The sequence below is a fragment of the Chelmon rostratus genome, chromosome 1 (genome assembly GCF_017976325.1).
Source record: "Chelmon rostratus isolate fCheRos1 chromosome 1, fCheRos1.pri, whole genome shotgun sequence".
Taxonomy (NCBI): domain Eukaryota; kingdom Metazoa; phylum Chordata; class Actinopteri; order Chaetodontiformes; family Chaetodontidae; genus Chelmon; species Chelmon rostratus.
Window position 1 is genome coordinate 15,072,828 of NC_055658.1, and position 72,089 is coordinate 15,144,916.

Here is a 72,089-nt window from a genome sequence, read left to right on the forward strand (position 1 = left end):
GAAATAATATATTTCCATCACTATTTCCACACAGTTTTCCGACATTTGAGGTTTGACTGGCACTCTTTCACGACGTCATGTCGTTGTTCCTCTCATTGATTTTTGTACAAATGTTCAGTGCCATTAAATAGTTCTTCTTCAAAATGTGTGTGTGCATTAAACTATTAATAGTTGTATACTATAATAGTTGCATTAAGTAACATAAAAGACAATTGTTAATTCCAGTTATTTGTATGAGCCCAATGTCAGAGTGCTGTGTTTTGTGTCATAGCATGCCTTTAAATGCATTCACATAGCTTAAAAAGATGAAGTGAAAACCAAAAGGTCCTCTGAGTGCTGACAACCAAGACTGAAACAACCACTGGGGTGAGGCCAGGTCTACACTATCACATGTGTTTATGTTGGCTTTCTGTTAGCTTTATAGTACTTGGTCTAATAAAGTTCATTGCATTGTATGTAGTGATGGAACTGTGGGAGGGATCACTGGGGCTGTGATTTTTCAGATGTAAGCACATGGTTCGGGCATGTTTGAAGTACAGTTGTGGATAAATTAATCTTGTGTTCTGCAGTGCATGAGCAGTTACTTTGTTCACTTGCTAACAGAATACAAAACTGATTCGCTTCTTACATACAGTACAAACTACTCCACACTATTCCTCTCTCACTGTCACTCACATTCACACACTCATACATACAGATATATACCCCAGTGTAGCTCGTAGACTTTTTGATCTCTCTGCATTTTTTTTGGACATTTTATACATGAACTGTTTCCACCCAATCCCATCATGTGTATCCTTAGGAGCACAAGGAGACTGCATCAAAACAGACATAATCAAAAATAATATACTGTATACATCCTCTCTGGATCATCCATACTCAACAAGGTGATGCGCCTTCTCTCTCTCTATTCTTTACGAGAGGAGAAAATTGCACATGTAATAAAATCCAATTTTGTATTTCATTCTGAGAACTACAATAAACACAAAACAAGCAGTAAATAAGCTTTTCAAAAAGCTGATTACCAAAGCAATTTATTGCCAAGTCCAGGACTGTGTTAAAGCAGAGCAGTGCTGGAAAGCGGAAGGGCCCACATACCAAATCTTCTCTCCCTCAAGCTCTCAGCTTTCCATGTTATTAGCTGGGCTGCTTGGTGAGGAGCCAATCTGATCAACTTATTTTACTATATTATGCTCCAGCTCCCGCTCAAAGCAGATATTGTAAGAAAGGATTGTGATTGAGGTCATCCTTGCATCCATTACCGTGGTAAACGCTGCTATGTATATTACCAAGGTCTTTTTTTCAGTGTTTGGGTTAGTGTTTCGAACAGCAGCCGAGGGACCATGTGGACCTTGCTTCGTTGTCAGGGTTTAGACATTACTGAATTGGATCATTATGGTATAGTAAAGGCCTGCACAGAAATACAGTATGCTAATGATACAATGTCAAAATATCAGACACCCATCAGGTATCTTGTTATCAAAATTCAGATTGCCAACGTGAAAACATCTTTACTCCAGTTATTTAAGTCAATGTTTTTGTTCACAAACAATGATAAAGCACTGCAATAATGTGAAGAATGTTTTAAGGGTTTTTGTCTGCAGCATTGTATTGTAGATATCTTAAATTAGCTCAAACTTTAGGTAGGGATTGAGGAATGAGTAAAAAGTCTGCATAATATTTTTGAATATAAATTGACGCAGTGATTGCACAGGAGAAAATGCTATGTGGGGATTATTCACAGTTATATAATGTTAGGAAGAAAACCAGGCGCTTCTCATTTTGGTCACTTATCCCTCATTGTAAAGGTCTGTATATTTCATTGCTGGTGCAGCAGCTTAGGGGATACATTTCAAAGCAGCAAATAAAAATTGGCTAAACTTCCAAAATTAGCACTTCAAAGTCAAACATGATTTGCAGCGAGGGAAGGGGTGGAAGCAGTGTGACTGTGAAAGTGCGTTTGTAAAAGCGAAATGTGTGTGTGTGCATGTGTGTGTGTGTGTGTGTGTGTGCGTGTGTGTGTGTGTGTGTGTGGTGGAGCTGATGTACAGAGTTCAGCATTAGGCCTTAGAACCAATTTCTAGGCAAATTGGTTTCATTTAAGAATGAGATCACAGAGTAAGCAAACCTCTTTCAGGGCAAGTTCATGCATCTGTAGCCATTTATTTCAGTTTTATATGCATTGCTTGGCACAGGCTGTTTGTAGGTAGAATATGCATAATCTTAGCCACGGGCACCATGCTATAGTTAATGTCTTCACATTTACCTGTTATTACCATGAAGTTTAATAGTTTCTTCCATTTCATTGCATTCTGTCAAAAAGAGCTTCAGCAGTAATTTAGTATTTTGTTTTTCTATATTCCTTCAAGCACTGTTGTGGAATCGGTGCTAATCAAAGCCACATGCAACTAATTGCCCTCTCCAGTCTCTTGCAAATAGCACAGGCAGGCCCATTAGGCATCAATGGAACATATGTTGGAGTTTTTGAGTGGGTGTGAAATTCAGTTTATTTTCAAGGGGAATAATAGTCACTTGACCACATTTAGCATCTCTGCTCATATTTTCATTTATTTAAGATCAACTGTATTCACTACATTTTAAAACAAATGCTGTAGCTTTGTCTCTGAGGCTGTAACAGCTGCCTGTTTGAAGGACAGCATAATGGCTCAGGAGTAGAGAATATAGCTGTAGATTATTCATTCAAATTGTTATATAATAAACAGCATGCATACAGAAACAAAAATACATCAACATCACCTATTTTTTAGATGATCAGCCTCTTTTTTAATTTTGAGAGGTTAAATCCCACAAATACCCACTTAATGATGGCAATATTTGTAATATTGTCCTGAATTGACTTTGGTTCAGACTGAAATTTCTAAACAAATATTTCATGGATTACTTTGAAGTTTTATACAGACATTCATGGCCCCCAGATGATGAATCCCACTGACTTTGGGTACCTCATGTTTTCTGAGTCTACGTCCCTAGAGGTTGCATTCTGCTGATTTTGGTGATCCTTTCTATCGTTACCGACAGGTCAAATTTGGTGCGGATGGTCACGATTTCCAGAAGATGTGTCCAGATGAATGTGGTGATCTTCTGACTTTCCTCTATTGCCACCATGTTTTGACTTGTTAGCTCTTTATTGAAATCTCAAAAACTATTGGATGGTTAGCTGTGAAACTTGATACACATTCATGGTTCCCAGAGGATGAATTGTAATAATGCAGATCTTGTGACTGTTCTTCTAACGCCGTCTTCCGGTCAAAATTTCATTTTGTTCAACACTTTGTCCAATTATCTGCAAAACTAAAGAGATTCTTAACCCCAAATTGCTCCTGATGGATGTGCGATTGATGTGTGTGTGTGTGTGCGTGTGTGTGAGTGAATGTGACATGTAAAGTGCTTTGAGTGGTCGGAAGACTAGAAAAGTGCTATATAAATGCAGTTCTTTTACCAAGTGCACTCCATTCCATTTTATTTATTATGTTCTTGTGGCACTAGCTTGATAAGCAGGAACAGCTGATTGGAGCAATTTACTTCAAAAATTATTTTATTTACCACTTTTATATGCAGTAAAGCAATGATACTGCTGAAAAAAACTCAGAAAGGATGACTGACATGTGAAGTGCATTGTTTTTGGAAACATGACTCATGATATGTAGTCTGTAGAAGTGTGTGATTAAACGTTTTGTCATGGTCTAGTGCTAACAAAGTGAACAAACATCTCAATAGATTGTGATATCGAACTACAATACTAAAGAATTGCCCCCAAGTATCATCATAGCATCAAATTGAGATAAGTATATCGTCCCTGTCTTATTAGCATGATGATGTGAGCAATTGCAACCTCTCAGAGCTGCGAGCATGGCTGTAGACTCTTTGTCTTGTTACTCTGTGCGTGTGCACTGTGTGAGCCAACGACAAATTTCCATGTCACAGACAATAATTCCGATTCCTTTGTGATGATCATAAACGATATAGGTCTGGGTCCTTCTTTTGTCATTCAGCTTAGTATTGTAGGAATTATGTTCATAGTGGACAATTTTGCAGGTTGTATTGTCTTTTCCCGTGCCGACATTCAGTCCTAGTGCAGGAAGTAGTCTGTCCTTTATGTACTGGAGCAAAGTGGAAAGTAAGAGTGTGGAGCTTGGTTTGGTGCAAAGGGGTCGGGCATGAACATATATCTGCTTTACCATAACAGCAATCTGTCCATAATCTTAAACAAGTGGTTTAGGCCTTGTTGCCTAACCCCTAAATTCCGCCGGCCACGGGACGTGGAGAAAATATACCTTATCTATTTTTGTCAGACGCTAGAAGAATCAAGTGTCACAGAGCAAATCAAGCCAGACAGGAAGTCAGACACGGGAACAGCATAGAGAATGCGGTTATTTTTCAAAATAAAACACCCTGTAAAGACTCCTAATCACATATTAACAATAAACACAATTACAAAAAAAATCTAATCACCAAACTAATCCACAAACTTTCTGTCCCATCAAGAAAGTAGCGTATTGTGGGATGGAAATGATTGTCCAGAGCTGTTATGCAGATAACCATTAGAATTTCCCTCATGGCAATAATGAGGTTGATTCCTTGCCAAGAGTTGGACACCGCAACAATTTAGGAAAACACACTGGCAGGAGGTTACTTTGAATATTACCTGAAGTAATCAAAATGCATAGCCAACTATCAGTTCCTTGTCCCAAAAAACTCTCATCCATAAAATTAAATTCAGTATAATTAGAACTGTTGCATTGTTGATGGATCCAGAATGCAACTCAGAATCACTAGTTTCACGTTTCTACCTTCCTCTAGGTTTTCATTCTATATGCACCCTTTATGACCATGCTCTGCTGACAGCTGTCCCTATGTCAATATGAATGTCTGTCAAGAGAGATTATACATCACATGAATCGAGGCAGATAATGAGCAAGAGGGAAGGGCACTTTTTAACACCCCCCCCCCCTGTGTGCAACATATGACACAAGCCAAGCTAATTAAGCAGATGCCATAATGCAGTAATCAGGAACACAGAGGAGGTTGGAGAATTCACAAACTTGAGTCATAACAGCACAACATTTGGTGCTTAAGAACTTCTCCGCCACCACAAGCAGATGGGAATGCCAAGCTGCAGTGCATGTGTATTTATGTGTGTGAGCATGCCTGTGTGTGTGTCATGTTTTGTAATTCTGGGTAAGTGCGTATGTGTCTCTGTGTGTGAATGTCTGTTTGTTACGATATTCTTCACGTGCATGTGTTTTATTATATAGTTAGTATTAAAAATGTGTTTGTGGGCAGGTACGTTCATGTATATAAGCCTGTGCGTGCGTCTGTGCATGTGCGTGCATGGCAGAGCACACACACACAACTCTGAATCTGTATGCGTGTACGAATTTACAGCTGGGAACAGTGTTACCTGGCGAGGTGTTTTCCTCATTATTTTTCCGGAAAATGAGCAATCAGCCATATTGCATGGAGCCTGATTGTTTCCCTCTGTAAATCAATCCAGGAATTGCAATTAAAATGTTCTCTTATGTGGTATAATTGATGTCTACCTAATCCTTTATTTGCACACCTGCCGGTGAGTCTGAATTTTTAATGAATTTCTAATTAATGCTCTTTGTACACTTGATTTATGTGTTAGCAAATTATATTGCTGTTCTGTGTCCTGCTAGTAGAAAAGTGCCTACATAATGTCACACATGAGTTGAAATCTGAAGTTTGCCTGCTTCACCATAAAGGAAGAAGAATACTCTGTTGAATAATAATAGATAATACAACTGTGGAGGTTAGACAAATTAAATATTTATAACTATTCTGTAACTGTTGTAGGTCTTTTCCATATCTCAGCCACCTTCAAAATGCTGTATATTCTAACTGGGGAACCTGCATCGCACATACACTAACTACAAAGTATGCCCGATTCACTGAACATTTACACTTGTAAGCATGATGTGTAACTTTTTTAGCACAGGTTGAAGCTTATCCTCCGGCAACGATTTGATCTCTGAGGCCTGCATTACACACACTGTGCACTGACGAGGGAGGAGTGTCCCACATTTCTCTAAACACTGTTGAACACCACATTAAATCAAAGCTAGTGACGTAGGTGACAACCTTGTGTTTCTTTGGTTTTCAGGGTGCAGCATGTCAAATATGAGGTAAAATGTGACGTCATTGTACCAGAGTGAAATTAAAGGCTGCTGTCCAGACTGATGTATAGCACGTTACCTGTTACTGAACTAGAACTTAAATAAAATGGATGGTATGATCTAAGAGCTGTTCATTTGTCTTAGCTGTGCCCATTTCCTTTCTGCTTGGGTTCTTGGAAGGAAAAAAAAAACTCTGTGTAAGAATGTTTGTTCTCTGTAATTATTTGCCATTATTTCACCATGTTAAAAACATTGCTGTGTAGTAACATCACAGCAGTATTGAGATTTTAACTTGGCAGAATTTATTTCAATTGACCCTAAAGTGGCTCTAAAATACTACATATCATAAACTAAGGCTGAATCGATTTGTCAGTTGTTTAGTCGATTGTCAGAAAATTAATCTGCAACTGTTTTCATAATTGATTAATCATTGCAACCATTTGTCAAGCAAAAGTGACACTCGTTTCCACTCTTCCATTTTGATGATTTTGTGCTTTTCTTTGTTATACTTAATTGTAAACTGAATATCTTTGGGTTTTCAGCTGTGATAAACGTTTCTGGATTTTTTTACTCTATAAAAGTCGATCAGATCCATGGAATATTTTGATCACAGATAAACATTGCGCTGCCTAATTAATATGTAAACGATTGCTTTACATATAGATATCATAGATGTACCGTACATCATGTTATTTGCAGCAAATTGTTGTCACAATATTCTACCAAGTAGCCAGTGTCAAAATAAAAGGATTACTTAATTCATCCTTGCAGCTGCATGAGATAAGCAAAGTCAGAGACATGAATGATCCAAAAAACTTTGGACGCTGTGTAACACAGAAATAAAAACAGAATGCAGTCATTTGCAAACAATGACTGCATTTGTTTTTGCTGACCACAGTGTTCCTGAGCCCATGTGGCAACATCCTTTATACAATCGTGTCCACAAAGTGGTGAACCTCGCTCTGTCCTTGCTTGTGAATGACTGAGCCTTTCCAGGATGCTCCTTTCATACCCAATCATGATACTATCACCTGTTACCAATCAACCTGATTACCTGTGGAATGATCCAAACAGGTGTTTTTGGAGCGTTCCACAACTTTCCCAGTCTTTTGTTGCTCCTGTACCAACGTGTTTGAAACCTTTTGCTGCCATCAAATTCAGAATCGGCAGATATTTACAAAAATCAGTGAAGCTGATGAGGTGAAACATTTGAGTTTCAGACAAAAAGGATTCACAAATGATCACATTCTGTTTTATTTATGTTTTACACAGCGTCTCAACTTTCTTGGAATCGTGTTTGTATTACTTGAAGGATCAGCATCGTATTTGACAGCTCCACCAGGCTTACATTGTTGGCTTTTGGTGTGTGTATCAGATAAACAGTGTCACACAGCTCCATTAACAGAGTCTTCTGGGAAAAGTACTTTTTAATACAGCTCTGCACCTCTGTCGCTGATGAGTTTGAATGAGCCCAAACTTAATGAGCATTTATTTTCTCACTAATTTACTTGCTGTTGCATTTCATTTCCAGGCCAATTCACCCTCATAATCAGATGGCAATTAGTGGAGCATGAATCGCAGGGAGCAGCTCAGCTTAACTCCCTCCCTTTCATGACACCTGCACCTTCACAACAACACAGTTTGGAGAAGCATTCTTTTATTCCAAATAAAATCTTATTTAGTTCATTTTAAACAGCATTTCTATTTCCATCAGAACTCTGTAAAATGTAATAAAACGGGTTTTGTTGCATCATGTTTTGAAGTAGGACTTCAAATATATTTTCTCTTGCAAGGCTTTTTATAGCATTGCAGTTTCTGGAGACATGATTACATATCAACATGTGGGCCAACCTCCTCCAACAACTTTGGTTTTGGTACAAGAGAAAAAAACTCACTATGAACATTTAAGAATCTTTAATTCACACTAGTAATAAAATTGCATTACATTTCATAAAATAAATGTTCCAGTTTATATATACAGAGAAAACAGACTGTACATACCCTCCAATGAACCATTTCTAAAAGGAAAATAAAACAAACCAGAAACAAATTTCACAAAACATACAAGCAATACAGTGCTCAGCTAAGCAGGCACAACTGTACATCAAAATTTGTAACTGCTCAGTGTTGGGGTGTGGGAGGGGCAAAAAGTTTAACATTTACAATAGAGTCCTTAGGGACTGATAAAGGGGTCTTAAAAAGTATTGCAGGCAAGCAGACAGACGCTTGTCTTTTTCCAAGTGCAGCAGAACATCCATCTCGTGTGTAATGTGTGGAGCCGATTGTTGCTGCCACGAGGTCCCAACTATTGAACCTGTGTCTCAAAGCTCCCATTCAGCTGGCCCTCCTCATAGTCCATTTGACACAAAATCATGTTGTTTTTTAGGAAAAACTTGTCCCCCACGCAAAACCTGTTGGCAGAGAAAAACAAACAAAGGCAAAACTGCTGTTAAAAACACAGACGATTACTGTTGGCATTATGACAAAGTGGTGTGCGTGTGTCTGGCAGTGAAAATGTCGCATTTAAGATCCGCAGGTAATGGCAATTCTGTTTGATTGCACACATTTTGGTTGGAGGTGTTTTACCTGACTTGTGCTGACACCGTGCCTCGTCAGACTCAAAGCCTGTCGCGATGGTCATCATAAATGTGTGGCTTCAAATGAAAGCAGATTAAAACCCTATCATTTCAAAGCAAGCAGACATGAGCGCTGGCACCCAGTGAAAGGCAGGTCAACTCTCCTCGGCCTGGCAAAAAAAGGCGCTGGCACCACAAGAGTTTCCAAGGAAACTCTGCCATGGGGTTAGCTTTTAACACACCAGTTTGGTTCCAGTGCTCGAGAATGTTTTTTCCTCTAAACTCTCAGTCAATTGAAGAGGGAAAATAACACATAGCAGCCAGCCCTACTGAAGTTCTTCTCTTTGCTGCTGTTTGTTTGTGTGACACAGTGGAGACAACTCCATAATGTGACTGAAGGGGAGTGAAGATAAGAATATAACCGAGCATAGCTTGGCTTTAGTAATGAGCCAGGCTGGTGAAACAGCCATGGCAATAGTGTGCCAGATGAGACCTGGCTTCATGTCTGCCAGCTGAGAAGAGAGACTGCAGTCATAATTCCCTTACAGCAGGTGTTCACTATGGTAACTGAATCTGGCCTGCAGAAGGTTAATGGGCTTGTGCTGTGTGGAGGAACAGGGTCACAGCACCCCTGACAAGCATGTAAAGGACGTTCTGCTCCCAGAGTGGTGCCATTACTGACAGTATATTAATGGGAAAAAGCAATATTTGGGTATGTCATACACAATGTGGATCATACCATAGGCTTTGTGCTCACTTCAATTTCATGATAGTTCCTATCATTAAGGAAACACCATTTCACACCTGTGTAGGTCCATTCACCATTATGTGGACCTCTGGAGGCTTTTATTTTTATGGCTCCTGTACCTCCTCGTGCACATTAGACCATCAGCTAATTTTACATCCTTGTGGCCTAAAAGATTTACAGAGCTAGCCACAAACAAGGACAAACTGCTAGTAGCGTGCCACAACAGAAAATAATTAGCTGAGCATGACAAATGTACAATACAGTGTATTACAGCAACCTTTATTCCTACAGCACGTGAAGACAATCCATGACTCTTTTTTAAGACTTGTTCAGTGGTCTGTAATAATATAATAAGACAGAAAAACTCTTCTGCACCTCAATGGTTTCCAATATTTAACATATTGGGCATTTTAACACTCAATTCATGTTTTTTTGAAAAGGCGATGTTGTTGTGCAGTTATGATCCCCCTACTTACCTCTGGTTACAAAGCTGACAGGCAAAACAGTCCAAATGGTAAACATTATCTCTGGCTCTCATCACCATTTCAAAGGCTGGGATCAGTTTACTGCAGGCTGCACAGTTCCCCGTTGTACCAAAGAGCCTGAAAGACAGAGGAGCACAGACAGAGATTAACCCACCTCCCTTTACCTTGATGCAATAAAAGAGCAAACAAAAACCTACTAACAGAACCAACAATAGTAGAAAAATGCTGCAATTGAAGGGAAAAGGGGGCAAAATGGAAATACGTTGAATGTAATGCACAAATCTTCCTTGGCACCCACTTGGTATTTTTTGTTAATGAGAGTCACAAACATAGATCTTAATTCTTGGCTAATGATCTAATTAAAATGATCACATGGTTTTAATCTCCTTCTTCAAAGAATTTCCCCCTTGCACATTACAAAAGCAATGAAAACAGATCTGAAGCAAAGCATTTGAATTGTTGAAACTTTCCCTCTTTCATAACTAAAATACCTAATGAATCTATCTCCAACCAAAGCCAGCAGGATTTTTACACAAGAGGATACGTGGTATAATCTAGTCCTGAGTTCAAAAGATTTCTGTTAGAGGGATTCAGGCTCGATCCCTTCTCGCTCTTTCTCCGTCTTCTGCTTTTATTCAGAGAGGAGCCTGAGACAATGATGGGAGATGTAACCGTGAAGAGTTAACTAAATGTTTCACAGCGAACAGAGTCACTGCTCAAACTTCGCTGCTGCTTGTTTAGGCTTATTAGATAGGAGCCAAATGATAAAGGTCACAAACAAAGCAAGGAGGCACTGGTGTAGATCTCTTTTCTGCTCAAAGAAAAGGAACCTCAAATGCTTTCTCCCAGTCAGATTTACATTTTCATTTTCCATGCGCCTGCCCCGATGTTTAATTTGGAGATTCTGGAGCAGAGATAGATTTATATATTTCGCGGGAGGAGAAGGGCCGTTTCACAGCTTTGCAACAGGGGATAAGGCAACAGCAGATTGCCAATCCAACAGTATGTTAAACACTTTTCCCCCAAACTCGTAGGGCTCAGACAGAGGAGTCACAGTGTTGATATTCTGCCTCGTTTATGCGAGTCCCATGCAGTTGCTTTCACCTTGTTAAAGAAAACGTCTATCCAGCAGGCCTGCTTCTAATAAGAGGCCGCTGCCCCAGAGGAGCAGGAGAGACAGAAACACAGGGAGAAAGGTTGTTATGTTCCATGAGAGGGAGTCACACGGTGTTAAACAGAGACATTGTTGCAACTGTTTACTGTTTCAGTAAATACTGCCTGTTCTCGTACAGTAGTCATCTGCCACCCACTGGGCGCTCTCTGACACCAATAAGTTGTTGTTTTTTTTCATGGAGACCTTTTTAAAAAACAGTTTTTCCTTCTCCAAACATCTAGAAAATTCTCACCCATTTAGTATTGATCCTAAAATCGACCACACATCAGTGCTCCAGAAATCGGCCTTGTTTCCATTTCAGTATAAAGGTTTTCCAGCACATACTGGCAACCCTGATTTCTTGGTTTTCTAACAAGATGAGATGAAGGTTGATTCTTTTCCCTTTTGTTTACTATTCACCAAAAAGTGGCCCCCATTGGGTGTAACCCACTGCCTCACACCTCCTGTGTCATCATGACAGTCAGAGGGCAGGGTCTGCTCCAGGTTTCATGAGGTCTATGCTGGAGTGAAGTGGTACACAGTGATGTCTTTTTCTCTCCCCCTGGGAACCAAGGCTATAAAAGAGCCCAGAGAGCCTCGGTCACTTACAGAGTCTGACATGCACACACCTGTAACAGCTCGTAGGATTATTCTAACCCATCTCCATTACACCCCGCTGGGCTGTGGACATGGTGCTCACTTCATACATACAGGTTGTGAAAATGCTTGACAGGGGAGCCCAGCTTGCTGCCGACACTAAGTTCTACCTTCAGTCAAAGCAGTGTGCAACACCTGTAGCTAGTTTCCACCTCCCCGCTACATTTATTTTGTCTACAAACAAATCATCAAAATGCTGTGGATATAACCTCATTCCCCTTTGTTATGAAACACAAATAACATTTCTGAGCATCTCACGGCTGCAGAGATGTGTTTACACATAAAAGCCCAGTGACTGTAGCAATGCTGCATTTTATCTTAAAATAAAAACAATAAGAGAATAGAGACATTAACAATACTAAAAATAAAAAAATATACTAAAGGTGTTACTATACATACTTGTAAAATGATCAAGTTAGTTGCTTACCCTCCCTTGCTTTTGAAAGACATTTTCAAGGGCCAGTTTACCCATTTTACACATTAAACTAAGTGCACTTGTCATGTTGAGTACTACCAGTAAGAACAGTTGTATAATGTCTTCTTTGTCAAGTCTGAGAAAATAACCCTGATGATGTCACTGGGTTATCTCATTGTGGGATTGGAGACAAATGTTCAACAAAAAGCCCGCAGACTCTCCCTGACCCGTCAGTACCCACATCTTTCAAACTCGTGACCCTGTTTGATATCGGATAAGTACTAGTGCTCCCCATAACAAGTAAGCTGACCTTCATGTGTGAAATAGGTGGATTTCTCCTTTAAGACTTTTTGAAGATCTTTAGGAAATGTGAAGGAGAGGATGCAGCAGACGATGCTGCTTAGGTAACACACATAGAGCCAGATTTACGAAGGCTTTGGGGCCCGTTTCTCAGCCACAGATGTGAGACATTGTACTCCAAACACATGCTGTATTTCTTATTAGAAACAAAAATAAAGCAATCAGATTATTCTTAATGAACACAATATCTGATTACTGTAATGCAAACGAATAGTGGTTTGTGTTCATCAAATTTGAATTTAGGTTTAACCTTCAATGAATTGAAACTTTTCTTTGTTTGTTACACTTAGGCGCGTGTTTAGCGTCATTTGTGGTAAACTTAGTTTACCACCTCAAGCAGAAGCACCAGATTGAGTACGAGGAGAGCTCAGCAGTATTGTGAGTTCTAAACCAAGTAGACAAACTACATTAGCTCAGCATAGCATCACTAAATTTCTAGCAAGGTGTATGTTCATATCATCAAGAATAGCATTGCCGCAGAAATATCTGAAATTTTGTGATATTATTTTACGGTGACATCGTCCACTCTTGCAAAGTCTGTGAAAACCGCAGTCCTTTCTTAGTAAATCTGGCCCTTAATGTGTGCCGAAGCTGTTATCTTTAGACAACACTTGATAGTACTCTTGATTAACTCACCAAAAAGGATACAAAAGAATTCTGCTAATAGCACAGAAAGGCTTTGCACGTTTTGGGTGAACATGCAGCAAAAATTAAGCTTCAGCACTGATGCATGTTCACTTAACTGACACTGGTCCTGCTTAATCATCCTGATCATGAAGAGATCCAGTTCCTCCAATCTAGCCTGATTTCTTTATCTGCTTTGTGATTTACTATTGCAGGCCGAAATTTGCGACAGGAAAAAAAACAGTCCTTCGTCTTCACCATAACATGAAGAGCTGGAGTGTAAGAAAGTGCAGTGGGATATGGCTGCGTCCCACTCGCAAAGCTCTTCAGCCAACAATTGATGTGTCTGGGATATAACGTGGCATCAACACATGGCTTAATTGGGCTCCTCGTGCTAAGAGGAGATTACAGCATGAGAGAACTGTTCAAACACATTACACTCTTCTCTTCCTGCGCCTCTGAAGCTAAAAGCAACCAGAGTCGAACCACCGCTGCAGCAGTCTCACGAGTAACAGCTGAAGTAGAGCTGTGCATAGTAAGCAATGAATGTTTCACACCAAAACATGATCAAGAGGCAAATGCAACGGTTGACGGGATTTGATGTCAGCTGAGAGAATGCAACGTATTACCACAAAAATGCAGAAGGAAGTGACAAAAAGTAAAACAGATTAGGCACAGTAAGGTTTTACCTGATTGTAATCAAGTATTCCATAAGAATGCATTCGTAGTATGTACAGTGCTTTGTATACACACACACACACACACACACACACACACACACACACACACACAGGATAACTATGTTAATATGCTTCACAGCACTGAAACAGTGCCTTCAAAGAACATCATTGTGGATTACCTTTTGAAACATATTAATTCATTTCATTTACAAAAGACTTTTTGTTTGAATAGACTATTTTCTGCAGAATTCCCACGTATTGTTCTGACACATGTCCTGTATTGTAGGAGTGCAGTGGCTCATGCACTTCAATTTCCCTGGTCATTTGGATTAAATAAATCAATATTCTCAAAAGGCAAGTGGGGGGAAAAAATTCAACATCAACACAGTTTTTTCAGCATTTCTATTTAAATAGAGTGTGAATGTTGAGTCTCTAGAAAAATATGAGAGTATTGTTCGGAGCTGCTCATAATACACGAAGCCCATCAGGCTTTGTCGATCAATCATCAGCATTGTAACAGCGTTTGAAGCACAAAGAGTCTGCTTTTAAAATAGATTCTGTGGTTTATTTAAATGGATTAGAGGGTTAGAAGTGCTGATTAGGATTACGCCCCACAACCTGTGAGACATTCTGGCATGGATTTCTGTACAGGATGATGCCGTAAAAAGTGAAAGCAGGCTGGCTATTTATCGGATTGGAATGTGTGTTTTTAGGAATTTCATCATCCGTGTTCAGATATTATATGACCCCTTTTATAGTGCATAATAGTTAGCAGGGCTGCAACAACAGTAGTAACTAGAGTAGTAAAATATGTCAATTCTAATTTCACAGAGTCGGAGGTGACGTCTAATAATATTATCTTCAGCCAACAGTCAGTTATATTCCTTTAACTGTCATATAAGCAGCAAATTCTTATATTTGAGGAACTAAAATCTGAATATTATAGAGTTATTAGTCGATTTTCATAATAATAGCCCCTTATTTCTGTGTCCTTTTGATTAACTGATGAACCGTTTCAGCTCTAAGAGTTAGTAGTATTTACGCCAGGTCTATGCACTAAAGTGACTAGTATTAATTGTATTTTTAAAGTTTTTTTTCCAACCAACTATAAATCATACATTTTTGGTCGCTCATTCTAGCATCTGGAAATAATCAGTATCATTTCTTATGCCAGCTCTGACATGCACTATATGACAACACATATCCCTCCTGTGCTGATGCGGGTTGTTGGTAGCAGATTTGGATAGCACGAATGTAAAGAAGCTCGGCTCTCCTTCCTCTGTTATTGAGTTATTACAATGGGTCTTTAGAGAAAAGAGGGCCTTCTTTAGTCCTTTCAACTTGCTGCTTTGCTAACTTCAAACCCTTAAAGCTCCTACAGTGCATCATCTGCCTCTCTGTATTGCTTCCTTCAGATTGGGCTGTGGCTCTTGAAGTTTTCTACCTGTTCTCTGAGCTCTTTGAGACTTCCCAGCCTGCACGGGGGTTTGTCAGATTTCATAAAAGGGAAAGCTGTTAATGCATGCATCGCATGTTCTGACCCTCCCCAACAGTTGTGTCTTTTTGAAAGTTTAAACCGTTCTGTTCAGATCTATATCTTGCCCAGAGAGGAAGAGCAACTGTTACGGGAGGAGAGCAATTGTTTTACTTACTAAAGTAGCACAGGGAGGACCGATTTGAAAAACAGTCACATCCAGATGGAGCTATCATTTCCCCCTGCTATTCCACCGGTTTGTGGATAACTTTTAATGCTCATTATCTTGAAAAGGTTTTCCTCTTACTGTTAATTATACCCCATTTTGATAAGTGGATGACTATTATGTCCTCTCTAATATGTGAAATAGAAGATTAAATGATTTCAGGCCTCAAGTCCTGATGATCACACTATGACTAGATTGTCACCCCTCTGATGAAGTCTTACGATCCTGGGCCCTTGACATAAAGGAAACGCCTAATTAATCTATTATTCTCACTTACAATGAAAGAGTGTGGCCAAATTGCTAAAAAAAAACCCAAAACGTGATACAGGGAAGTGAATGTCAGGGACATTAAAAACTGAACTTTTTGTTTGGTGCAGTGGTTTAGAGGGCAGGGGAGGACACTGTTTAATGTATGTGTGCGTTTTAGTGTTTGTGTGTGTTGAAGTGTAAGATTCAGGAAAGCGTGAGTGCATTCAGTAAGTTGCTAATGCCACTGAAGGACAATCACAGATGGAGCTCCTATAATAATTAATGTGAGCATGGCAGGGTTCCAAACCCTGGGAAATAACCAAAGTGTGTTTGATCCACCCGCTTGTCTTTAATGAAGTGCAGGAGGCTAATTCAGTGCACAGATTTAACTTCATTACTGCAGGTGAGGAATGAAGGAATGAAAAGAAAACTGGTGGAGAATGCATCACCTACTTTCAGATACTCTCAAACTGCCTGTATTATATACGCAAGGCAAGGTTTTTAATTTGTTCCATAATAGAATTCATCTCAAGCATCTCTAGCCATTAAGTGTTCTGCATTTGTCGTCGGCTGAAGAGCAGGTGAGTGGGATGGATTTCATTAAGCAATCCGGGGCAACAGAGGAGCACCAGAAAGCTCTCTTCTCCTCCTCTTCCTTTTTATTCTTATTTTACTATTCCTAACTCTTGATTTCAGATGTCATTCTCAGTTTTTCATCCCTTCCCTGACCTCTACATCTTACTGGTCTAATGTGCGAGAAAGCTTTTTCTTCTCCCTTCACAGTGCCAGTTAGGCACTTATGGCTTGGGGGTTGGGGTTGCTGTCCTTTCAGCAGATGTATTTTACCAAGTGAAACTCTGAGCTTCATCATTTTTGCCTTCTCTTGGTCATTTGCCCATTTATTATTACCTCATCTGCACCATCTGCCCCTTCTGGGGGCAACATCAGGTCTTAGTGGACCTCTCACTGCATCTTAAAAGCATTAACTGTGGGTGGGAACTGATGGATGGTAATGGCCTATCTCAATGTAACGTCCCTAAGCGCTGCTCAAGTGGGCTGCAGGCTTATTCCAGGTCAGAGAAAGGGCTGAGATATAAGATGTCATGGAGATCCATGAGTGAGGTAAGAAGACAACCAAGGTGATTAAAGTTCTCTGAATCTGGATTTTGTTGGAAGTGATATAAAATAACGCCGGCTATTTTACATTTCTTTTTAAAAGCTTGAATAAAGAACTGATACAAACCTGGTGGGTAGCAATAAAAACTGAAAGTATCAGTGAGGGAGTGAAGGGACAAGTTGGCAGAAGGGAAATGGAGAAAGGGAAAGGGGGAGGACAGTGTAGGACAGCGAGTTTTAGGGGGGGGGGGGGGGGGGGTGGGTGGGGGGGGGCTAGGGCACTGGCATCCCTAAGTCGGCCCCAGGGGGATTCCCTCTCAGATAAATGGGAGGATCTCATTGGGAATGTGACTTAACGCCTAGGAAATGGTCATGTTTAATTTAACAAGCAGATGGCAGGGGCATCTGAAGGGGGTTACACAGAGCCAAAGACACTGATGAAGCAACAAGCCTGCCTGGAGGTTTCTCATAGCCTACAGCTCTGGTGCAAATTTGAAGAAAACAATCTCCAGCAACAGTCAAAGTTAGAAGAAGATTACGATTATAGATTGTTTTGCATGTCGACATTGCTAGATGTTAAATACTGAGTATGCTGTGACTATGCATTTTGTATTCGGAGTGCGGTGATACAGAAATGTCAGACAGCATGACTCATGTTTTGACGGGTGTACAAGTTGTACGGTATTTAGAGTTAAGAATAAGGAGCCGCTCTGCTCCTAAAATGCCTAAATGTTCTCCCTTTTTTTTTGCTGCCCGTGCACTACGCTTGTGTTGAGGCTTCCCAAAAAAGCATTACTTACTGCTATATGCATGCCGGAAAAGAATATGACAACAAAAGCAGCATATTAAGTTTTTCCGTGATGATGTTCTAACAGCGAGGAATCTTGATTGATTTTAGCTGTGTTTCTGTAAATTGGGAGCCACAGGAAACACACACTGAGAAACCAAAGCAAACAGTACCAGGAGGTAAAAAAAAAAAAAAACCTTTGTGATCCTTTCATGTCCCACAGCTCTTGGAATGGCATGGCTTTTGTGTTTGTTGTGAGTGGAGAGAGGTGATTGTGTGTCGTTCTTGCCTCAGGTAGTCCCTGCGACAGAGGATGAGGTTGGCTTTCGTATAGAGGGTGGAGCCCACCTCCCCCAGGCGGCAGTCACAGCAGGCACATTTGAGACAGTCCTCATGCCAGTATTTGTCCAGGGCCTTGAGCAGGTAGCGGTCTTTAATCTTGCGATTGCAGCCAGCACACCCCTTCTGTTTCCCTTTGGGCTGGACGGAGAGCATCGGCACACCTGTAGTGATAAGGAGACAAACAGCCATGCGTGATTTACGGCCCAGGAACACGAGTGACTTCTCATGTTCTCTTTTTGATAAGCCGGCTGCTTCTCGAGGCGTCTAAGCCTGGCCTCGCGCGCGGCCACAGCACACTGCCTACCTGCTTCATATGCATTAAAGAAAACATTCTTCCATGTAGATAGGCACACAGGTCACATTGGACTACAAAGCCCTGACTTACTTGTTCCACTAAGAACATGCTGTTATACAAAAGTTACATGATCACTTGCAGCAGGTTTCAGAGGAAGGGGCATGTCCTGTATTTCTGTAAAGACACAATGTTTGTTTTGCTTACTGTAGTATTTACTGCAAGCTGTGTAGTACGTTAGCTACCTACCATTTCATCAAAGCCCATTTCACTCAACTGTCCACAGCTGTAAAAGCTCCTCATGGGCTTTGTTTGGTATAGATTAACATTAACCTTTTAAAAAGCCTCTGACCACAAAAACGTTGCTACCAGACCCCAGTGAGATATGTTATGGCCTAAGTGCCTTTTAGCATACACTCCCTCTCTGTGTTTCCTACGTACACACACAGGGACACACACGGACACAGACTCACACACACGCATTTGCGCACACAAACCACAAACACACACACAGTGTTCCCTACTCAGAGCATTACAGCCTTTCCTCCTTTTACACTTATCTGTACTCATGTGTCGACAACGGGTGAGCCTAAGTTACCAAACTCGCAAATTGCCCTGCTGTCACGCAGGTCCCCTTTAAGCACGCCTTTTAGCCTCCTAAAGGACAAATAAAGTCCATTTAATAACTGCACTAAACACTAATAGTCTATGTGTGGTTGACATTTGTGTTTGGACTAAAAGCCCCCCTCAGGCCACTGGTGGTACAGAGGCAGGGGCGCGCAGCTCCCCTCTGTAGCACTAACAGGTCTGCCACAGCTGAAAGCACAAGACAACAGCTCTTAAGACACTCTCTCACACACTGAGCTATTGATCCGTCTAAAAGAACACACAGTGGACGCCACTTGCCACTCTACTTTCAAAACACATTTCTCTCTTTCACTCTCAAAAAAAAAAAAAAAAAAAGACTGGACACTCTGCATCACAGGGGGTCAGGCCAGCATTCTGTGTGTGGTTATCTATAAAGGTCCCTTTTAAAGACACGTTATACTGAGTTTTATATGAAATGTCACTGTTTCACTGCTGCACTTTAGGGTTGTGCACAGGTACATTTTGTTCGGACCAGATAAAGTTTTTATTTTCATTTCTTCAGCAGGAAAGTATGCACAGTTGCGGCCGTGTAATATTATGTGTGAATGGGGTCATTCTGTAGTTAGAGCTGCCATTTTACAGTAACTTCTGTGGTTGGCTCAGTGATAAACACAGCCTCAGCTGGTAACAAGGGACTGCTTCACTCTGTGCACTGTTTTTCTCTGCTAAGCCTGTCAAGTTCGCTCTCTTTCACAAAAACCTTCTACCACTTTTCAAAGGACTTTGGAATAGAAAAGCATATTTCTCTCTCTCTCTCTTTCTGTGTCTCTTACATGCACATGCACACATATCTGCACACCTAAATGGACTCACAAAGTACTTTATTGGATCCAGATTTGCTCTGCAACTTTTGGCCATCCACACATCAATAATGCTATGAATGTAATATAATTAGCATTTCCCCTTTTAAAAAAGAGGTGAAAGAAATAGGAGAGCTTGTTAGTCAAATTTATGGCTTTGGTTTTATATGTCAGTAAGTGCTCTGGTGGTGTTGAGCCATCTTATTTCTTTATCAGAAGTGGAAAGGAGAGGCTTATTGGTTCAGTGCTGGCGATGGGAGCCATCAATTAGTGTTCTGCCTGCCCTCAAACTCCCTCACCTCCCTCCCTCCCTCCCCAAAACAGGCCCCTTGAAGCTGGCACATTAGGATCACAAAACCTGCTATAAATACCAATGTTCAGTGTAAATGAAGCTAAAAAGCTTCAAATTCAAGCCACACTGGCTAAGGGTGGACTCTTCTACCTGCATTTCATGGCTTGTTAGGGGAGCTCTCTGCAGGTATGCCAACAGTGCTCGCCTGACAGACTTCTACAGAAGTAAAAACAGTCTTAATGAGGAGAGAGAAAATGCCTGTGTGTGTGCGCGCGCGCGTGCCTGTGTACATGTGTATGTGTGTGCTTTAGAGCTTTGTGCAAAGGGAAAGAAAGGAGTTGCTGCAATTCCCTTGGGGATCACAAAAATCTTTAATTTGCCTTTTATGACACCTAATTAGTTATTCTACTCAAAATCTTTGCTTTAAGTAAGAGAACTAATTATACAAAAAAGGTCGTTCCTCCACCTCCAGAGAACTACTCCTAATTGGTTGAGACCACCACACGCCGCACTCTCCTTAAACATATCACGTGTGTGTTTTACATCATGCTTAAAAAGGCCAAAGCTTAACCTATCCTGGAATTGCCGTGTGCTGCTCAGCCCCTCTATTGGATGCACACTTTGTTTAAAACCGTGCTCTGCATCATCAAAGTGACAACACCCTCTGTGTCTTGGTGCAGCCCAGGTTCTGTGTTTGCAGTTCATCTGGCATTCATGTCTTCATGCATACGTCCTGGTCCCTCAGGCCTGACTGTAAGAGAGATGTCTCAGTGGAGGAATGCCTTATGTCTGCCAGGAAACCAATATGCACATTCAACTGATGCCTCTTTCTTGAAGCCATTGCAGGGAACAAACATGGGTTTGATGTCTTCTACCAAAGCAGCCCCTGGAAAACAGCTTTAATAGTAGTGTAGCAAGCACTACCTCAAACCTACTAAACAAAGAGCAGTGACAGAAAAAAAATGAGTGTGTAAAGTAAATGTCTTTTCAATTCCCTTAATGCCATGAGACATTTTCTTGCACCTGTCACCACTCCCGGCGCTATGCGAAACTGCGGAGTAGAACAGAACCTCCCATGCTTGCCACCTCCCAGAAAGAAAAGCTGCATTATGAAAGGAAGGAGCAGACTAGGAGGCAGCCTCCACTTAATCCAATCCATTTAACAGATACAAGTGCCACTGACCTTCCAGTGTCATTTGATGTCACCAAAAGCATGCCTCTCCACATCACGATCCATTCTCCAACAAGGGATGCATTTTACCCCTCAGAGTGGAGAGAGAGAGCACTTGCCCTGCCAAATATCCTTCCCGAGAAGGAATTTAATTTGCCATTAGTACTGCGTGTAAAGGTCTGTCATCTCTCCCTTCTTCCAGCCATCTACTTTCTGTAAGATTGTATCTTTCAAGAATATGTACAGTTAGTTTTTCTCAACCCAAGCAGTCTGTCAGAGCATGTATTTTCCATTATAGAGATAGCATCCGATTTCTATGTTACCCCATTTAGACTTCCGTCTTTATGGCTATCAAAAAATCACATCAGTCTGCCAACCTTTTTTTTGATACGTTTAAGGTTTTAAAAGAAAAATACTCTGTTTGGAGCACTCAAGGAAATGTTTGATATTAGAGAAATACAATCATCACGCGCACGCAGACTCACATTTCCTCAGACTGAACAAGAGTGTGTGAAAAGACAGATGATTCAAGCCAGTCGCGGGATGAATGTTGGTGTTGTACAATTCTGCAAACCATAGATATGTAGAAACTTGACCTTTCTTTTCATTCAAACTTTACGTTTCTTTACATTCCAGTCATGCACGGGTAATCTGAACTGTGTCACTTTGAGACCTGCTGTAGAAACATTGATATAATACATATGAAGAGTATGTATGTACAAGTACAAAAATGTATCCATGTTTTGCAGAAACATACAATGCTAGCATTTTTTTTCTGGCAAGTGGGCTGGATGATTTGCCTCATGCTCGTTTTTCGTACCATTTTCACTGAAAGTCTGGTTGCTATTTTTAAGACAAGCCAGCAGGTGCCTGGATATTATGCTGCATACTTTAATGTATATATGCGTCCTATGAGTCCCTGAGCCGTCAGCCATGCTGTGTCATGCCATGCAGACTGAAAGAAGATTGGTTATTGCCTTGGCATCATCTTCTGTGGGTGCATTATAATAATAATTCACGTCACTTTCTAAATTCTTCACTGCCGCTATTTCTGTCTCTGTATTTTTGCTCTCTCTTCTATTACGTAGTTTTATGTAAGACTGCAAATAGTCATATAATTTTCAGTCCTAGCTGCATTAGCATACAATAAAATCCATGGTATCCTTCACTACATCACTACGCACATGATCCCAGCAGAGCAGCTGCTCTCACAGGTACTCAGTCTTAATGGCAGAAGGGACAGTTATATCTGATTCTGTGTGTGTGTGTGTGTGTGTGTGTGTGTGTGTGTTTTTAAAATGTCTTCTGATCAATTAAAAGCACTGACGCCATGGTGTGATGCAGACTTTGCTGGTTCACGGAGAGGTAAAGGATCTTGTTGAGAATCACTCAGCCTTCCTGACACAAGGGGAAGGGACGTGGGCTTTCAAGGAGGTGGAAGCTGGCCCTGGGTGGGCCTCGTCTCAGGGGCCCCTATAATTCCAACTCCCAGCTGCAGCAAATAAGAGAGTGTTAGCCACCAGTGCAGTGGATACACAGACTGGGATGCTTTGGGAAATTAGATACTACTCTATCAAATGATTGCATTTGGCTTTAACAAGTGCATTTGTCATCATCATTATCATCATCATCATCATCATCACTTAATTCAAAGCACTCCCGCACAAGACATCAACCAGACCATTAATGGCCTACGATGAATCTATAAACTTCTGCATGACTGAGTGAATCATTTTGAATGCATTATATATTGTATTAAATTAAACTATCTTATTCCTCCTATGGATAGTAAGAGATAAAACAATATAGAAGAGTGGAAAATCAAAAATACAACCTTGCTGCTGCATTGCCAAAACTGTCCACAAGTGTGCATTTCCGAAGCGACAGGGTCTGATTGAAACCCCACTCTTTTAGTTTTCAGCCACCACTGTAAATGCCGTGGCCATGGCAATCCCATATAAAATGTGTCCTCAGGCCAAGGTGTCTGCCACTAAGGTTAATAGGGATCTCATGCAGATGTCTTGCCATTGTGTGCATGAATCAGCCCCTTTCATTCAGCTTCCGTCATTGCTGTAATTGAGCCCATAGATTCGTTTCTCTATTGCCAAGACAAAACACAAGACATCTGGTAATAATATCAGCTGGAATACACATGCCAAATGAAAGCAGACTGATGAGTGCATTCTGAATGATAAGCAAAATAAAGACCACTGATTCACTGTATGATTCCTGTTCCTGTGCTTAGCTGGAGCATATGCAAGGAGTAAAAGAAAAGACACGCATGAACACACACTCCCAGAGAGAACAGACACACACACATTCTCTCAAATAAGGTAGCTTTCTTACAAGGCCCAAGTCAATATTACATTTCATACCGACTGTGTTTTTTTTCTTATAGTTAGCTGTAAGAGCCTTCTATGTGACTGTACGGCATGCTACATTTCCAGATGGTTGTGTATGAATGCTGGGGTCTGTGAGGTGATTTCTGGGACTGTATGCATGCTATGATTATGACATAATTAACACCCACAGTAAGTGGGAGAGAGAGCAGACAGGGCGGGTGCGGATGAGGAGGGGACTGTTCATTAACAAGATGCACTCTCTCAAACTTTGCAGCTTGCTGTGGCTAATAAGCCCCGGTGAAACGGAGCCCAGCCGTCCCTTGCATTGACCCTGGCACTGCCCAGGATAAGGGAGGGTTTTGTCTCCTGGAATAATTGCTCTTTTCACATGTTACAAGTGTCCTGACCCCCACGGTCGGCAGCCACTTTCCCTACCATAATTACTCCTGATCCGCTCCAAATGAGTCAGCCGCATTAGGGCTGCAATAACACTGGCCCAGCTTCAAGCGCGGCATGGGGAGTCTCAGCAGAGCAGCCTGGAACAGGACTGCCTTTTCTCCCAGCCCACGGTCATTTCCATCACGTCAGAGGTGCATTTCTTACACTTGAAGTCAGCACGAAGGCCCTGGGCCCTTTTCTGAGGCTTACAGAAGGCATTGTTAGCTCCTGGTGCTCACTACTCACTGTGGTTTGGCAGCAGTCTCCATCCCAATTAACGGAAAACTTCATTAGGGTGTTTTTCCACACTTTTCAGCCCCCTATTATTTTTAATTTATTCACATGGGGTTAATTAAAAGAAATGTATCACAGAGATATGCAACAGCTTTCTAATTAAATTCATTGCTGCTTTTTTTTTAAGACATGAAACTGGCAGAGTTTCCAAATTATTACAGAAGGCGACTTGTTCCAACACTTGGTTGCTCAGTAGTGGGGTGAGATTAGAGCTCTGCAAGGTAAGCTGTCAACAGCAGAAACAGAGTGAGAGAGCGAGAGATGGGGCAAGAAAATGAGAGTGAGGGAATAAGATGAATTGGGAGGAGTAGAAAAGACACAAACATTCATGGGTTTATCGTGCCCCAAATAAACCCACGAGAGCTCTTAAAGAGGGAGGACTGCCAGAGTGTTGACAGAGCAAGGAGAAGATTTGATGTTGCATCTAGCCAATCAAATGTGGGGATAATGTTGGGCTTTGTTTACTGTTGGTCTGAGGTGTTTGGTTCTTAAAACCTGTCATTTCATTTAAGTGCAAGCTGACAGTATAACCGAGAGTTCGAATGTATCTTCATCTTCAGTCCTCATACAGTAGGTGCAAGATCAACTGACAAAAATCCATCTATTCTCAAGCTGTATACTTTTAAACGCTGACAGACGAGGCACCCTCGTCTGCTGCTTCATGATTCCTGGCAAAAAAGAATTAAAAAATAAATAAAAAATCAAACCATTAGACCTGTCACAGCCACCTTCCGCCATCCGGAACAGAATAATGCACAAACACTTTTAGTCCGCATTAAAAATGCATTTGGAGAGGAATAAATGTAGCCCTCTAAAGTTTGTGTCACTCATGAGGTCAGGAAGTGATGTACAAAATCCTCCCCACTCCCCAGCAATTACTGCACACTTATTATTTCAAAGGATATGCCAGGAGACAGGTGTGCCATTCAGGGTCCTCAGTGTGTCGAAAATGGAGGGGGAGAAGGAACACCATACTGTGGCGCACTGTGTGAGGCTCTTTAATCTTGAATAATGCAAATTCCCCACTGGGGGCAGTTATTTGGCAGCATGGGCCTCTAATGTCATTCAACTCCCACACCTGATGGGGTAAATAATGAGGGAGGTTGGTTGGGTGCAGTTAAGGAAGTGGTCTTCGCGAAGATTGGGTGTGACGTCATGTGGTAAACTAAACTGCTTGAAGTAGTGCAGCCTATCCTAAATCTCACAAGAGGGCAGACGTTTGATGTTTCATTATGAAGATGGCTTGCTTTTAATGAATTCCTTTTAACACTTTTATATTACCTCATAATATAAAGACTGGCCCTGTTTCTTCAGGGAGTAATTCTGGTTACTTGATAAAATCAAATGGCAATTCAACTACAGACGAGTGGTCAAATGAAATGAAATAAAATGAAATGAAAGAGCTGTGATTGGAATGGGGAGGGGTCTAAGGACTAAGCTTCCGCTAATGTGAGTTCAGTGGGAGTGTGTGTGGATGGCAGCTGTCTCTTGCCTCTGAATTTGTAGTTGCAAACATCATAGTTAATTACTGATTAAATCATGAACTTCAATATCCAAAACCCAATCTACTAGCTTTAAGAGGGAAAGAACTATCCCCCTTAATCAGAGACTTTAATTAGCTATTTAAGATTTGATTTACTGAAGGTCAATAAGAGATTAGTTCTCAGCAAGTTGGCTTTTATTTAAGAGAACGCACCCCAGGCCTTTCTATTTACCAACAAGATAGCTGTAATCCTAAAGTGTGAAGCCGCCATCCTCCTCTATTTCTCTGTATTCTTATACTAAAAAGCAGCTCTTAGGAGGTTTTCATTTTGCTGTGTTTGACCTAAATAAATGCATGTCATTTTGTTTTTGCCATGAGTTAAGGTCATATCAAGTTGTACATATTGTATGTGAAGGTGAGTGAAAGCAGACAAACTGAAATTTATAGGCCTACAAAATACCAGATGTCCAGAACTGAAGAAACTGAATTCTGCAATGGGAGTACAGTAGAGCACCGTTTGAAAGACATTTACCGTGAAACAAGACTGAAAGTCTGAAAGCCCCACTAGCAGCCCCTAGAGGTGGTGCTGCTCCTTACACCCACAAGAACAAAGTGTCTTTCACTGTCCAATCAACACTGCCATCCTCAGTGCCACATACTCACACGGGCAGGGCCAAAAACAAATGACAGATACTGAGCAACCGTTTGGCAAACGGGAAATGTGGCATCGGCAATATCTCCTGCTGGTACTGTGTTGTGTGCACTACAGAAAGACTGCAGCAGTTCATATAGCTGAACATAGAATTATAATAATCCAGTACTGGTTTTCTGCAGGTGTCAACTTCCCCGTGTTTAACATAGACCAGTGCTAATCAAACCAATCAACATGTGGGACTCATGGAGCGATGTTTTCAAAGGCTGCGCTCCACACATTTGCCTCGAATAGGGGAAATTCCAGGAGAAGCTATTGAACCATTGCAGTTTTCATCTACGCCCCCAAACCCTGAGCAATTCACGTGAGGGCTTCCTGCTCTCTACTACAACAAATGCGCACATGCACACTACAGCTAGACCGATTCATCGCTTATTGCACATACGTTGATATTGGTGTGTATGTCTGATGATAGCAGTAGTTGTAAAGTAACAAGAGATTTCAGTACAAAAATCCCAAATTAGGTTTGAGGTTATTTAACCATTACCATGTCTCCATCACATAGCCTGCGATTATTAGTTTAAATGTGTTAATGTAGAAAACAAACAAACAACAAAACAACAAATATGGGTCAATATAAATATCACATCAGAATTTTTAAACTCCAAAAATATTGATCTTAAATTATATTGGTCTTAAATTATCCAGTGTTATATCAGGTCATCACACACACAAACATACATGAGTATATACAGCGCCGCGTTTCATTTAAACAAACATGCATCAGGGGACTATTTCAGAAGGGATTAAGTAAGACCTGTTCAATACTGAATGAATAATAGTAGATCTTTGTGCTTTAAGACACAAGAAAGCATTAAGTGATGTCAGCGCAATTATAATTTGAGATTCAGTCGACAGGTGAGTGATGCACTGTAGTTATCAAATAAACATTTTCTTCTGGGTCTTAATATTATATATTATATCCTATTATATGTAATTTATTCCATTTTTACATTGCAAGTATGAGGGTTCAGTGACTGAAAATGTGAGACAATTTTCTCAATGTCATTAAATGTACATTATTACACATAAAATTCTGTAATAATGTGCATTTAAATATGTAAGGCATGACATTAACCCTGGCAGTGTTCAAGGTTTGATTTCCACCGAGACTTAGCTATACAAAGTGCTTTGCTGCCTTACAGAGTGTAACAGGTGACATGTTATTTTATAACTGCAGGTAGAATATTGGAGTTCTTCTTCAGTAGCATTTTCAGAGCATGTTCACTCTTGACGCCTTCCAAAGAACCATAGTTGGTGACATTGTAGTTTTGACATCTGCTCATCGCAAGAACTTTGCTGCATGTCATGCCACTTTTCCATCTTTCCTGTCTTCTTGACTAAGCCCCTGATGACAGAATAAAGGAGAAAGGATTTTCCAGAGAGCAAAGAATAAGCTTTACAGAATGCCAAACAAGTCAGAACAGAGAGCGCATAATGGGTAAACAGGTGAATAAATAACTTTATGTGATAAAAACTGTGTGTTTGTAGAGGCATCGATCTACGAACACTTTTTTCTTTCCACATTGACATGAGTGTAGTCAACAGCAAAGCTTGTCAGCTTTGCAGGGACAAGTGACATTGATGCCTGCATCCAACAGGTTTACACAGATGAATAACTAACAATATAGTATATACTTAAAGGGTGGGTAGTTGTCATTACAGCTGGACTACATGTTGATGTTTTTACACCGGCTCAACTATGGATGAGGTTGTTTTCTGCAGGCGAGAACAGTTTAGCATGTGTCAACATTACTTCTGTGCATGTCTGCATTTGTCTCAGAGCTTGCAATAAGACATTAGGTTTCTCCCCGGTGGTTTAAAGTAACAATGCAGCTCAACTTGTCAGGATATTTGTGGATCTTGTAAAAGGTTTCATTGTAACACTTGGACTGATGTGTGTATGCCCTTGCAGCTTATTTATTTGTACATGTAATTTTCTGCGTGACACCTCCACCGCTGCACCCTTCGCTATTCTCACACATAACCCAACAGCATACCAGAAATTCTTCTTGACACTGAAAAAAGCCATTTGGAGTGAATAAAAACAGAGGGCAAGACTCTGAACAGCGCAACAGTGATGCATGTGGTAGCCAGATCTTGTTGCGAACATTCGTGTGATAACATGGCTAGTATCTGGCCTCTGGCAATAATAAAAGGGATGCTCTTACAGCTCAAGAGTGCATAATTGAGTTTGTGTGCCACACTGATGAGTGCAGCCATTTACATCGAAGGCAGGTGGGCGCACTCGCTAACACGTGTCTCTTAAGTCTCAATTTAGTCCCTTTGAATTCCGCTAAAATTACAGAAAATGATCCACATCTCAAGCACTTGTAGATATGAAACAATCAGGACTGATAGGGATCTAGAGGTTTAGTGGCGACAGACGAAATTGTCTCCAGTGGGAATTCTGCATTTGTAAGATCAGAAACATATTAAACTGAACTAAAGACTCACAGCTGAAAATGGTCTATTTGATTCTGTGTTAATGTTTTAAGCTTATCTCTGCTAAATTGAATAATGAGGACAGATTCAGTATAATATGGGAGATCAAAGCACTGAGAGCGCTAAACACGTTGCGTGTCAATGTTGAATAGATCATGTTATTACCACATCTGTATCAGGCAGGATTCATACTATAATGTTTTGGCACTATTTTGTTATGTGTATGCAAATGAATAAGGAGATTTTCTTGCATTCATTTGTGCACAGGTTACACCATTAACTATTTAAAACACACAAGACTCCTTTGACAATCTATGTTTAAGACAAAATTGGAAAAGTGCTGCAAAGACGATTGCAGGTGTCTGTAATAATGCTTTTTTAAAAAAAGGCAGGACTTATCAAACGAAGCAATGTGTTTGTAATATTGTTCAGGGCCCAGAGCACAAAAACCAGACGTAATTTCAATATTTGAAATGGGCAAGTTTAATTTTGAAGTAAGAGCAAACCAATAAGCTGAGAAAATAGCAAATACACGGGAGCAAATTGCATTCCTTTGGAAAAGTGAAAAGACTTAAAGAACGAATAAAAGTAATCTCCAACTGGAAATTAGAAATCAACCCTCAGAAACCAAATAACAGAAAAGAAATATTACTGTCCACTTTCTAAATCAATATAACATTGCTACAAGACAGTATTACCATGGTAACACCGGTAAAGAATGAAGCAATTCTTATTATTTCAAAATAAAATCGGAGCCCGAAGCCCAAGTTTTATTACAGCAGGCGACACATCACCAGTCTGTATTCATCTGAAGCATTGCTTTTCAATCACATGCTTTATGAATGTACAAATTTTACTGGACAGGATGATAACAGAGTCATAAATTAACAAGCAAAGGTAACCAGACATTTATCAGTAGCTGGAGGATTTCTTTTCTGCTGAGGTGTGTGTAGAGTCTGCTGTAGTTGTGTTAATGTTCAGCAAATATATGCCTTCAGTGTGGACCCACTTTCTTCTCCTGCAGTTGGTACGAAGATGGAGAGAAAATGGCTGAGTTGCTTTTTTACTTTCAAATTAGACGCAAATCGGAACCTTCATATCACGGGCTGAAATAAAATGTTGACACAGAATTGGTACATGTGTTGCTTTTCATTACTAACCACGACCTGCATATTAGGTTATTTCACCGAGCAGCGCCTGTGTTCCTTTTGCAGTCCTGCTCCGTGCTCTCAGACTCAGTGCTGTACCAGATAGTTTTTAAGCTAATGACTGCATCATGTGAGAATATGGTGATTAGTTTACGACGTGCGTGTAACTTGTGACGGACAAGACAGACAATGTGGGCGGGAGGCTAAACACAACATGAAACTAACAAATATTTCAGGTTTGATGCTTGGAAGTTATGATGAAAGTTACAACTGATGGCAGAAATTGAATATATTTGCCTCTTAATAGAGCGATACAGCTGGAATTGATTTGTGACAGGCAGATTTTCTATATAGAGCTAAGATAAAGCGGTTTGGGGGGGCCGCAGACATTCGTTTCTTTCTTCATTACTGCTTTAGTAGCACAAATTGTCGCAGACTTTTCAAAGAGAAGTCAGAGTTCAAAAACAGTCTGCCAAACAAGCAGCAGCATTACTGTGTTGCCAACTGGGATCGCAGGCTTTGATCACGAGACCAGACACACTGATGATCTGTTTTAAAGGCCACGTAAGGACTGAAATATGAACACTTAAGCAGCATGCACACACACACACACAGAAATTATAGTGGATCAGTCAAGAGAAATAGACAGTAGTCATGCACGTACAGCCATGTGGCCACCTAAAACACAGACCCACACCTCCCTCTCTGCATAAACACACATTTATTTGTGCAGGCACTAAGTGGATACATTAGACAAGAAGGTTTGAATTGACAAGCCTATAGCCTGCGAGCCAATAAACGCTAAGAGGCACCACAATGAAAGAGACCAGAGCCAGGCAGCTCTGTTGACAACCTGGCCAAAATGCTGGAGCTGCTGGTCGGGACCAGCAAATAAAGGGTGAAGCTTTTAGGCAATGAGCAGCAGGTGATCTCAGCTTTTCTGCAAGTCCTAATGCTCCTAAAAGCCACTCTCCCTGGTTCTGTAATTGGGCATCAGTAGTTAATGTAGTATTGACTGCATTACATGCTCCTGTGCATCCTTTCCCACTAATGCCATTTGCATCACCTTGTACATTTACCATATTGCTTAGCCAATAACTGTTAAAAGCAATCTGAATCATGAATCATATAGAGAACTTTTAGCTCGACAGACATCCAAAGGAGACAATTTACGGTTGAGTTAATTTAGGTACATTTGCAGCACAACATGGATTCAGCCAGACAGACCAATTTATGTCTCTGCCGCAATCCTTCTATTGGTTTTTAGATGTGTAAGTGAAAGGATGCTCTGCGAAGAGATATGAAATATCCATTTTCAAACATAAATAATGGGTTACAAATGCATCCATTACTTTTAGAACAGGAGGAACTCAAGATAAACTGTGCAAAAGCTATATAGTGTACTTTGAGAAATAACACGCACACAAAAAAATGTGTGTTAGGTTAGTGGAGGTTGTCATTGTGCATTTCAGCAGGTGGTCTATATTGTCAGCAAAGCAGCACTCAAAATACTCTTAAAGAAGCGTCAGAAGAGGGAGAAACACCAGAGAAAAACTTCATTCCAGACCTCATTAGTACCGTATATAGTCTGCATTTGAATATTGTTATGGTGTTGTATAAATGCATTAAAATACACGCACACTGAGCGCCATGTAGACCTCAAAGTCATAAATGCACTGCACATCTCTACATCAGTTCAATCCAAAATGGGACGTCATTAGAGGCGAGTTTGATTTAAATTAAAATTAATTAGATTGCCTCACCCATTAACCTAAATACATTGAAATAGATAAGTAATGCAAGTAGGCCTATTTGGATGGAAAGTGAGTGAACGGTGCACGGCGCTATCCATAATTTGCAATCAAGTTAAAAGCACTCTGCTGTCATCTCCCATCCCGTGGTGATGTCAAAGGCTGCCTCGCTAACTTCACAGACGCAAAAAGCACTTAGAGGAAGGAAAGAAAAGAGGAGCCCACATGCACCGCAGCGTCCGCGGAGTAGCCTCAAACTCCGGGTTACACATGGAAACGCCTCGGACAAATCCGCTCTCAGTAAACATGCAACTCTTCCACTAAACTGCACTTTAGGCTATTTGTGTTTAAGTGCAACTTCACGGTACAGAAAGCAGCCAAAGCATGCAGGTTTCTTCGTGAAAAAAACACGGACCCTGCCGCGACTAAAAGGGGGCTCGAAAAAGCCAATATCGAGCGGCTGCGCAGAGTCCGGGGCGACGGAAAACACTTAACGTGTAAAATGTCAGTAGTTTGCCGTGTTACTCCCGAGGTTATAGCATCCTGCGGCCGGGGATGTTACTCACCCTCTTCCTTGTCCAACACCATCGTCCTGAGGAACGAGGAGTCCTTCCCCGGGCGATCCGTCCTCGGCTCCAGCAGGCTGCACCGCTCGGTCTGCTCAGAGCTTCTCCTGGAAATGGCTTTGAAACGCGCGGTTGACTAGACTACGCCTCGATAAATCAAAACCCTGGAAAGATGAATTGCCGTCTGCACGTTTTTTTTCTCTCTCCCTCGTATCAATAATAATTCACACACGGAATACGGTGGTATACACGGCGAGATCCCCCTATCCGGACTGAAGTGCAATGCAAATAAATAGCGATCAAACAGCGTTGCTTGCTCTTGATAAATTCCATGCGAATGAAAAAAGGCAAAACAATGAAAAGCGATATAAATCTAGTGTCGCCTATCTGTAACTGTGCGCGCACACACACACGGACGGATCAGACGCTCAGACTGAACGGCTGAGCTCTTCTTCGCTGTTAATATTCTCTCTTTCTCGTTCTCATTTGCTCCGAAACAGCAACTATATTCAAACAAATCCAATTGCAAATCTGACAACTGCTAAAAGCAAACTCACGCCGCCTCTCTCTCCGTTTGTGTGCCGCGCTCGCCTCTGCTGCTACTGAATAAATGCGCGCAGTTTCCAGAGACCCTCGGATTCCCCTGTTAATTAAATCAATTCATTATGCTCAGATCTGATTAGCAGCCCTTCCCCCCTCTTTGAATCAATTATTCAATACACAAACATAATTGCTTGTGCCAGAGGTGTCTAAGTATTAGCTTATTTAACTCCAAGGACACTAATTACCCCTAGGGCAAGGGAACTTTTCTCATTAATTCTGACAAAACACAAAAGCACAGCTAAGGGAAAGTGCGCGTGTGTGTGCGTGCGCGTGCGCGTGTGACTGGTCTGCCAGTCTGAATGTGCGTGATAGAGAGAGAGCGAGAGAGAGAGAGAGCAGGAGATTGCGCGCATGCACATAAGGTTGTATTGATGCACGTGCGCACGGACGCGGGTGCGCGTGTGTCAGAGAGAGAGAGAGAGAGAGAGACACTGAGGGAGAGTGATGCTGCTCCATTGGTGCCTGGTACAGTTGGAGTAAACATAAAATGTGCTTATTGTTTTCTTCTCCTTACTTTTTTCCTGCAAAATTTAATAGAAATAACATCTAATTGTGGTCTATTTAGCAGTTAATTAGTGTCCAGACACAGTTATCATACAGGCTGCAGATAAACAGTCGTTTCAAAAGAGACCGCACAACAGATGGGCTGCGTTTTTGATTAGTGGGTAGATAGAAGGTTCAGTTTCGAATCTGGTAATATAATTGTTGCCTGTTATTGCCAAGATGAAAGTGTTGCTGTTTCATGGTGGAGCCTTAAATAGCACCACTTTCACTTGCCCTGCGGAGACTGTTAACCAATTAAGGGTGAGATCCAACAAAGATTAGCCATTTAGGAGAGTGGAGTGGAGTATAGCTACAATAATGCTGGTTCGTCAGCAGCCAGCAGGCTGTCTGTGGTGTGAGCTTGCTCAGTCTGTCCTTGCCTTCTGTTACATTTTGCACCAGATATCACAACCCTAGTCTAAGCGCATTATCATTAGCTACTTTATAATCAAATAATTGTAATAATAATTACTATCAAACTATTTCAGATGAAGTGCCTCTTTAAGATCTGCATTCGACCACATTTTAGTAAGATTATGTGCAGAGGAGCCTCGTCGGTGAAGAATTCTGTCTATATAAACTGGGCTGGAGGTTAAAACTTTGAATAAAATATATGAGCTATGTTCACTAGAAATGATCACATTTGCATAAAAGTGTATTTATTTTGAGTTGAACCACATTGTGCTGTTTTACAGATTGTTTCATCGCTGTACAGTATATGGACTACATATGCTTCCCTATTTGATGATTATCCTGTCCTGCATTTGAAATAACTTTTTTCTTTTTTCTCTTTTTTCTTTTTTACAAGCTCCGCTAATGTGATCATGCACCACAAATCTAAGGTACTATAAAGCTCACTGTACATAGCCCATAGGGATAATTTCAGTTCTCAGGGTGGCGTGCTGTGGTGAGATTGGGTTGGCCCTGAAATCAATGGGCTGATCCCTCTCTGTCCAGCTTCCTGGCTGACATGCTTGACTTTTCATCTCCACGGTCACATAGATTGATGACTTATGACCGAGAATGTATGTTTGCTGACCTCTAGCAAAGTGAGTGACACATAATTAATCCAATCACACAGAAAACTGGAAAGGAAAGGAGAAAGAATGGTGCGGTATCGTCACAGCTTGACTTCAAATCGCAGTTTGACATTTGAATGTGAAGAAAAACACCACTATATATAAAGATCGTCCAGAATGGGGACAAAAATGGTTTGTGTGAGGGGTAATGGATGGAGTTACCACAATTACCTCTCTAGAACACCAGGTTTTGGAGTGTACATGTCATACAAAACCATGTAGTTGAAGAAGTTATGTTAAACTGGAGGAGTGAAGTAGCAGCAGAGACAATCAGAGCAGCTCCTGGTTTAACAGTGATTATGATGTGAAGACATGGACAGGTTGCACAGTGGCTCTCAATCAACGCAGTTCTCATCGATATAAATGACCCACAGACACAGCATCTTGTGTGTGTCTATGATACATGGCTCATGTAGGCCATGGTGTACTCTTCAGCCCCTCTCACAGTGTCTTGGGTGCAGACCCTTTCCCACTCTACATCCAACAGTGAGGTCAGTACATACTAGAAACAAGCCCCTGAGTGGGCTTCTCTGATACACAGTTAATTAAAATTCATTTCTGAGCATGCATTAGCCATGCCCATCTATTTATGGGCGGCCCTCAAATGCAGCCACTACAAAACAGTGCTCTGTAATTAACCCCACCTAATCAGATAGCGCACTAGTGTTGTGTTCCTATTCGTCCTCAGGCACACAGCCATTGGACAGGGGTTTCACAGAGAGGATGAGCCCATTCTATAGTTCAGAATGGCTAAGCAGATTAAAACCTCATATCAAACATGATATTTACAGGCAAGGCTCAGTGGAGAGTGCTCCTTTTATGTGGGATGGGGAGAGGCTTCGGGGCTGGGCTTTTAAAGCCATGTCCCTTAATTGTATTCTGGCTAAGTGGGATGAATGGTGCTTTTTAATCAGACTACTGACGGGGCTCTGTGTTGTAAAAGTATAGAGATGGTGCCTGATAGTTAAGATGCTGAATGATATGCTTTTAGTCCAGGTTTCCCAGCTTCTAGCTTCTAGTAATATTCAAATGCATTCTCGCATTAAGCCGGCACCTGTAAACATCAGCGTGATTTCCCCTGTTGTTTCTGCAACTGTAGCAAACAGCAGTTTGGTGAGTAATTGTACAAAATAATTTTTAATAATGTCCTGTTTGCATTGCCTTTAGGCATGTGACTTAAAGGCAGACATTCAGTTACTGTTTGTGGATGTACTCCTTGTTTAATGAGCATTTCTTGTTTAGGGAGAAAAGCATTGGCTACTACTTGAATGAAGTTTCATTGAACAGTGAGACCTACTTTACTTTGTTACTCTGAGATTTAAGGCTCTGCTCCTCCTAGTGGCTGTTTTTTGCTATGTTTTCCCATCAGAGTTGTACACAAATGGGTTTGATAGCAGAGTTTTAAACACATCACTAATAAACTGTAACCACTTTTTATTCTCTTCCTTGCGGAGCGCCAGAGACGGCGGGTGGAAAATGGGAGTCTTTTTGATGCAACCTGACAGGCTCACCATATAGAAAGTAATAGGAATGGTATAAGCCCTGCTGTTCACCTAGTCAATTTGAATTTCATGACCAATCAAATGTAGACAAGGTGTCATTTGGTGGGTAGGGAAGAGAGGAGAGTGAATCCCTTTCCCAAACAGTTAATCCAACTTTAATCCTAGTCATTAGGAATTAGACATGCCGAGCTGTCCGGCCGTGCCTCTAAATTACAATCAAACGGTTACCAATTACACAAATTATTGATGGTAGATTCTCTTTTCAACTGCAAATTAAGGCTATTAAGGAAGGCTCCTTTTTAATGCAAAAGTGACTAATTAACCAGCGGATGGGAAATCTGCTGCCCAGATATCAAAAAAGTTCTCAGCACACATTGCAGAAACACAAGGGAACCAATTAGTTTAATTATCAAAACAGCTAATTAAAATTGCACAGTTCCTAATTAGTTCTTTGCTTTTGCCTCTAATTGACAGCATGGAGATAAATGGGCTGCCGATGAAAATGGGGAGAGGAGAAAAACAGGAGAAACTTCGGCGGAATATTTATGCTGACTTTATCTCCGTCTGTGTGGCAGCCCTTGAAAGTGGAAAATTAATGACCTTAATTCCCAAACTGTTTTTCCTCTAACGGTGCTCCCCTCTGTGCTCCTGGTGCACGCTCCTTTGTATGGGCCTGCCACCCTGCCAACTGCTGGAATGGGAAAAAAGGGGTACTTGGGGGTGGGAAGGAGCCACGATTCTCCTCCTAATGTGACAGCTCCCACCTAACAATGGAGAAAGATGAAAGAATGGAGCAGATGTAACCACTGGGAGCGTTGCATCATGGGACTGCAACTCTGTTGCACTTTCTTTAAAGAGCCTCTGTCATCTACAGGGGCACTAATTTGTCCCATGAAAAAGAGAGAACTCTGCTGGGATACAGATAAAAGACATTTGATGGCCCAGAAATACTTTTAATAAGTTTTTAAATTTGAATTTTAGATTGATTAATGTGATGTCTGGCAAGTGAACTTCTCTTGAAACTTTGCACAAACACGTATTTGTAGATGTTACCAAGTGGTCTAAGGACTGCAGACACAACTGAGAACGTACTGTTGCATCCTCTGGATTTATTGTTACGTTCTCCTCCTTATTGGTATGATCTCTTTAAAGGTCCTTGAAAATAAAGAAGAAAGATAGATCCTGTTAGACAGAAATGCTACACTAGCAAACCTGAACAACAACCATTTACCTCACAAGTTTCTGTGTGTGTGTGTGTGTGTGTGTGAGTGTGTGTGTGTGTTTGTGTGCATGTGTGTGTGGTGTCTATCCTTCTGGCAGGCATTGTCTCTTTGTCTGTGTTCCTGCAAGGCCAACCTTGTCATCTGTAATCCCGTCCCTCTGCCTGCATGCAAGTGACATGTGGGTCCTCTTGGCACATTAGTAGATAACTATCAACTAATCAGTTTACTTTTGGGACTGTGTTAAAATGTAAATTACATTAATGTTCAAATTATGCATCAAACTACGCAGATAGGCCAGACCAGAGGCCGCATAATGCTACGATCATTCAGTTAGTGCCTTCTACATGCAGTGTTAATGCACTCTGATTTCCCCTGCTCTGGTTCAAATCAAGTGTGATACGTCAGCCAGTTGGTGTCTGGGAAACTGGAGGAGCTTTGTATGAAGTGGAGGAGAAAGCCTTTTTTGCAAAGCTCCATTAAAAGGCAGGGAGATGATAGCCGCCTGTTGGATTTCTTTTGTCTAATTCAGTGGAAAGGACTTTCTGCTTCATGTGCATTTTAACGCTTTACTTACCTCTCGCTTGAAACTGAAAAATATTAATTTCCTTGTAATCTGTATGAGTAGAAATAGATTGCCTGAAGTGCATTCAGTAACATTCAAATGTGATTTATCTTAACCCATCCTATCCATTTCAAAATTACACCCCGAAGAGGCAGGTCTGTGCAAAGCCTTGGCCTGGAGGAACTTGCTGCCCATGACTAACAAACACACGTCTACCGCTAATTGATTGTCTTGTGTTTTATTTATGGTGCAGTAGTAATTAGTGGACAGCATAATGTAAGCCATTCATTAGCACCTGGCTACCGCTATGGATTTCACTGCTTTGTCTCAGATGCACACATCATTAGGGAGAAACAAAGACTGGAATTTATTAGCATGGCTCTTTATAAATATAAAGTCGGTGTGCCTTTAAGGAAGAACACAGGCCTGTAAAACTTTTGTCAGCATTTGCTCGCTGACTCCATTTGCTGCAGAATATGTTAAGGAAGAGCAGTATAAATTTAATTTTAATTGTTTTGTACACACGCCAGTGAAAAGGAACTGATTGGATACAGTTCAGAGACAGTATATTAATACGTTATTTTCATATGTTAATTGGTTTGCATAATCTCTCCCTTTGCTTGGTTTGGAAGTACCTGGCATTGAGACGGGGACTGAAGAGAATAGAAGACTCCAATTTACATAAAACCAGCTCCTCTGAACATTAAATAATAATGCATCTGCAAGCTGAAGGTGTGTTCAGTTAGCAGAAAGCACATTTTTATAATTTATAGTCCAGCTGTTTCAGTGCTTTCGAGTCCATTTTCCTCCCTGCCTGCTTTTAATGAAATCTTGTTACTGGAGAATTGACTGGAGTGAATTGAGATTTTAATCCCATTGACGTTCTACCGTGGAAATGCACACTGGTGGGAACTTTTAATGGTGGGCCCTGTAATCAGAAGACACTTGTATTCAGCTCCCTACAATAATGAATCTCATCAAATGTTAAAGCCTGGGCCGCGTGCGAGGGGCTCAAATTTCAAGGTTTTTGACCATCCCCATTTGAGAAATTCCTCCGGGAGTGTGTGATTACTCAAGTTTAGCAGTTTATTGCCTCATCTTTCAATAGCCACTGAAGCACAAAATTCTCATCTAGGTTGCTCTTTTTTTCCCCCACTTGAAGAACAGGCCAATATAGACTGCAGAACAGCTGCTCAGATCCCGAGGAACTGCTGTTGGCACTGCAATGTTATTAGCTGTCACCATCATTGTCCACTCACTGTGTCATTTAAAGAATGAAAACTAAATTCCATGACAAAAATAACTGGTGTGATTTTAATTGGGAACATTGATGCAGTGTTTGTGCCTTTCGGTTGCAGTAGCACATGCACAGTGGATGTTGAATTGATTCATTTACACATGTAACATCGGAGGCGAGTGTAAAACAGCGTATTGTGCACGCAAGGAAACATATGAGAAAACAGAATAACATTAATGGTTAAATGGAGGCATACTTCTGGACGTGCAGTTGTTAGGTTTCATCTTGAACACACATTCCCTTACCTCGCTCAACCCCTGTTGAAACAGTGATTGCACAGAATATGAAGTTGCCACCAAGCGCTTGCAGAATTCATGGCCGTTACTTTCAGTTATTACAACACTGTGCAAGGACAAACCCTCATCCAGCTTCTTAATGAGGATTATTGTCTGTGTGTGGTACAGGGCCTCAGAATTTTAATTGAATATTTAAATAATATTACTTACTAGTCTAGATTAAATATCAACAGGGTCATCACCATTATTTTGCGCACCTTAGAGGCTAATTATTGCTAAAAGATAAACTGCAGTTTGTTCTACATGCGTACACAAGGCTGTTTTGTTTTCATCTGTTGCCTCTGCACCTCGGCACTGGACAAGACTCGCAGCAGGTCACGTGGGTGCGATGGATGTGATGCTATTTTATATTTGAATGACTAAATGTGACCTTTGAGATTAGAGGAGGAGTTGCCTCTCAGGGGGCTGAAGAGAGACCCCGCTGCTATGAAGCTCATGTCCCTTTGATCCCTCCGTAATGAGACTAACACCAGGCGTTGTGGTCACTGAACACATTGACACACCACTGGAGAGCCGACAGCTCTACTGCCTGATACTAGAGGCGGCTGCGTGTGTGCGCATGTGTGTCCTCAGGTGCAGTAGCGCTGGGAGACATGCGATATGTCCACGGGGATTTACTGTTTGGTTATAATACACTGCTTCATGCAGTAATTTACCGTTAACATATCGTGTGAATGATGCTTGCAAATACACGCAGTTTGTCATGCCAATTTACATATCTCACAGGGCAGTGCCACGTATGAATAGACGCACCACGACAGCTAATATTAACCAACAAGGAGAGTTAAATCATTAAAAAGAGTTTTTTAGCTTGTTTTTTTATTTTTTTTTTATTTAAAGTTTTCAGTTGATGTGATTCCACACGTTCAAGTCTGAGGGCACTCTCTCTGACCTGAGCACGACTCTGGTGAAGCCCAGTTCTCAGAGACATCTTCAGAGATCCACTGAAGATCAATCATGACCGGACCCGTCCCCACGAGACCCTTAGTAACAGCCACTGATTGCTTTCTGCTGTGCAGGCCGTTAAGTGGAGTCTGGCAATGGGCTCCTGGACAACACTTAACAATCAATCAGAGGGCACAACCACTTCTCATTGCATGCCGGTTCTTCCCCTGCATTACACACAAACAATAATTCAGGTGGACACAAGTGACACTTAAGAATCACGGCCAGAGTATGCCCCATGATTTAGCTGGAGAGGGATTCGCTGGACTGTAGACAGAAACTTGAGTTGCGGCATTTACATAAAGCCGCTGATTGAGGACTCTGGTGAGTTTCTTCCCATTGTCATTCGGACAGTACTCTAAGTCTATGACAGTATGCATTTGATGCGTGTCCTGCATCCTTATTCTTTGTCTTTGACTATCTAAGATCACTAGTGGTTTGACTTTGAGAATGGAACAAGAAATTATTGCTCACCAATATTTCCACATTTTCATTGTCCTGCAGCACCAAGGCTGTGAAACAGATTTTATGTGAAAACATTTTTCCGAGACTCCATTTCACAATTTTCCAAATACATTATTTGCTGTTTGAAGTATCCTGTTCCAAATAACTTGGGCCTTTTGTCAGACTAGCTTTTCACCACCAAGGACACAACACACAAAAGTTAGGAAATAAAATATAACATCATGAAAATGAGACCAAGGCTGTTTAGTGCTTTGTGCCTTACCAGTGTAACTAGATATGCAGTAGAAATTCTGCCATGAAAGCCTGGACTTAAAGTTTGCCTATTGATTAAGGATTCCATTGACTTAATGAACCTTAAACCCTCCATCAGATGACTAGCCAATATATGCTCTAATCTCTAAAACGGATGTCTGGCTGTGGTTCCTTTTAAATGAATTGATCTACTCAGCTCTCCCCAAATGGGGAAATGGGCAAGTATTGATATGATTCCTGACTCAGTGATGGATGTGTGTGATGGTAAAACACGAGCTACATGGGCCATCGTGTGCTGTACGGTAAGCAGAAATTCAGAAAACAGCTTTTCCGGAGCTCTTCAAAGACAAAGCAATATCATTTGTGTCACTGTCAATTCTCAACCCACCTGTTTGTTGTCTGATTTTTCTAAAGGAAAAAAAAAGCTTTAACATACAAAGTAAAAATCCTCTTCACATTGCTTTGGACTTTTTGCAGGTTTTGGAATATTTGCATTTGAATTTCATTTTCAGAATAATTATATCGGTTTCTATGTTTGTGAAATTGTTCAAGTTGGTTTGCCTTTTATTTTTGATAGATTTTTTGAAATTGATTTTCATTCCACTTTCAGCTGCAGACCATGCCTGGTTCTAGACAGTTTTGCAATGGAGGGCCATTTTAAGTGAAAGTCACTCGAAGGCTAAAATCCATCTCTGTGGTGGAGTAAAGCAATCACAGCAAGCTCCACAAGAGCATCACAATGGTTTTGTGTGATGTTCAGACTGCATGGCAAATATTTATCTAAGTCATATTACACCCATGGGAGACGGAGATGTCTGCATCCCTCCAGCCCTTCGCTGTTTCACTGCTGCTGGGTGATTATTTTGGCAGAGGTTAGAACTTCTAACTGTTCACTTCCCACAACAGAAAACCATTGTTCAGTCTCTCTAGGATAATAAGCGTGAGTTCCATGAATAATCACCAATGTGTCAACTAGCTGTATTGTGATCCTCAGCACTGGTGAGCCTCAGATGGCATCAAATAATTTTGTCTGTCTTCCCTCTGAAAGCTGCGCAGCCACAAATGTTTGATGTCTCTGCAGTTCATTTCAATAGCAGAAAGGCATTTTGAGAAAATTGAAACAACCTATTTCTTTCTCTGATTTTCTTCTCCTGTACATGCTTGTCAAAAATGTTCAGCGTGTCTTTGACATACAGTAATGAGTCAGCTGCACAGGTCAAAGGCCCTGATAATTTGAGCTCTTATTATATAAACTCATTTCTTGTCACTAACTACTGTGATGAAGGCTGAAATAATAAATCAAAAAGACATTTCCAAAGATCTGAAGATTGCATTGTAAATGTCAGTCTGGAAGGAAATTATAATTAGGGAGAGGAAATTGTTTCAGTGAAGCACTTGAATCTCAAAATGAACTAAAATGAACCATCAAATTATGTAAACACTTAATTATAGACCAATTTTTGAAGACTGTTCCTTGTCTGTCCTTGTTGTCAGACCCTTGTTCTCTGCTTGTCACCGGAGCTATTGAAGGGTTCAGGTAGAAAACACACAACCATGTCAATTTGACTTGACGTACACTTTATTGATCACTGAAAAACATTTCAACATCCTGTTTTACTTTCATTTTTATGAGGTAACCCATGGCTACATTTTAAGGTAATACAGCAAATGGTAATGTACCATTACACAGGATGCTAATCATAAATCACTGAGAAAGGTTTTGTTTTGTACACCTGTTGATATGATCACAGGTCGATCTCATTAAAGTCCACTGTGCGGTTCTCCTGCTGGTCTTCACACTCTTTCACACGAACCAGCAGACCTCTGCAACTATGGAATTGTAGCAGCCACATAGACCTGACATGTGCCTCTTAAAATTTGCAGTCTTTCGCCGATTGCACCTGACTCCTTGCTGTTGATTGGTTCATTGGTGTGTAAACCGGTAACGTTCTCATCCCCAGCTCTCGAAAACACACTGGCAGCAAGATAGCTAACTTATCATCAAGCAGATAGAGTAAAACATTAACACTCGTGCTATATTCTGTATGTAGCCATTGTGTGTTTTAAAGGAGCGTTGTGGAGGATTTAGTTGCATCTAGTGTTGAGGTTGCAAATTGCAACTCGCTGAATATCCCTCCTATCATCCCTCCCTTTCCAAGTGTGTAGGAGAAACCAAAGTAAAGTAAAAACATGAAAAGCTCTTTCTAGAGCCAGCTTTTGGTTTGTCCATTCTGGGCTACTGTAGAAACATAGTGATGCAACATGGCGAGCTCTGTGAAAGCGGACCCGTTCTCTCTGTAGATTTAAAGAGGTCATTCTAGGGTAACGAAAACACAACAGTTCTTATTTTCAGGTGATTATACACAAATGAAAACATAATTATGAATATTATATTCAATTTCTGCCACAGTGGTCCTTAAACATAGCAATATTACTTGTAGATTTTCCTGATTTCTCTCATTCTAAGAGCAGTTGGACTGCTCCTTTTTTGGAGCTTTGCTTGAAGTTTGACTGTACAATACTTGCTCGCCAAATCAGGACAATTTCTAACAATCTATATTGTTGACCCTGTATTGGGGTTGTGTGACCCCCACTGGGCACTCAGCAAATGTGCAGCAATGTGAAAAGGCAAACGCTCTGCCCGTCATCATAGAGCTACAGTTACAGTGAACAAGCTCCCTGTAGGCTTAAGGGGGTAAAACATGACACTCACACCTCTTGCTGTGACATCAGCATGACATAAAATCAACATGAAACCATTACATAAGAACAGGTGCCTTTCCGTCCCCTGTTGAAATGGAGGATGAGAAAGCAAACTGTATCAGGAAAACTAAACTTTTTATTACTATTCTCCAAGCTTGGTTGACCCTAAGCAGCACGAAGAAAGCAACCCAGTCCAGCTACCACAATTAGCACAGTGCGTACATGGACTGAGCAAACACTGCAAGCCATTCCTGACTCCAGGGGTGTAAGGTTTTGCAAGTTAGAGGGACAACACTCATGCAGGGTCACACAAATAATGTAGATCTCATGCAACTGCATGTCCAGCCTACAATAGACCACCACACCACACCTTTTGTCCACCAATGAAAGGGGAAAAACAGAGGGCAGCATATCCAAGGAGGGTTAAATCTAGGCCAGCTGGACTTGGTTACTTGAATACCTTTCACCTCTCATCCAAGGGGCCTCTTCAGTTCTAACTGACTGGTGGGGAGTCCTGGGTATTTAACCTCTGTGGGGTCGTTGTCAAGGTCATTGATACCATCTGGTTTGTAGTGCCCCTGGGTGAACAATGTAGCAGACTTCAGACTTGTAAATAATAATTTGAAGACTTTACAATGTTTGCAAGGCACTACAGCATCACAGTATGAGCCTGCCAGCCAAAGGCACAAAGCTGTGTTACTGTTTCTATAGGATCTGTATCGCAAGTTTTAGGTTTGGGTTTCGAGGAGTTCAAAGACCTCTGGCTAAATGGATGAACTGTCATGCAAGTCCAGTCTATTTCCATCAGGAGCCTGTCTGTGAACACCGATGCATAGGTGGACACTCTGCCAGTGCACCAGACTTGGCTGACTCCAGGGGAAATGGTGGGGTTGTGATACATGTCCAACAGATTTGGGGTCCAACCAAATAGACTTAGAGGATCATGCATTTGGTATGGTGGAAATCAGTTCCACTCACCAACACCACCAGGGGAGCTCTTATTTTCCTTACCTGGTGAAGTGCAGCATCAATTGTGATGTGTAAAACATAGCTGACTCCAGAGACTAGGCCAAAATAATCTTGTGGTTATTTAGGTGGAAGAAGATTCTAGTACCTTGACAGAAACCTTGGCATCCAGAAAGTAGCTGAAAGCAGCATCCTGTATTTGTAAGCCACTCCCTAGAAAGCTACGCAGAGGAACTTTTCATCTCAGGGCACCTCTGCAACATAAAAATAAACATCTTTCAAGTCTGTAGTGGTGGACCACCTGGCTGAGCCAGCTTTTAGCTTAAGCTTAGTGCATTTTTAGTGTGAGCAAGCAGAAAGGCATACTTGCTCTGCAAGTATTCAATGGATGTAACTCCAAAATAAGTCTGGTGTTCTGTTTTCATGGGAACAGGAAAGAGCCAGACCAGAGTCCTGTCTCCCTCTTCCTCATTGGAACGGTTGACATAACCTCCTTGAGCAGTAATTCATAAAATGTCACTGAGAGGAGCATTCATTTCCTCCTGATAAACTCCTTTACAACGCTGAAGCGATGCAGGACCTACTGAAACTGGAGGGGAGTAGCCATGACATCACGGTTCATCTGTCGTGTTAGCATCACCCTCACTTCTGACAAAACTCTGCCAGTGGTGAAAGAGAGACCAGGTGATCATTCAGAATAATAATCTATGTGGGTTCATACATTTGTTGTTTGCAGTGGTGTCCAAGATGGAAGAGTTGTGCAAAACTATACTAACACTAAAGCACAAATATTACTGCCAGTGTAAACAAAGAACAGGTGCAACAGGCACGGCCGAACAAGCCTATTGTTTCTTAGCAGAGCATGGAGAGCATCATATCTATTAACAATTTAATTAATGGCAGCTTTAAATAAGTAAGTAAATACACTTATAAGTATTTTTATGAATTTAAAAAAGTCACTAAAATGCAATAGTCAGAATGAAGTATTGAATTGAAGTGAATTTTTAACGGACATAGAGTTTAGAAAACACTGTATGGATATCCCAAGCAGCTCCCTGTGTGTGTGTGTGTGTGTGTGTGTGTGTGTGTGTGTGTGTGTGTGCGTGTGTGTGTGTGTGTGTGTGTGTGTGTGTGTGAGTGTGTGTGTGTGTGTGTGTGTTTCCAGTGAGGGTATAGGGAGGTACAAGCCCTGTTCACAGTGATGTCACGCAGCCTCTCCGCAGACTGGCTGAGTAAGAGGAACAACAGAATTTCAACTGGAGAGATCAATTATAGATAGAAGAAAATGAATGGGAAAAGTAATTTAATAAATTATTGACTTGATGTCTTATATCATGTACAAAAGCAAATGAAAAATTAGATTGTGCATTTGGATGAAGTTGGATTTAAAGAGCTTCAAAATTATATTTAATTATACAAAGAAAAAAATGTGTCATGGGTATATGAAGTTTCACTGGGACGGGTAAATTAATGATTGCATTTTGCGGCAATAGCAAACGATGTGCCAGTGAAGTGTGTGACTGTCTGGAACGGCAAGAATTGGGTGGGGTTTGAAAGAGTCAACACCACGGCAGTCTTCTGTCTTCGCTTTTTCCCATTAGATGGACAGATTGGAGGGAGGGTGTCTCTTCTCTGGACTCTCTACTCTTTGCGCCTTACTAGCTGCTAATACACTAATATAACTGATGTAAAAGGTGTTAGCTTAGCATGTTCAGTATACAGTCACATATGGTGACAAATTAAAGGACAGACCAACACAGAGGGTCACCAAGATATTCCCGCATTGGTGTTATGTGTCCTGGTTATACAAAAACTTTACAAAAGCACTCATATCCAAACACAATAAATACTGAGTACTGGACAGAAGTACGTGTCGAGTCCGCACACCAGATAATACTCCCACAAAAATGTATTCCTATACCATCATGTCAGGTGTGAGCCCTTTTTCACACATGATCTCATGTACTATGGTTATGGCATGCATGTATGTGTTGTGGCAAAAGGCAAATGTTCCTATGGAAAATTAAAATGATACTTTGCCAGCATGTGATGGTAAAATCAATCTAATCTAAAATGTTAAGGGAAAGGGTTGATGTTGAGACACAGTTTATAGTTTGTTGTATACATTTGGTCCAGTATAAAGTATGGAACTGAGCTTTGTGGGTTTGGATTTGGCGTGAACTTTATTTTTCACTGTTGTTTTATTATTCCAAAGGACTTGTTCAATGCTGAATTAAACATTGGTTCCAGGACTTAAAACGCCGATATGCTCTCTCACACAGCAGCCCCGGGAAAGTAAATACAGATTGTAATTAGATGGAGAAACTTTAAAGTTGGATTTCACTCTCTCCTTTGCATGAACTGGGATGTGATGAAGCTATGGGACAAATAAGGGGGAGAGGGGAGGAGCAGCAGTGGGAGAAGAGGGTGGGGGGAGAAAGACGAGGGAATGAAGACTAATTTATGTGTGAGCTTCCAGTGCCATCTCTGGGACGATGTATCCCCTCAGACTCTGTGGCCTTGTGTCTGGAGAGGCAGAATGCAAATGGAGCAGGTTTCTAGGTGAGGTTGGGCGCAGTCACAGGCCCATGTTGGGACCCGCTTATGCAGTTGCTAAACAAGTGTTCTTTGTCATGCTGGGCCCCTGGGGTTGAGCCAAACGAATCCTATCATCTGCAGTGTTGTGTTACTTAAGCAGAAAAACTCAAGTTTGCAGCCACTATTTATAAGATGAAAGACCCTCTTCGGGGAATGTCAGAATTAGTTATTTTTTTCCCCAATTAATTTGTGTTGTGAGTATAGTTTCATGGTCCCTGCATGGGCTCCCCAGTGGATTGGTTTGGTGTGCTGTGTCTGTGCGCGATAGTCAATGTGTCAAAACTCAGGGAATAAGGGGCCGGTTACCAGCTTTGTTTTGTTTGCTGCTATGAACCCACTTCAAGAAGCAGAGAACATTCCTAAATTACAGAAAACTGTCCTCGGTAGAATGTGGATCTTTCATTTACTAGTAGATTTATTTCACCGAAAAACATCCATGTCTCCTAATGTGTTTTCTTTTCTCTCCCTCTGCCTCTGCTAATCTAATAAATGCTTACACACTGACTAATACTAGGCCAGAGTCCTTGATGAATTAAGAAACACTGTGTTGACTAATTGACAAAATCATTGAAAAGTAAAGATAAAATCCTCACTGTAATTGAATGTGAAGCATCATTTATCTATAGATTTGTACCAGACTACTTTATTGGATTGCTTTCCTGCCTCTGAAATATGCTTCAGCAAATTGACCTAAATTCTCACGGGGAACATAAAAATCAGCTAAATTTACTTTAAATATACTTCTTTCAAATCCGTGATGTGAAGTTTTACAATATGCCCTCTCTAATCATGGAAGTTCAGCACTTAAATCTCTAGTCGTCATTGTGGAGAGGGAGAAAGCTGCGTGTCGTCAGGCATCGCTGCAGCCCTGGAACAGAATAAGGTGCTAATAAAAAATGTGTGACTGTACTAATGAATCTGATTCTGCAATTCTGCAACTCAAGCTCTTAATTATCATAAGACATTCGCTAATGTGCTCATTCAAATGGGAAACACTTTGCTTGGAATAAACTGCATGGCTTAATGACTTGAGAAAAGAGCCTGATGACATCCTGCTCTCTTATCAACACTTCCCAAAGGCTGGCACAAGAGATGGTGGGTGGATATGATCAAACTGGCTTATAAATGAAACCACTAAGTATTCATTGGCGTCTAATATGGTCACAGAGTCACTGAGATGCACCATTTCTCAGTCAGCTCTTCATATTTTTATACATTGATCTGGATTAGAGGAGAGAACTAGAAAACCAGAAATCTAAATGGTTGTCACTCTCGAGATCTAAGGGTGAGGAAGTGATGCCATCGCTCTTTGTTCTAACATCTGCTTGTAAAAAGAGATAAAAACAATGGAAGCGTTACAGGATATTTGCAAGCGCCCTTTGCTCTGAGTCTAAAATAGGTCTACTTTGACGACCAACATCAAAGTAAGTCATTATGGCTGTATATGATCCATCCATGAGCTGCACACTCCACTTTCGTGGCATTAATTGCTTTTCATGTGCGTATATGCGTGCATGCTTATTCGTGCACGTGTGTGTGTGTGTGCGCACACATTTACTTACTGACGTGTATGTGAGTGGTGTACGTGTGTGTGTGCCCACACACACTCACACAGCCTGTTCAGACAAGTAGAGGTGTAAAATTAAATCCCCCAGTGCAGTTGCATGCAGATGATGTGCCTCAATGGCCTAGCTGCTCTTTGCACCATTGTAATTGAATAACCTACAGAAAAGTCATCACATTCCCACTTTGCTATTCCCTCTCTATGTAACATGTAAAAAGTCCTCTTGTAACTACCTGGTAGAGCAACCCATCAACAGCTGTTAGAGCTGACTTGAAGGTTAAATATTAGGAAGGAATCCAATTTCTCTTGTCTATTCAGCTCAGCGGTGTGTTAGATTGCAGCTGGACTGTGCTTACGGAGTGTGGGATATGAAGTGGGCTAATCAATCCCCTCTGCTTCATTCTCAAATTCCTCTCATATCAGGTCCCTGCCCCCTGGGCAGGCCTTCTGCTTTCCGAAAGCCAATTCCACACGAAATAAGAACTGTGACCTGCAGCTAGAGGGTGAAGTTGAGTTTTCCCTTCATGATTAATCTCTTCTTGGGTGGTTTTCAGAAAAAAAGGTGAGGGGGAGGATAGAGCAAGAGGGTGAAAAAAAATAAGAAAACATGCAAGTCGCTGCCTTGTGACCTGCAAGTTTTTTTCCTCTGAATGAGTCCGGTGCACTGGAGCCTGCTTATCTCCCGAGAGAAAGACAGAATTCATTTTTTGACAAGGTTTCATGTTGACATTGAGAAAATGAACTACCCGATTCTATGATTAAACCTGGGCTGTCATAATTGTCATCTGAACTGTGGTGACAATGAAAATTTGAGTATTTTTTTTTCATTGCTTCTTGTTTGGAGGAGTTGGAGCTCAAGAAATGGAGTCTTGATTCAGAGCTTTGGAAACTATACTGCTCTCAGGAAGGGGGACAAACAGATTGTGCTGTTGTTAGAGGATGCTAACATTATACTGTATATGAAAACATAGTGTAACACACAGTCATTTTGAGCTGGCCAACACAGCCTAAAAACATCCCTTAATGTGCCACTTCACAAGGGATTTAAAATGTATTTATAATAGACAGTGGTAAAGTAATGGATGTTGAATGAACACATTGGCTATATGACCTAAAACAAAGGAGCGTGCCCTTATTATCGAGCAGATGGGCTGCCAGAGTTGAAGGGGAAAATGATATAACCTTAAAGTGACAGTATCACATTTTACAGGTTATAATGGCATCTGTCGCTGACAGTGGACCTGTCAGGCACTACTTTCATGCAGTTGAATTGCTCTTAATGGCTGTTTCTCCTGGTTCAGACCCACTTTTAGGCGCGGGGTGATGTCTGTCTGAGAAACAGTGACGCTAAAAGCATGGAGCTAGAATGAGATGGACTTGCAGACCATTTCTGCTCTGCCATTGTCATTTGGTTGATGTTTTTGAACTAGGTTATCCTCTTTGTTAAAGAAAAACTCCCTCGAGGACAGTTATGACTTCAGCGTTAAATGGTCAACACTGAAAGCACCAGTGTAGAAGAAATGCGCTCACACAGGGGCTCTAAAAGGCCCCTTGAAATGTTTACATTTTTAATGCCATAATGATGATCCCACATTCAATGTACATGTTTTGCTCACCCACCTTGTAAATTTTTTAAGTGTGTAAAACATTCCATTTGGAAAAACAGCCCATTTGCCCACTACCACCTACCCAACAAATTGGTTGAGAACAACAAAGTTCAATCTATGTCTTTGTTTGTGTGTTTTCCCTCTTCAGCGGGGCACTTATGAAAGTGCTCTTTTGCATCAGAGATAAGGTATGCTGGCCCACTGGGAAGCAAGTGGAAGTGGGTTTTAGAATATGTGGGAGACTGAATTCCTACAGTTGGAAGTACCTCTGCGCCAGGCTAAACAGTGGGCACAGGCCTCAACACACACCCTAATGGAAGAGTGAAGTAGCATACAGTGTTGGAGTGCAGGTTTGGGCTGAGGTAAACAAGGCTCTACCCACTGCAGGTCCAAGGGTCTGTTAAGTTATTCATTAAAGATATGTCAGCACCGGCCAGAAACCGTCCCATTGTGTTTTTCTGTAATTTAAGGAAGTCTGCTTTCCAATCAGACAAATTAAGCCTCAGTTATTACAGATTACATTTTTCAAAAGCTGCAATCAAGCCTTATCTAATCAGTTTAATCAGCAGTTTATCTAAACTTTGCAAATGCTTTGTGGAATAAGTGAGAACACATTCACAAAAACTGTTTTGTATATGTGTATGCATTTTGGCATAAGTAGTGTTTTTCTTGTTGATTTTAATGAAAGGCATTACCAGTCAGTGTGTGCATGAACGCGCCAAAAGAGCGTGTTCAGTGAACCTTTGGTGAACGGTGACCTGATCGTATCCGTTTGCAACTCGGAATCGATCGATGCTCGATGCTCATGCACTGTGTTTTACAGCACCCAGCATGCCTTTACTTGGTGATGATTGCAGTCACATTATTTACTACCCTTTTAGTTTGTCATTGCTTTCTGAAAGTCAGACCATCCTTACCTGTCATTGGTATCTTGGTTACAACTTGTCTGATGCCTACAAAAGAGGAGTTTGAGTTTTAATTCAATGCTTTATAATGTAATTCCATTAAGATTATGTGTAACACAATTTTCAGCAGACCAGTACCTGTATGGTAATTACTGAAAATCATTGCTTAGTGCATTACTCTATGTCATGTCAGGTCATGTGCATTTGTAAAACTCAATATCAGTATGATGTTAATATCAATACAATGTCTCAATGAGGTTTAAAAAGCCCAACATAGTCCAGAGGACAACAAAAACACTCACAGCATATAAAGGAAAAATGGAAGAGACTGGAGGAGGTGCATTTTAAAGAGACCACCAACAGGAGCCATTCAAAAATTACAGCAAATGAGGACAAACTTTTTGTCATTATAATACAACACTGGGATTATACTCATTACCTATGAATAAGTAGACCGGGCATAAGGTGTCAGCACAGTTGATGGGGAAGCTCGGAAGATGTGACAAATCAAATCTGAAAGTCCCATCATCATCTCAGAGTTCTCTAAATTGGACACTGTTAACGTTTCAACAACAAACCATACACAGCATAGTGTATAACCACTGGAATTTTGGTGACCTACAATTAAGACCTGAATAATTACACCTGAGCACAGGTGGGTTTGTCATTTAACCTGAAAATAAGATACAACTCTGATTCCAAAAAAGGAGGGACACTGTGTGAAACAACAATAAAACAGAATGTGAGAATTTGATAAACTTTTTTGACTTAGACTCAATTGAAAACAGTACAAATACAATATATTTAAGGTTTATCTCATCTACTTCATTGATTTTTGTAAATAGCTGCTTATTCTGAATTTAATGAAGCAACACGTTTGGAACAAGTTGGGACAAGAGCAACAAAAGACTGGGAAAGTTGTGGAATGGATCAGGGTTGTAACAACATGTTTCATTTTTATTTTTATTATTTGTGAGTGTACAGTACCTTTATCACATTTCACTGTCTCTTTTCTAATGTTCCTTGTCATTGTCTACTGTCAGCTATATGATAAAGGTGGAAAGTAACTAATGTAAAACATCTAGCAAGCTACAGTGCTTGCTAGATGTGGATGTGTAGATGCTAGTCTGGTGCCACTCTGATAAGGAATAATTAAACACATTCTAAAATGGACTATATGCAGAAAAAAACTCTCTGCCAATGGTAAAAAGAACATATGCTTTAAAAGCAGGTAACATTAAGAAACACACTACCAATATTGATGGTAAAATTGCTCTTTATTAAAACTTCATTTTGGTAAGAAAATGTGGATGCTGCGTGAAGGTGTGGCATTTTGCACAGATTCCTGACCTTTTTGCACAAGCAGCATAAAAGTTTACCCTCGGCCCTTAATGATGCGAGTGATGATGTGGGAGACTGACACTTTGTCAGATGCTTTTACGGCGAAGGTGAAGGTGCAGGGCGAGAAATGCTGCCAGAGTCGTCCTCACCTCATTGTCCTTTTGCAGGAGGGAGGATGAAGTGCCGATGCCCTCTCTTTGCACCGACTACAACTGTCATCTCAGGCTCATTCAGAGCTCCGCAGCACTTAGGCCCCATTTGCTTTTAAGGATGTCTGACAGGACAGCAGCCACGTATGATCAAACTTTACTTTCACTGTGCACTTGTGACAGTTCATTGAGAGAGGCTCTAATGTGCTGTCAGCACTGCTCTCCACTCAGCTGCCTTGATTTACCTTCCCCATCTGTCTCAGTCAAACAGCACTAAGTTGAGGATGAAAGGAAGGAAGGTGGCCTGTTAATTCCACATCCTTGTGTTTAACAATGAATTCACTTCACATGAACCAAAACTGTATTTCCACTTTGAACACTTACTCCAATTATCCACACCGCCAATTAAACAGTAGCTGTAAGGTCCAACTTAGACCTGTTACAGTTGAAAAATTAAGGAATCTGTGACCACTTTGCAGTAACGCTTATACAGCAGCTTTGATTAGAGAGTAGTTTTGTATTCTCTCGCTCTTGCAGCCTTCATTGTGGTAATTATATTAGTTACGACCAGCAGATCAGTAGGATGTTTTGGAATTGTACATTTTAAGCTACACTAATCAATATTTGCATATAAAAAATAGTTCAAGTGATTATGCTTACTATTAAAGGAGTCACTCATAACGATGAACTATCAGAGCATTATCACCCAACTGTGCAGCTCCCCTTAGCGGAGCATTGTAGCATCTTTCAGCTCATTGTTTTGGCTTTATGGCCAGTAACTTTTGGTTTTGGTTCACTCTCACTGCTTTCATCAGCATTTAAGCAGCTAAAGAGCCAGATATGTATGTCAGGAGTTGGTGGAGACCAAAAACAGAGCCAAAATGAGACTATTGGACTTACTGTCCATTCACCAAGTAACCAGAAACATGAGTCCAAATGAATGCTAATGTTGCTCTGTGTCTGCTACGTGGTCAAACATGCAAATCTTTGCTAACAAGTTTGCCATTGTTGAAACTTAAACAAAAAAAAGTGATTCAAGTGGGGACTTAAACTATGAAATGCACGGGTGTTTTTTCAAGCATGCCTATGTACATGAGGTCTTTAGCAACACAGCGCTTATGTAATGTAGATCAAGTCATATATTAATATCACATTGCTTGTTAACTCGTGTTAACATAATATTAACAATAACAACCACAAAAAATAGTTTTCATGTCGCTTGTTATATTTGTTATTTTACACATGTACTGCTGTAATTTCTCATAGACTGCCACCTACCAAACCCAAAATTGCTCAACACGGTCACAAATCACAGTCACTTACTGGTGGTCATTGCAACATGGTTGTGCACACTGCCTGCACCACTCTGCTGTTTCGTGGTCGAGCCTGGATGGACAGATCTCCTGCGTTTTTGTGCAAGTTCCTCATCTGAAGCGGTTCTATTTCTTGACAAACCAAACACTTTAAGAATATCCATCAGCTTTTGTCAAACTTCTCTTTTCAAAAGCTGCTATGCACTACATCTGACACCACTGTGCTGCACTATCATGTTAATATAAACAAATATAAGCAAACTTTTTCTGTATTTATTCATACTAACAGGGAGCGACAGTGCCATCATGAGGCCAAACATTAAAACACAACATTACCCGCTATCAGTCGCATCCAGTGTACTGCGATTGTAAAATTAACAGTCTTGCATACCTCGGGTCACCAGAGACCTTCGAAGTTGTTTGGAGGAAAGTATGAGCAAAACTGTGCATTTATCATTTTTTACATTTTGACACTGTGGCATTGTCAAAAACAAATAGTTTGAGGAATACTAGAGAGTTGAGTGCTTAACTGATTGAAATGAATAAATTAGACAGGATGTAATTTTAGTCATGGCTCACTAAAGACCTGAGGTATGCAGTTAGAGTTGAATATGTTTTTGAATAGCATACTTGTCTTCCAGTTGTTTCATGTATTTGAGTTCTTGAATTGATGTTAGATTAATAATAAATCTGTGCTATTTCATCCTACAGTAGCACTTCATTGCATTAACTAAATCCTCCCCACTCTGCGATGATGCCAAAGATGACTATGTCCAAAGCCATTCAGTGTAAAACATAGAAACTAACAGTACATATAACCCCTTTTAAATGTTTCTCGCATAATGATTCACTGCCCTTGATGAACCAGAAGGAAGGGAGCCAGAGATCAGTGAGTGTTTGGAGGCTTCAAGATCTCTCTGTCACATTAGTGTTCATCAAAAGATCTTAATGTGTCTGTTCATTTCATTCTAAGGTCTTCATTTTGCTTTTTTTAACGATTTAAGCTGCATTTTTTGGAAGTGGCTGCGTTTACAAGCTGTAATACAAGTTTCTTGAAGGCCTTATAAATATGAAACTGAATGAGATTCCTTTTCTCTCTCTGTTTCGCTTTAGCTCCCTGCTTTGATCATACCACCCCATGACATATCCATCATCAGCTTTTCAACTCCTCCAGGAGTGGGCCAAGCCTAATTGGTGCTACGAGGAATAAATCAAAGCAGGAAACGGGACGTGTTCCAAACAGAGCTCATATTGCACTAAAAACCTCTAATGTTTCCTGTGACTGTCCAGTGAGTTTACATTTCACCTCATGCAACATTTTTCCAATACTGCCTCAGCTGATGTATGGCTGTTTAAGAGTAACTGTGGTTTGACATTACACAGCCATCCTGTGAGGTACCTGTGCTGCTCTCTTGGTCCTTATTCTAATCTTATTTAACAGTCTCTGCCTGACACGCAATTCAATGCAGGCCCCCAGATTGGAGAGTTTCCAAACAATCCTGAGCTCACCCAAGCTTGGAATTGGTTTTCCGTGGAACATCTCCCTCCTCCCTTTGGGCACTTTACCAATTTGACCAAATTTGTTCCATCACTGGTTCTAAGTACCAGAAGTGTTTTCTGCCCACACTTGGACTCGTTTCTGCAATTTGCACATTCTTTGCAGAACATTAACAGCTTTGTCAGGGGCTGAGCTACCGGCTGCTGTGGTATGGGGGCTCGTGTTTCAGGGGATACTCTACGGAAAATTACCGCAAAACATTAACAGCATTTCAGATAAGTGCCCATCCTGTATCCACCATAAACATACAAGGCAATACTTCATTTTAACCCTTACTATATTGCATTTATAAGCTGTAGATGAGCACTTAATAAATAGGTTATAACGCACAATAACACTCTTTAATGTAGTTATAAGTTGATGTAACAAGGTTTAGCTATATTAATGTACAAGTACAGCTATATTAAGGTGTGATATCAAGCATTTCAACTGATTATATACACGTACACTTCAAACACAGGCAGGTTTAAAATAGTTTTATAGATGTGTTCAAAACTGATAAACACATCATTATTATTTGTTTACAGCTTTGTTATTAGGGCTGCAACTTAGACTATTTTGATAGTCGAATGAGCATTCGGAATGATTATGAAATGAAATGAATGATTGACAATCTGGATTATAAATCGCACAATTACTGAATGGCTGTCATTTAGTTAGCAGCTGTGAAATTTAGCTTGAGGTTGTTTTAGGCATGTGCTATTTAGCAAGTACCAAACTCCCTGTGTTCTCTAAACTTGCGCCCTCGTCAGCAACTCGTTCTCCAGCTGTAAACGTCACCATGAATGATGCAACGTTTTGAGATTGTAAAGTTTGGGCACATTTGTATTCTGGACAGTTTATTAAGTGTTTATATACTGCTTATAAATGTTAAATGGGAAGAGGGGTAAATAAAGTGTTACCAATACACAGTGTGCTGAAGCCTGGTAATCTTATATTTTATGTCTTTACATGGCAATCTGTTCATATTTTGGGTTTATATTACCATGCTAATATGATTAGTATCATTAATCTGCTGTACTGTTTGTATGCAAATGTAACCCCTGAGTCACAGATCAGAGATAAAACCTGGGTGTCACTTTTTTAACAGTAAAGCCACCCTCATGCTGCTCTGGCTCACTGTGATGGAGTACAAAAAAAAAAAAAGACTGGTTCCACAGCAGCTGTATCTTACCACTGCACTTAAACTATCAGTATACTATGTTCATAATTATATAGGCATAAAACCCTGCACCCAGCCAAAGTTTAGCCTTTATGTCTTATAATTTGAGATAAATATTCTAAGCCACAAAGGCATCTGTCCAGTTGACGCATATTGGGAATACAATGGACCACTAAAAGTTGATATACTGTAATGGGCTAAGATAATTAGAGTTATAAAATCCTCCATAAATGCCCCATTGAGATCAGGAGTATAAGATAATGCCCACAGAAATGCACGCCCACTGCTTTTTTTAATTTAAGGGATGAGTGTTAGCAGAAATATCATTTAGCCATGTGATCACATTGGAGGTGTACATACAGATAAAGACGGGGATGCTTCATAAAGCACTGCTTTAGAGTTGGGTGATAAGTGCTTGAATTATAAGTCAGCTAATGTGACCGAGTGACTGTAAACTTTCCGGCAGTTCTGAGGCTTCAGCTGCTGCAACGAACAGCTGCAGGCTCCAAAAGTAATTAACAAAAACTTAAAATAATGTGAGCTAATTCTTCTCTTGCTATCTGGTAGAAAATGATGCATTACTGTATATGTTGATTATGAGTGGAAAGAACGCCTTTATCTGCAAAGTGAATACCTTATGCTGAGCGTGCTTCTTTAAAGAGGCAGCTTCAGGGGATATTTGCAATATGCATTTTTCCCTCCTCATTTTCATTTGTGACTATCCTTTTTACATCCGCAAGTCAAATGAAAGCACTCCGTCATTACATGTCAGTCTTTACCTGCAGGAAAAAGCAGCCTTCATTTCTGTTTGTAGATATATTTGAATACGATGAATAAAAAACAAAAAGGTGATGTATTTTGACACTGATTTTTCAATACATTGCTTTCTAAATGTTGCACAGCTTCCGCTTTAAATAGTGATGATGTTTTTAATGTAAAATCTTGAAACATAGATTCCTGATAGCCTGTAAAAGCCCTTTTGTATGATGTGGGATGCATAAAAATTCGCAAGTTGGCAAGTCTTCTTCATTGTGTCAATTGTTTGTGTTTTTATTTCCAGAAAATAATTTATCTTTGCTCAGACTTTGTTTATGTTTGATTTGCGCACAGTTATATTATGTACACAGCAGCATATGAGTTTGGTAGCAATTTATTTGTGTAATTCTGCAGGCCTTGTGTGATCCCGGCCTGCCGTACTGTAGCAGCCTCAGCTCCGCTTGGTTCCCGGTGAAAGGAGAGGGAGTGAGAGCTGCCCCATTTAATGTCCTCTGATGGACTCGGCCTGTTCTTTATCTCTCTGCATCACACCGTTCTGAGTGGTTGTAATAGGATAATAGATATTTGTTTTTAGCCCATTGACTTGAAACCTTGTTGATACATTAATTTCAGCAAATGCAGTTAAATGATGTTTTCCGCTGCCCTTTATTTCCACCATGAAATGTCTGAGAAGCACATTTCTATTGAAAAGACACAAAACTGGAGAAACATGAAAACATTAAATTTCAATCAGCTGCATTGATCTCAGCTTGTGCATATGGTGTAATTATTTAGAAATAATGAATTGAGAAATGATGGCATAATTTACATTTTTACTTTGATGAATCTGGTGTCTGTCTGTGTTGATCAGTTAAGCTCCACTGTTGGGATGGTGCATATCCAATGAGCGAATGCGGCTACCTGCAGTATCGTGCAGGAGAGCAGAGATTACACAGCAGGAAGTGGACACCAGCAACTTGTGCATGCTTTTGAAATACTTTCAGTAATCCAACTTAATTTGAGCTGTTCCTCTAGTAGGTCACTGTAATAAGACCAGTTAAAGTATGACTTTCCACTCTAGAAACTTCTGCATGCGTGTTCATGCTGATGGGCCTACTGCTGACTGTGATGTCTACTAAAACTAAAGAAATCTTGAGGAAATAGTTTGACATTTTGGCAAATATGCTTATTTGTTTTCTTGAGTTAGATGAGAAGATAATCTTAGAATTAAGACTGGAAACAATAGGAAACAGCTAGCTCTGGCTCTGTCTGAAGCCAACAAAATCTGCCTACCAGCACCTCTAAAGCTCATTTACACATTACCTCTCATTTGTTTCATTCATCCAGAAAACAAAGTGTATTAACAATGTAGCTTTTACAGGAGTTTGTGTGCTGGACAATTTCTTGTCTGGGAACATGGACTTCCTGGAGTCCCCACTGTTTGCTTAGCACTCTTACCAGCCACAAAATAGTCTGGGACATGATCCCCTTAAACCACATTGTGATATTTTTACATTTCCTTTTGTTGTCAGAATTAAACAATCCAGATTTAACATGTGAAATACTGATCTCTAGAGGTGTTACCTTTGCACAAAGGCAGGCTAGTTGTTTCCCCTTGTTTCCAGTCTTTATGCTAAGCTAAGCTAACATGTCCTGCCTTCATATTTAATGGTGTTGTTGAGAGTGGTTTGAGCTATGAGAGTGTTTTAAAGGACATCAGGAGATTAACCAGAAATGTCAAAGTATTCCTTTATAGTGGCAAATAATATGCTATTGTTTCTAGGGACACCAAGCAAGATCATTCTCTGACTGTCAAACATAATTAGATTTACAATACATCACAGATGTTTGCGTTGACAAAGGACTATCTAGCAATTCTGATTGCTGTGAGGAAAGTAGAGTGATTCTTTGGTCATTCCTTGCCAGTTCCAGAGGAGTGCATGATATACAGAGAGTTTAATCCCTCAGCAAAGTTCTCTAATCACATATTTAAAGAGAAATCATATGATGTCAGTGTTGCGGTTTCAAAAAGGGTTTTATGGATTGATAGTCAAGATATTCCCAGCCTGAACAGTGCTGTTACAGTTTCATGCGATTTAGAATGCTAGATCAGTGTAGAAGTAGGCTGTAATGCATTAAAGATTTTTCTAAAATAAAAAAATTTGGTGACTAAGTGATGCACAAAAAGCATCATGCCTTAATTGGACTTGGCTTATATCGTTTTTTCTTCAGTTCAAAATACTTTATTCGTCACTCAAGGGGCAATTCAAGGCAAGCAAGCATGCAAACAGAAGTACACATTGACAATTCATTTACACACACACACACACACACACAGCATATGTGATAGAAATGTTAATCACACAGATATTTCAGTACAAAAAATTATTTGCTGATCCCCTTTTGCCAAAAAAAAGGTTTAAAAGCTGTGAATAAAAGTGAATTTGAATATCTAAATCACTGTTTCTGTCTTCATGCTTATTGTCAACCGTATTATAGATTATTACAAGTGTGGTTTTAATTTATGCCTCTGTTAAAGGTCACATTTTCTTTTTTCCATTTTTTCCATTTCCATTTTGTTATTGATTCATTAGTTGCAAGTTACAATTAGACGGCTAAATTAAGGCACTCAGGTTTTTCTATCACATTAGCAACATCCAGAAGAGCTTGCTCAGAAATAACACTGAATTCTTCTTGCTCATGCGGTGTTGTATCCAGCAGGAGGGGGCTGTGTAAATGCAATGCATATGCAGGTAACGGCTGCACGAGTGCCAAGCCTAGTGTCCCAGCAGCCTTTTAGTGGGGATGTCATGTTTGCTTCCTGGGGATATAGACGCCCAACTCAATACAGCAAACCCTACTTAAAATCTGAGCATATTCAGGCCAGTAGGAGATAACAGGATTGCACATGAGACCTGTACAAATGTCTTCTGAAGGGCATTGGGATAAACAGGCACTTGTCTGCGTCGTGGAGGGAGGGGGTGTTGGGTGGAGGAAAAGTGGGGACTTGGGATGGGAGATAGCCAGACTCTTCCAGGCAGATGGCCTCCCCAGCTACAACACAGCTGAATCCCCCACCCGCCCCCACCCCCTTTGTCCGCCCAACTTTGGAGCCTCGTTCCCTCTTATATTGTTTTGTATGAAGGCCAATGTCCTTATTTATGATTTTTTTCTGTTCAATGTGTGCGCTTAGAGACTCCAGTGGTGGTGAAGTTGCCATGACTTTCATTAAAGCCGAGGCCGAATGAAATATGGATGCGCAGGGAGTGAATTAGAGTGATGGAATGGGCCAAATATTGCCTTCGTGGTGTCTCGGCAATACTGTCTTGAGGGGATAGATACTCAGGCCTGAGGAAAGTAAAAACCCCTCTCCAAGTTCAGCGCATTCATCAGCAGGCAAGAGAAGTTTGCCTCCATGCAATGTTGATGACTGTTGTGCTGCTGAGTATTTTGGTGTATGAGGAAAAACTGGAATCGGTGGGAATATCCGTAACCTTTACCTGTGATGAGGGTTTGACCTTAAGAACAGGATTCTAAAAAATTCAATGTTACTTCAACAAATCTATTATGCCTCTGACATTCAAATACCAGTGGTGCTTAAAATGCAATTTGCTTTTAATGATTTAATGAAATGAGTTAGAACAAGAAAAGGAACAGTACTTCATAAAATCCTTTTCCTTTGTTTCACACAGAATGGCTGTATAATATAGAATAATAGGAAAAACCTTATGGAAGACAAAACTTAAGTTCACATAAATGAATAATTAAACCGACTGCGTGAGAGGAAAATGTCGATTCTTGGCAACAGAGAAATGGAGACAAAACCGGCACTTTATTTCAACTGCTAAAACTCCTGTACAGAACATTACATATTATATTAAATGTTAAATAGAAGCGCGCTGCCTGGAATCTTCCTCAGTTGTATTTAAAGATTATATTGCATAAGACAGTCGAAGCTGCGTGTCTCAGCCTCCAGATCGACCGCGGCCCATCCAACCCGAAATAAGTACAAGCTTTTACAAATAACGTACAGATGGGAGCTCAAAAGCACTATTTCAGTGCACTGAATAATTGGCTATTGACACCAAGTTGTCACGACACCAAGTTGGAGCCACTTGGTCCCAGCTTGGTGTTATGCTGCATAAATGAAATGCAGCAGAGTCAACAATATGAATTCAGTTCATTCAGCTCAAAATAATCCCAGATAGGCCTTCGTGTGGAAAAGTTTGCGATGTGAAGTGAGTTCACCTCATGAGTTTATTCAACAGCACCAGCAGACGGCTGCCTCTTCGAGTGTCTTACTGTAAAATGTAAAATGAGGATTAATCCCCCCCCCCCCTTTGTTTTGTTTTAGGATTACTAATCATAGTTCTCCTTTCAAGGACTTTCCACGTACTGGCTCTTAATCTAATTTGGGTCACATACAAATTGATAGAGATGTCAAAGGCGTCCACCTTTACTGCAGTGTGCACAAGCAAGATCTGCTTAAGGGGAGCAACTTTTGCAGTACCAAAAAGTGTATTCTCATCGCGGCGGTGCTGTGGGGAGGGCAGGCTGAAGTGGGAAAAGAAAGCTTAATTGAACAAACTAATGAGTAGTTCTTATTTCCATTGGGGATGTGCCAGTGAGATTGCTGGACAGTTTATCTGTGATAAATAAATGCTTTAGGAGCTAATTAGCTTCTGGGCCCTCAAGGGAGGGGGGTGTTGAGTGTCCGAGTGTGTGCGTATGTGTGTGTTTCTGTATATTGCCATATCTTCAAGTCGACACTAGTCCACTTCCTATTCTTTCTCACTCCACCCCCTCACTCACACGTACGCTCCAAACTGTTCCCATGGTTATTTACCCTAAAGCAGCACCCATGGAGCTACTAAACAAGCTAGTATTAAACTAAACTAAATGCAAAGAAAGACAATATCTTCTTCAAGCAAAAACTACTTTGTAAAATGATGCACATTCGTCCTCTCTCCATAATGAATGTTATAACACAGACATCATGAAAATCTAGTTTCTTGTTTCAAAGGAGTAGTTCGACATTTTTCAACTTCAACTTTCTCATTGGCCTTCTTGCTGGGAGTTAGATAAGAAGATTGATACCAGTCTCATTCGAGGATCCACCGGTAGGATTAGATGATTGATGAGTGTTATGTGAGCTGATTCTCCACTTTAATCTCTGACTTATTATTATCGGTGTTAATTTATGCTTTGCATGATGTAGGATTAAAGGAGTATTTTGACATTTTTGCTGAGAAGACTCTTGTATCTGTCAGTTCAATATGTGGCTACTGCCAGCAGCTAATTAGCTCAGTTTAACACAGAGAGACTGAAAACAGGGAGAAAGAGCTCATATGACTCGCTCTGAAGGCGATGAAACCAGTCTGCCAGCACCTTAAAAGTACAGTAATTAACACCTTATATCTCATTTGTTTAATCTGTACAAAAATCTGAATCTGAAAACAGCATGTTGTGGATTATGTGCAGGATTCAATTTTGTTGCAGAGCCAGGCTACCTGTTTCCCCCTGTTTTCAATCTTTCAGCTAAGCTAAGATCACCAGCTATCAACTCGCCTCATATAGAACCAACATATGCTCTCAGAAAAAATGTCAAATTGTCCCTCGAAATCCACCAAATACCTGCCCTTAACAGTTTGTTTGTAGGAGTCTTGACTGCACTTCAGTGGATCAAACACAACAGTCACCCGTGCTAAGAATTTCACCCATCACACCATTAAAGGCCCATTTGTTATATCTGTGTTTAGCTGCTGGAAGATGTATGCTACCGCCTGTCCTGATAAGAGCGTATCTGCCAGTGGGACCACATTGAAGAGTCAGGGGTTGGCCGTATCTCAGTCTGCGCGAAGGCGTCGCATCTGGGCGTCAGGGTCTGGGGTCCCAATGGCGATGCGCTCTCTGCAAGGCAAGATCAAGCCACCACTTGATGATTGACTCCTTTAGTGGCAATATTTAAACAGCACCATTTTGTTTGACATTTGTCCTGTAACCTACAGCACATTTTCCCATTGTAAGGTATTAGTGATAGCGGTAGTCCAAGCGGACAAAAACAATACGGGAGCAATGTCTCTTTCCAGAAGTCATGACCAGGTTACTCAAGATAATCCACAGACCTGTTGTGAGCAGTTTCCTGTAGGAACTGTTTTCTTTCTACCAAACAACACCCTCTTACACTGTGCATAAGAAGCTCGTGCTCATGACAGCGTGGGATGTAACGTTATTGCATCCTGCACAGCTGAGCTGTAACGTTAGCTAGCAGTGTCACCTAGCTGTAAACTAACCTCCACATGCTGGCAAACGTCACCAAGCAGATGTACGCTTCCGTCTGGGCAGTGATAAGGTTGCCGGGTGTAGAAAGATAATAGTTCCTACATCAAACTGCTCACAACAAGGTCTGTGGATTATCTCACCATTGAGTTTTTATTTTTTGTGCCATCCAGTTACATCATAAATGTTTCTGCAACCGATATCTCCAAAACTCACCGAAACAATCTAGATGAATAAATAGCACTACAGGTGAGGATTTGAAGGTTTTGATTTTGGGGTCCACTGTCCCTTTAAGGATCAAAAAGTTGACAACAGTAGTATGGTTTACTCTTCACAAATGTAAGCATCGACACTGTAGAAGCATCAAGAAACGCTGCCTAAAGTCTCTGAATAGCAAGGCATAAGTTGACTGAGAAAGTTTTGTTGAAGACTTCATCAAAGAAAAACGAAATGAAAACTTTTCAGTTGTACTGCAACACAGTCTTTGTATTGTCAAGGAATCTGCTTTTGTTAATCCATTAAGCAGAAGACTCCCTTTATGTGTCATGGTCAAACATTCAAGATGGGGGACTATGAATTTCTGTGCAATAAGAGTGAGTTGAAGTAAGAATTTGAAGAATAGAAGGTGGAATACAATATGCACCGGTAGAATAGAATGAACATGATAATTATGCTAAATTATAAAGTGTTGCTGACATCTGTCACCCCAGAATTTCTTTCAACAAATGAAGAGAAATAAACACAGAACATTCCTCTGTTGTGAAGGAGTGTAATCCTCTTGCCTCCCTGTGCTCTTTTCTTTTCTCCTGACAATGATAATTACAGTTTTTGTTGGACGGCTTTCAAGGATTTATCTCCTTTTTGTATTAATGGCTTTCTGAAGCTTTTAAATCCAAAAAGTTTAATTTGTTGGTTCTGTGTGGCCATTGTAAGTTTTCAATTTCCCATACTTTTGTTTGAAATACCTTTAAGTTGTGATGTGACATTCTCCTTGATGTTCTCTCATTAAAGATATTTCCACAGTTCAGCTGCTGCATTGTATCAGTAAATATAACAGAGACCTGGAGTACACTTTAGGTGTCTCCTGGGGTCAATCTGTTCGTGCAGCTAAATAGACTCAGTTCAAAACCCCCTCACTCTCTTCAGGTCCTCCAACATACTTAGTTTGTCAGTGCCCTCCAGAACACCACTGAACTGACGTACCTATCAACAGGACGACGTTGTTTGTCTTTGCCTTCCCAAACCAATTTCTAATCTGACATGGCTGTGTTTAAAGTTTGATTTAGATGGGTTTAAGGCACAAAAACAACTCAGGTTGAGGTTAGGGAGCGATGAGTTAAAAGATGTTGATTGCTGGTGAAAAACATGAAATGAGCACAGTCTCTCGTGTCAAAGGTTGATGTTTTGCTGACCCATCAAACCAACAGGACATCTGCAGACTTTGTGCCTTTAAAACAATATCACACTATTTCCTGCTTCACTCCAGACAAATACTACAACCGCTAGCGCGCTTTGTCAATTAACCTGAACAAATTTTTGCGCTGTGAGATGACTGATGCCGTCATTTTTCTTGTGAGGACAGCTTTGTTGTGCTCAATACATTTATTCCCACCTTTATCCCAAACGCATTGGCTGGACTGCTTGATCTAAAATAAAACAAAGTCCACACTTGCACATACTTGCTTCTTTATTGGTTAAAACACCACCGCTAAACTGCGAGATAAAACATCACATCTGAACCAAAAAAGGCATTGAAGTACAACAAGCCATCTGGGTTTAAATCAAAGAAAGCTCCCTGCCACCAAACCCTTGTTGGGCCAGCTTTTCAAAATGTCCTCCATGTTGCAATTTCAGGACAATGACTGACAGACCACAGAGTGTATCCCCTCATTCAAAGCTTAGTGCTTATAACCAGGCTGGGTTTTAATCTGACCGAGCCACCTGTGAGGCTCGTCAGAACTTGAGCCCACAGGGGCAGAGCTGGGCTTCATTACTGCTTCGCTGGTTCTGGCCCAGTTCTCCCTTTGCTCTATCTCTCTGTCTCTCTATTCTTCAATACCTTGCAGGCATGGTACAGAAATGAGAGCTGGCTGCTTGGTCCTCCACATCACTCCATGGCCGCAATTTGTCATTTTTCACACGAGATGAAGCCTTTTATGAAACGAAATGAGTTTCCCTAAAATGAAGCGCCACAAAAGCTCCGTGATTAATTTGCTTGTTAGGCTATTGCAGCTGTCACCTGTGGAAGACATCTGGACAGCAGATTGACTAATGCCAGCGGTGGGGCTGGAGCACAGCTCTCTCTCTCATAACCTACCCTACAGTCAGCTTTTCAGTGGGCTTTTAAAGGCACTACTCACTGTTTGAAATAGCCCCTTTCTGAGGGGCAATTAATAAGCATTACTTGTGATTGACATGGTAATTAGTTGCATTAATGTGGTCATAAGAGGCTTTGTATTTTGGGGGGAGGGGGGGTGAAGGTTTGAACTGACGAGGGCTGGGCAGTAGACGTTAGGAAACGAGGAAAGAGCACTACGACCTCACTTAAAAACTAATTGTCCATTTGATTACCGCCACTTTTTTGACAGTAATTTTGTCAAAAATGCCAAGTCTAATTTCATCCTTCAGATTATGTGCTACTTAAGCACGTGAATCTTTTGTAATCAATGCATAGTTTAAGGGCTGGTTTTCAGGAGGGATTGTATGATGTGTTTTTATAAAGCCATCATTTTAACACTGCTAATGCACATTGGCTTATGCTCATCTACAATGTGACAAACAGGCAAAAATCCCCTTTGCATGGAGATACACTTGTAATTACCCAGAGACAAGCTAAGTAAAATCTTTTAAAAATGATTTGTGAAGTTTATTCGGTACTGTACATTTTAGCTCCCTAAAGGATGCAGAGTTGTTTAATTTACAGAGAGACACTGATATTTTTCTCAGGAGTTGGCAAACCAAGGATAAAAAGCTGTTGAATGTGAAAGTCACTGATTATGTGACAGGTGGCTCAGATTGATAACATGAAAAGCCCGTGTTGATCATTGTCTTCTAAATGTTTAAGTAGGCAATTGTTTACTAATGCTTTAGCTGTAAGAATATGATAAGCTGATATTGATGTTTCGGAGTGAATTTCTCTGCCCTGTGGTGATCATGAGGCCACAGGAATCTACACGAGCCATCAAATAGCTTTTAAACCTGATATAACTGATTTTCTTTTTTCTTTTCTTTTTGCCACTTGGGGGCAGTGGAAACAAGTTGTGAACATACTGACATATTATCACCTTTTACATTGATATGGTCAACTTGTTAGAAAACAGTTGCTTATGTCCATATCTAGCAGTTACTAAGCAACACAACATTATCAGTTTTAGCTCTGTTTTTGGTTTCCACCAACTCCTGATGGAAACATCTGACTCCTAAGCTGCTAAATGCTCCACTGTGTTCACCAGCGAGTCGATAACGGTGTCTGTCTGCTGATTGGTGTTGAGCCTGTAGTGTACAGTGGGTTTTTTAGAGCTTTCCCTCTTAAAGCAGCTACCTGCTGAGGCAACACATCAAACAACAGTATGAGAGCTGTGAGAATGAACCAAAGCAGAAAAGTTTCAGCCAGACAGTTAAACAATGAGCTGAAACTCGCTATAAAGCTCCTTAAAGCCAAGGGCAGCTTCGGATTCAGGTGATAATTCTCTGTCGGGCTCTTCACTATGAAGGAGCAACCCCTTTCACATTGTCACATTGTCACTTGATACATTGTTATTATAAAAATATTGATTATGGCTGCTTGAAAGAACTCACAAATTATGTCAGCCACTGACAATATTTATAAGTGAAGGCATAAGTGATAATGTGTATGTAAGTAGTATATTGTGTTTGAAGATTGCTATTTAACGTCTCAGACCAAAGTTTTTCACAAGTACGTGAACTCACTACCCAAGGAGCTAAAACATGTAAAACCAAACCATGTCGTCCTTTAAATTAAGGTTTTGTAAGAGGGTCCTCTAACTTTCATTATTCTCTCAAACACTTTATGATGAAGGGATTTACACTGCAAACTCGAAAGGTTTCATTTTCTTCCTCTATGCGAGCTGTTGGAGGTCTTGGAGCCCATCACAGAACACGGAGTCATGTAATGGTGAGCAGAGGCTTATTTTTTAATTATTGAGGAATTAGAGGGTAGCATTGGTTTGTTTGTGTATCCTGTGTAATAAGGAAACTTTTCTTAGAAAACTGAGGTTTTGTTGGAATAACTGGTGTAACAGTAAATTCAAAAACACAACACAATAGTCTGAGATTCACAGACCAGAGATTTGATCAGGTTATTTTGAATGGCATCGAATAGATCCTATCTTATTACTGTGACCAATTCTTTTCTCTGTATAACTATGAAATTCCTGAGCCAGTGAGAGAGAGAGAGCATATGAGGGACCCTGCTACTGTAACAATAAACTGCATTGCAATGACAACATCACTAAAAGACCTAACGCACACAGAATTTGACTCAGTTTAAATCAGACTCACTGTGTGCTCAATGGCCAATTTAAAGAAGCCTTCACTACATGTGCATGACAAAAAAAAGAATACTGATGTTGAGCTTCAGGCCCAGTTTTGTAACTAAAAATGTTCAGCCTTTTGCAAACATGGATTTCTGCGATATTGTTCAGAATCTGTACCTGTACATTCATGTATACTCCTGTTGAATTGCCAATTTCCTTTAATCCACATATTATGCATGGCTGAGGTGGAAAAGCTGGTGTATCCATAAAGTGTAACGGAAACAGATGCATGTGACTTAAACGTTCCCTGGAGAGACTAAAAACCGCATTAAACAAAATCATCAGATCTTAAGACATGAATCAGCGGTTTGTCTGGTGCTCTATTAATTGCATCGTCTTGTTGCACATTCTTCTTCTGCAGTGGTTTAATGGCACCCCACAGGAGAATTAGCGCCACCAGCTGTTTATCTAGATGCTCTCAACTCCAAATATTAGCATAGCAATAGTGGATGGAAACGCATGCATTTATTTGCATTTGGTTTTTGTCTGGAAATTTGTTTAGAAATTGTTCTAGATTTGGATGGAAACCTGCTGTATGAGAGTATGATGACGTTAGTGGCTTGACATGTCTCCCTGATTAGCTGGTTTCTTATAGCTGTGTCTCAAATCCGTTCTACACACTAATTCGAAGCAGGTTTTGAGTACGTAATGTGTTTACACTGCATTTACAATTCAAATCTCCACAGTGTTTCCCTTCTACTAGTTAAGGTGGGTTTGCCAAGGAAGTGTATCACACTTTGTTTCAAGTTTGTTGGCGACTGCAGCATTCCAGGTGCAGGAGGAAAAAATGCTCTCCAAGTCATATAATCAGTCTACACCTCACCATGGCAGTCCTCAGAAACACCAAACCACAAGGGGAATGAAGGGCATTGTTCAGTGTAAATGCACTTAACTCCTTGGCTAAACTTCTGCTGCATCCCTGTAGCTATGGCCTCAAAGTCATTTTAGACAGAACTGACAGGCTAATCTTGCCCCTCCCAGGCACTCAGTGAAATGATGCCTCTTCCTAAGACTTCAGATCCCGGCCTTACTGCCTCTCCGTCCTAATATCTCTCCTCTCATAACAGCGCAAGCAGAAATACAAACACACCATGGCATATTGCCATGACGCCGGTGTTTTTAAGATCAAATGCCCAGCCACATAAAAGCAGCATTTCCAGCCAAAACACATCCCCGCAAACACATACATGCGAGCGCATACGCAGCCACACAGATGGGCGCACACACAGACAGACACACACTCTGCACTACAATGGCTGTCGCAGGGCTATTTCAATAATCCCCAGCATGTATGTTTAATGGTGAGGGCCCAACAGGAAATGATCGGCAAATGAAACGAAGCAGCGGGTTATTACGTACCACTCTGGTGTCAGCCCAGGCCTCCCCACCATTAATTTTATTGTAACTCATTTCTGCGGCCAGAGTGGAGCAGGATTTAATGTTTCCATTCCCCACTCCTGTTCTGCATGACAAATTGTTTTAATAAACATATACTGGGTCATAATAAAGTAATAATAATCCTACCAGTCACCTTATATCACTGCAGTTAAATTTTCCCATAAGCCAACACTGGTTACAATGACAATTACATGGTAGCCAATCCTCAGCAAGGCAAACACAATGGGCAGATTTAATATAGTTTGTAAATATGATTAGTGTGCTGCCGTGTTATTGGAGTCTAGTATTTACATTTCTCTTCGGGCTTTTTTACAGTACAGGATCAGCATTAAATAAAGCTTTCGCTCTTTTTCCTTCCTGCTCTCTTTCTTCTACCAGAATGCCTCCCCTCACTCCCCTTCACAACTTAATGAAAAACACTGTTGACCGTTAATATTCCACGGATCAATCACCATTTTTAATTTTGCGGATAAATGTGCTATTGTGAAACCCTCAAAGGTCTCTCCCACCTTGCCCACGTGCGCGTGCCTTTGTGTGTGTGCTCATGCATGCATACTGCATTTGTGTGTCTGAGGTTCGGTTTCTTAGTGAAAGGGGAGAGAATGTGTTCACATAATGGCTGGTGGTTATTTGCAGGGGCAATTTTATGCTACAATTCAATTATTGTCTAAATTTGTTATTAGTTTCCTGAAGTCATTGCTTCTACCTGCAATGTTTCTCAAGACACAGACATTTACATTACGCACACAACAGCGGCATGCTGCGTGTGTGTGTGTATGTGTGTGTGTTTCAAATACAGTAGGGTTTACAGCAACCTTTTGAACTTGTACAAATAATAGACGTAAATACAGGCCAGTATGTGCAGCTGATATGGACAGTTTGGATTGAATTGCCTCCTGATCATGTAGAACATTATGAGGGACTAATTAAAACAGCAACTGCTTGTTAGTTTTGCATATCAGTGTACCATATAATTTTGTGTACCTTTCATCTAGAGCTGGTTTTCATGGTTTGAGTGAGGGCTCTTCATTCAAATTAAGGGAAATCGTACTGCTACGGCAAGAAATGATATTTTAGAGAAAGGGGTGCTTTGACGATGGCCGTTTTCCTGTTTTGAGGTGCCAGAACCCCCATGCACAAAGAAATATCCGTCAAGAAATGGTTTTCTGAGTTCAGTGTGGAAGAAAGTTGATCTCAACGCCATCCAATCCCTTTGGGGTAAATTATAATATGTAAGTTAACATGAATTGTGTGTAAGCAAACATAAACGGGTCTGTGAATACAGATTTCGTTTTTGCTTGTGCAGGTTTGTATATCATGTTTATACTCGTGTTTGTCTGAAGCTCTGTGCATGTACTGAATTTCCACTGCCGGATGTCTCCTGGGCCACTGCTATAGATGCAGGCTGTTCAAGTCTGAATGACAGCATGTTGTGTTGTAAGATGCTGCTTGATACTGTATACATATTGGAATGTTTGGTTGCTGCTGATTGAAGTGTCTGAATAATCCGATGAGGGATGGCTCATGTAAATGACGAGACACAAAAAAAATAGCAGTTCTTTTTTTTTTTCATTCATTTTCTGTAACGCAAACGGCGAGCCAGGCCTTATTGCTCAACCTCAGTGACTGACCTCACTAATGCTCTTGTGGCTGACTGGGAGTGAAGAGAGAGTTCCAAAATCTTGTGGACAGTCTTCCCAGAAGAGCGGAGACTGTTGTGGCGGCGTATTAATGGTCATGCTTTAAGGATGAGATGCTCAGCTGTCCACATACTTTTGGCCAACTTGTGGGTCACTTAGCGTATTCTCATGGCAAAAGCTCTCACGGAACATTCACGTGACATTTAGTAGATTTAAGAGTAATTCCTAGCTTTGCTATATGATTTCTTTTACTGTATTTTTATGAACACAGTCTGTTAATCAGCATCTGTGTTAGCAGCGTAAACAACCAAGACACCCAGTGGTCCACAGCAAAAGATAGAACAATAGGTACAATACTGCTACGTCAAGACTGTCTTCCCAGGAATAATATATCA

At 40.7% G+C, this 72,089-nt stretch overlaps 1 protein-coding gene across 1 annotated transcript; it reads right to left on the reverse strand.

Moving 5' to 3' along the window:
- Positions 1–8,421: 8,421 nt before the first annotated feature.
- Positions 8,422–28,055, reverse strand: lmo1 (LIM domain only 1). Its single transcript, XM_041937799.1, has 4 exons — positions 28,034–28,055; positions 17,998–18,211; positions 9,959–10,084; positions 8,422–8,569 (listed from the first exon to the last, which is right to left on the reverse strand). The coding sequence occupies exons 1-4, from the start codon at positions 28,053–28,055 to the stop codon at positions 8,464–8,466; spliced, it is 468 nt and encodes a 155-aa protein (XP_041793733.1). The 3' UTR covers positions 8,422–8,463.
- Between the last annotated feature and the right edge of the window lie 44,034 nt (positions 28,056–72,089).

What these genes read in the sequence shown, in the direction of transcription:
- lmo1 (XM_041937799.1), bottom strand. Translation starts at nt 28,055, where the DNA reads ATGTCAATGTGGAAAGAAAAAA. An exon ending in GTCAATGTGGAAAGAAAAAA is followed by an intron (nt 18,212 to 28,033) that starts GTGTTCGTAGAT and finishes TTATCACTACAG; the next exon opens with GTGTGCCGATGCTCTCCGTC. An exon ending in TGTCAGCTTTGTAACCAGAG is followed by an intron (nt 8,570 to 9,958) that starts GTAAGTAGGGGG and finishes CTCTGCCAACAG; the next exon opens with GTTTTGCGTGGGGGACAAGT.